Below are 71771 nucleotides of genomic sequence, written 5' to 3'. Positions count from 1 at the left end.
AATTAGCTTGTCCTTTAAAGCCAAAGCCAGGCATTGACCTCTCCTCTCTGCTGTAAAAGTCCTAGATGATATCTTCTAATACAAAGCTGTTTAGTCTACATCGAAAATCTATTGTTTAGTGTAGCCACCTTCATTCATTTTCTTTTTTTTAATCTTATTGTTGTTCAAGTACAGTTTTCTGCCTTTTCCCCCCATCCCACCCCACCACCCAGCCGTCCCCACCTCCCTCCCGTTTCCACCTTCCCCCCCTTATTGTTCATGTGTCCTTTATAATTGTTCCTACAGACCTTCACCCTTTTCCCCTGAAATTCCCTCCCCTCTCCCCTCTGGTCACTGTCAGACTGTTCTCAATTTCAGTGTCTTTGGTTATATTTTGCTTGTTTGTTTGTTTTGTTGATTAAGTTCTTGTTAAAGGTGAGATCATATGGTATTTGTCTTTCACAGCCTGGCTTACTTCGCTTAGCATAATGCTTTCCAGTTTCATCCATGCTGTCGCAAAGGGTATAAGCCCCTTCTTTCTCTCTGCTACATAGAATTCCATTGTGTAAATGTACCATAGTTTTTTTATCCATTCATTTACTGATGGGCATTTAGGTTGCTTCCAGCACTTGGCTGTTGTAAATTGTGCTGCTATGAACATTGGAGTGCATAGGTTCTTTTGGATTGGTGTTTCAGGGCTCTTAGAATATAATACTAGCAGTGGAATTGACAGGTCAAAAGGCAGATCCATTTTTAGTTTTCTGAGGAAATTCCATACTGTTTTCCACAGTGGCTGCCCCAGTCTGCAATACTACCAACAGTGCACTAGGGTTCCCTTTTCCCCACAACCTCTCAAACACTTGTTGTTTGTTGCTCTGTTTATGATGGCCATTCTCACCGGTATGAGGTGGTATCTCATTGTGGTTTTAATTTACATCTCTCTGATAGCTTACAATACTGAGCATCTTTTCATATGTCTCTGGACCCTCTGTATGTCCTCCTTGGAAAACTGTCTGTTCAAATCCTTTGCCCATTTTTTAATTGTGTTGTTTGTCTTCTTTGAGTGGAGTCATGTGAGTTCTTTATATATTTTGGAGATTAAACCCTTGTCTGAGGTATCATTGGGAAATATGTTTTCCCATACGTTTGGTTCTCTTTTCATTTTAATGCTGTTTTCTTTAGCCGTGCAGAAGCTTTTTATTTTGATGAGATCCCATTTGTTTATTCTTTCCTTTATGTCCCTTGCTCTAGGGGACATATCAGTGAAATACTGCTGCATGAAATATCTGAGATTTTCCTGCCTGTGTTCTCCTCTAGGTCTTTAATGGTGTCATGACTTATATTTAAGTCTTTTATCCATCTGGAGTTTATTTTTGTGTATGGTGTAAGTTGATGATCGAGTTTCATTTTTTTGCATGTAGCTGTCCAGCTCTCCCTACACCATTTGTTGAAGAGGCTATTTTTACTCCATTTTCTACTGCTGCTCCCTTTGTCAAATATTAATTGACCATAAAGACTTGAGTTTATTTCTGGGCTGTCTGTTCTGTTCCATTGGTCTATGTGCGTGTTTTTATGCCAGTACCAGTCTGTTTTGATTACAGTGGCCTTGTAATACAGTTTGATATCAGGTATTGCGATCCCTCCTGCTTTGTTCTTCTTTCTCAAAATTGCTGCAGCTATTTGGGGTCATTTATGGTTTTGTATAAATTTTTGCAGTGTTTGTTCTATATCTGTGAAATATGCCATTGGTATTTTAATAGGTATTGCATTGAATCTATAAGTTGCTTTGGGTAGTATGGACATTTTGATGATGTTAATTCTTCTGACCCATGAACAGGGTATATGTTTCCATTTGTTTGTGTCTTCCTTGATTTCTTTCTTCAGTGTTGTAGTTTTCTGAGTACAGGTCTTTACCTCCTTGGTTATGTTTATTCCTACGTACTTTTTTTTCTTGTTGCTATATCAAATGGGATTTTTTTCCTGATTTCTGCTTCTGATGTTCCATTGTTGGTATACAAAAATGCATTTGCTTTCTGGATATTTACTTAGTATCCTGCTGTTTGGCCGAATTCATTTATTAGGTCAAGCATTTTTTTGGCAGAGTCTGTAGGAGTTTCTATGTAAACTATCAACTCATCTGCAAACAATGACAGTTTTGTTTCCTCCTTTCCAATTAACATGCTTGTTATTTCCTTTTCTTGTCTGATTGTTGTGGCTAAAACTTCCAATACTATGTTGAATAGAAGTGGTGAGAGTGGACAACCTTATCTTGTTCCTGATCTTAGTGGGAAAGATTTTAGTTTTTGCCCATTGAGTATGATGTTGTCTGTAGGTCTGTCATATATGGCCTTTATTATGTTGAGGAATGCTCCCTCTATTCGCACTTTGCTGAGTGTTTTTATCATAAATGGGTGCTGTACCTATTCAAATGCTTTTTCGCATCTATTGATATGATCATGTGATTTTTGTCTTTGCTGTTGTTTATGTGATATATATGTTTATTGATTTGCTAATATTGTACCATCCTTGCATCCCTGGGATGAATCCCACTTGGTCATGGTGTATGATCTTTTTAATGTATTGTTGGATGTGGTTTGCCAATATTTTGTTGAGTATTTTAGCATCTATGTTCATTAGCAATATTGGCCTAAAGTTTTCTTTCTTTGTTGTGTCTTTATCTGGTTTGGGGATTGGGATGATGCTGGCTTCATAAAAAGAGTTTGGAAATCTTCCATCATTTTGGATTTTTTGGAATATTCTGTGAAGGATAGGGGTTAGCTCTTCCTTAAATGCTTTGTAGAATTCTCCTGTGAAACTGTCTAGTCCAGGGCTTTTGTGTATCAGGAGTTGTTTTTTTTTATTACAGCTTCAATTTCATCAGCTGTTATTGGTCTATTCAGGCTTTCTGCTTCTTCTTCATTCAGTTTTGGAAGATTATATTTTTCTAGAAATGTGTCCATTTCACCTAGGTTTTCAAATTTCTTGGCATACAGTTCTTCCTAGTAATTTCTTACAATCCTTTGCATTTCTATGGTATCAGTTTTAATCTCTCCTCTTTCATTTCTAATTGTGTTTATTTGGATCCTCTCTCTTTTTTTCTTGATGAGCCTGCTTAAAAGCTTGTCAATTTTGTTTATCTTTTCCAAGAACCAGATCCTGGATTAATTGATCCTTAGAATTGTGCTTTTAGTCTCTATGTCATTTAGTTCTGCTCTGATCATGGTTATTTCCTTCCTTCTCCTTGATCTGGGCTGCCTTTGTTGTTGTTCCTTGAGTTCTTGTAGGCATAGGGTTAGGTTGTTTGTTTGAAACATTTCTCTCTTTTTAAAGTAGGCCTGTATCACTATGAACTTCCCTCTCAGGACTGCCTTCACTGTGTCCCATAAGTTTGGGGTTGTTGTGAGTTCATTTTCATTTGTTTCCAGAAAGTTTTTGATTTCTTCCCTAATCTCATTCTTGACCCACTCATCGTTTAATAGGATGCTATTCAATCTCCCTGATTTTGAGTGTTTTGGGGTTTTTTCCTTGGGGTTGGTTTCTAGTTTCAGTCCCTTGTGGGGAGTGCTCCCTTCAGAGGAGATGCTTGATATGATTTCAATTTTCTCGAATTTGTTGGGGCTTGTTTTTTGTCCTATCATGTGGTCTATCTTTGAAAAAGTTCCATGGACACTTGAAAAGAATGTGTATTTTCCTTCTTTGGGATGAAAGGCTCTGTATACATCAGTTAATTCCATTTCATCTAGGGCATTGTTCAATGCCACAATATCTTTGTTGATATTTTGTTTGGAAGATCTGTCCATCTTTGACAGTGGGATGTTATAATCCCCTACTATAATTGTGTTGCTGTTAATCTCTCTTGAAGTCCCACTTCAAGAAAGTGGGACTTGAAGTCTTGAAAATCTTAAAGATTTTCTTTAAGTATTCGGGTGCTCCCATATTGGGTGCATATATATTTGCAATGTTTATGTCTTTTTGGTGGATTCTTCCTTTGAGTATTATGAAGTGATCTCCTAGGTCTCTCTTTATGGCCCTTTTTTCTGAAGTCTATTTTGTCTGATATGAGTATTGCTACCCCTGTTTTTTTTTTCCTGTCTATTTACTTGGAAAATTTGTTTCCAGCCCTTCACTTTCAGTCTGTGTAGATCTTGAGGTGGGTTTCTTGTAGGCAGCATATGTGTGGGTCATTTTTTCTTATCTGTTCAGCTATTCTATGTCTTTTCATTGGAGCATTTAATCCATTCACATTTAAGGTTATTATTGATAGCTACATATTCATTGCCATTTTTTCATACCTGTGTTCTTCTCTCTCTCTCTCTTTTCCTTCTGTTCCTTAAAACAGTCCCTTTAGCATCTCTTGTAGAGATAGTTTGGTGGAGGTATATTCTTTTAGACTTCTTTTGTCTGGGAAACTCCTTATTTGGCCTTCTATCTTGATGGAAAGCCTTGCTGAGTAAAGTAGTCTTGGTTGCAGGCCTCTGGTTCTCATTACTTGGAATATTTCTTGCCATTCTCTTCTGGCTTGGAGTGTTTCCATTGAGAATTCAGCTGCTAACCTCATTGGGGCTCCCTTGTATGTTACTTCCTGTTTCTCTCTTGCTACCTTTAAGATTCTCTCTTTGTCTTGGAATTTTGCCATTTTAACTATGATGTGTATTGAAGTGGGCCTCTTTGGGTTCCTCCTGATTGGGACTCTCTGTGATTCCTGGATTTGGGTGACTTTTTCTGTCATCAAATTAGAGAAGTTTTCCATCATTACTTTTTCAAACAGGTTTTCTATCCCTTGCTCTTCCTCTTCTCCTTCTGGTATCCCTATTATATGGATATTATTATGTTTCATGTTGTCCTGCATTTCCCTTAACCCCTCTTCAATCCTTCTGAGCCTCTTTTCCTTTTCTTGCTCTTTTGGGGTGTTTTTTTCTACCTTGTCCTCCAGCTTGCTGATCCAATCCTCTGCTTCATCAAGCCTGCTTTTGATTCCTTCTACCCTGTTCTTCAGTTCAGAAAGTTCAGTTCAATTGTATTCTTCATTTCTTCTTGGCCCTTGTTGATAGTTTCCATTTCCTTTTTCATGTTAATATAGTTTGCAGTGAGTTCATTGTAATTTCCCTGTAGTTTCTGGTAATTTTGTGTGAGCTCATTGAGCTTCCTGATGACCATTGCTTTGAACTCAGTATGTGATAGTTGACTTGCCTCTATTTCAGTTACCATTCTTTCTGAGGCTTCCTCCTTTCCTTTCATTTGGGGATTGTTTCTTTGTCTTCCCATTGTTTGTGAGACTCTTCTTGTTAGCCTCTGCTTCTTAAATTGATCTCTTCTGACTTTTTGGGTTTATGGTGTGAACTTCTATGGTGGAAGACCTATGAGATTCACTGGTGCCATCTCCTTAATCTCCTGAGCTTGCTGGTCTTGGGCTGTCATTTATGTTGGCTCTCTGCATGTCTTTTGGTTTTGATTGTTGTTGGGTCTTTCTTTGGTGGATCCTTCCCTCCAGCTGGTTAACTGAGGGTTACTCCATCCACCACATCTTGTATTCTGTTGGCAGGTGTGGACAGGTTCTGTTGAAGGTGGTTCTTCTCTGTGTACAAGGTTTTGAGGCTTCTCTCTCGCTCTTGTTCAGTTGTTTGTTCTGGGTAATTTCTCCACCATTTAGTTATTTTCCAGATCGGTCCTGCATTGAAGTTAGTGTGGCTTCCACTCCTCCTTCACTTTCTTCTGTGGTTATCTGTTGGTGGTTGCTTTGTTGGTGTGTTTCCTCTTCCAGCAGGTGTACTGCTGTTCACTGCTCCAACCTTGCAAGTTCTCTGGAGTAGTAAAGTGAAATTTGTCTCACTGTCTTGGTTGTTAGGATGGCCTCTGTTTGAGTCTAACTCTGGTCTTTTCACAGCTCTGGGTGTTTTCATCTCACCTGTGGGAAAAGAAGAGAAAAAAGGGAGAAGGAAGGAAGGAAAAAGGAATAAAAAAGGAAAGGAAGGAAGGAAGGAGGAAGGAAGGAAGAAGGAATTTAAAAATAAATTTAAAATAAATAAATAAATAAAAGAGGAAGGAAGAAGGAATAAAAAAGGAAAGGAAGAAAGGAAGGAAGAAGGAATAATTTTTAAAAAGAAAAGAAAGAAGGACAGAAAGGAAGAAGGAATTAAAAAAAAAAAAAAAGCCTTATGCTAGCTTAAAACTGGTCAAGCCAGTTCTGATGTTCTTCCTGGCTGGGTCAGGCTGGGGAGGGATTGGTTTCCCTTTTCTCCTTTCCTGAGCCACATTCTTCTTCGCTGTTTTCCTGTCTCCAGTCCAGTTCCTCAGTGCCTTTCTGCTCCCCGCCTAGGCCTTTAGTCCACCAGTTTCACTGTCCTTGAGGTGCACCAATTAGGGGCAACTCACACACCACCTTCTTGCTCTTTGCTGTCCTAGATGCTAGGGGCCTCAGTGCCCCTTCAGGGTAGTTCAGCCCCCTACTGAGTCAAGTCTTTCCGGGGACTGCAGTCTCCCCTAGCCCTGCAGCTCCCCTCTGTGGAGAGTCCGCCTTCCTCCTAGAGAGCCAATTGGCCTTGCAGGGCTCTGGGTGCAGGGGCTAGATGAGAGGAGTTCCAACCCCAGTGCTTTAGGTGTGGTCACCTGCAGCAGCCAGCCAAAGATCAGGGTGTGCCCCAGCCAGGGGCTGTGGGCGCAAGGGCGCAGGAGGCTGGCGGCTGCTGCGGAGAATTCTCCAAACAGCCACTGAGTGCCTCTTTTTTCTCTTTTTCTTTTTGAAAAATTCCTCCTATTCAAGTCCCAGTCCAAACAAGCACCTGGCTTCTCACACAGCCCAGCCTGGCTCTCTCCCAAGAATCTTGCAGCAGGCCCAGTGGTGCTGGGCCTGGGGCTTCAGCCACGTAGGTCTCCACACTGGTCCCAGATACCTTATTGTCCTGAAGCACTCTCCTTACCGTCTGATTTTTCAATGTTGTCTACAATTTTTGGTCTCCAGTCTTCTTATGTGCTGGAATACTGTTGGCTGTTCGCTCTGTTCCTCAGAAGATCAGCTAGGTGTTCCACCCGAGCGCAGGAGGAAGTGGACTCAGCTCCTACCTATCTCGCCTCCATCTTCTTCCCTCCCTAATTCTACTTCTATATGCATCTAAGTACATTAGGCTCCACCGAGGGTCTATGGCCTCCTCCACAGTGGGCCATCCATAGTTGCTTGTCTCCTGCTTCAGCCCTCTGAGAATCCTTCATTCATTATCTTAACTGATCTGTGTAGCTTGCTGCAACTTCTGTGTCAACATTTGCAGCTTCACTTTGTACTTTTATTTTACAAAGACAGCTTCTTTCCTTAAACTTAATAAACCACTCTCTGCTTGCTTCAACCTTCTCTTTTGCAGCTTCTTCAGCTCTCTCAACCTTCACATAATTTACAAGAGTTCAAACCTTGCTCTGGATTAGGCTTTGGCTTAAAGAAATGTTGTGGCTGGTTTGATCTTTTATCTACATCGCTAAGACTGTTTTGCTGTATCATTCATGTGTTTACTACAGTAGCACTTTTAATTTCCTTTAAGAATTTTTCCTTTGCATTCACAACTTGCCTAACTGTTTCATGCAAGAGGTCAATATTGGCTTTTGACATGCTTTTCTCACTAAGCCTAGTCATTTCTTGCTTGTGGTTTAAAGTGAGAGATGTGCAACTCTTCTTTTAACTTGAACACTTAGAGGCTGTTGTAAGGTTATTAATTGGCCTAATTTCAATATAATTATATCTCATGGAATAGGGAGACCTGAGGAAGGGGAAGATGAGGGAACGGCAGTTCTGTGGAGCAGTCAGAACACACACAGAATTTATTAAGTTTGCCACTTACATGGACACAGCTCATGGTGCCCCAAAACAATTGCAATAATGACATAAAAGATCACTGATCACCATCTATTGTTGTTGTTATTGTTGTTATAACAATTGTAAAAGTTCTGGCCAAGATGGAGGAATAGGTAGAAACCCTTCACTTCCTCACACAACCAAAAGGAGTATAACAACCAATCTAAAATCAATAAACATCCAAAAGCGCCAGAAAATCAAAGCGCATGGAACTCCGACGACCAAGGAACTGAAGAAAACATCAACCAGAACAACTAGACCGGTAAGGCAGCTGACTGCGCAGGCCGACTCAGAAAAACTGAGGGGGCAGACCATGGGTGTGGGGCTAGCTGCCAAGTTCGGTGGGCTGCACAGGAGGGGCTGACTTTAGGGGAAAGCTGGGACTCAGAGCTGACTGTGGACTACGGCTGGGGTTGCCACAGTGGGAGAAATCCCCAGTTTCATATGAGAGCTCATTGAAAAGTGGGGCTAGAGACTGGCAGGCAAGCTGCACTGTTCCCTCGCTGGCCCCTTCCCCACAGACAGCACCACAGCACAGCAAAGATGACTGCCCTGCCTGGGTGAATACCTAAGGCCCTGCCTTCTTACAACTTATCAGGTGCTCCAAGACAAAGAAATATGGCCCAAATGAAAGAATAGCACAAAGCCTCAGAAAGAGAACTAAGTGAGGACGAGATTGCCAACCTATCTGATGCAGAATTTAAAACGCTGGTAATCAAAATGTTCACAAATCTGATTAAGCTTGGTCGAAAAATGAGAAAACAAATGAAGTATACCTAAAATGAAATAAAGCAAAATATTCAGGGAGCCAACAGTAACAGGAAGGAAACCAGGACTCAAATCAACAATTTGGAACAAAAGAGAAAACTCAGCATCCATCCAAAACAAAATAAAGAAGCAAGAATTCAAAAACATGAGGAGACTCTTACAACTTCTGGGACAATCTGAAACATTCCACTATCTGAATTATAGGGACGCCAGAAGGAAAACAACAGCAAGAAATTGAAAACTTATTTGAACAAATAATGAAGGAAAACTTCCCCAATCTGGTGAAGAAAATAGACTTCCAGGAAGTCCAGGAAGCCCAGAGAGTCCCAAAGAAGTTAGACCTAAAGAGGAACACACCAACGCACATCATCATTAAGTTACCCAAGGTTAAAGATAAAGAGAAAATCCTAAAAGAAGCAAGGGGAAAGGAGAGAGTTACCTACAAAGGAGTGCCCATAAGACTGTCAGCTGATTTCTCAAAAGAAACCTTGCAGGCAAGAAGGGGCTGGAAAGAGTATTCAAAGTCATGAAAGGCAAGGACCTACATCCAAGATTACTCTATCCTGCAAAACTTTCATTTAGAAGGGAAGGGCAGATAAAGTGCTTCCCAGATAGGGTCAAGTTAAAGGAGTTCATCATCACCAAGCCCATATTATATGAAATGTTAAAGGGACTTATCTAAGAAAAAGAAGATCAAAAATATGAGCAGTAAAATGACAACAAACTCACAACTATCAACAAATGAACCTAAAAGAAAAGAGAGACAACAAAAACAGAAACTAAGCAAACAACTAGAACAGAAACAGAATCAGAAAAATGGACATCATATGGAGGGATTTCAGTGGGGAGTGGGAAGGGAGGAATAGAGGGGAAAAGGTACAGGGAAGAAGAAACATAATTAGTGCGCATAAAATAGACAGGAAGAGATAAGAAATGGTATAGGAAACAGAGGACTCAAAGAACATATATGTACATCCCATGGACATGAACTAAGGGTGGGGAATGCTGGAGGGTTAGGGAGGTAGGGTGGAGGGGAGATCGAGGGAGAAAAAATTGGGAAAATTGTAATAGCATAATCAATAAAAAATACTTTAAAAAATAAAATAAAAATAAATAAAAATTCTGGTGGAACACCAGTTTAAAAAAAAAAGACTTGGCCAAATCTTATTTCTTTAAGAATTACTTATTATTATTATTTCTTTCTATGCTGATTAGTATCTTATTGTATGGATGTACCACAACATATTAATCTTTATTTACCTAGTTGCCTGTTAATGGTCATTTGTGTGTTGGGTTTTTTAATTTTTAAAATGAATCAGCAGTTAAGCTTCATTTGGTGCCAGGCACTGAGTGAGACCCAAGGACAGTGACCACCACTGTCATGCACAACTGACAGCAAAAATAGATAGAATTTTATACATTTGTCTCCTATACATTGTCTTTAGCACGGGTTCCTCTTCCATCATGTCCACTGGCAAGCTTGGGCAAATGGCAGGCAAGAGACCAGACAGCTAGTGAGGTGTGACAGGGGCTTGGGGATTGCCATGGAGGCTGGGCTAGCCTGCTTGCTGTGGGTTTGTTTGTTTGTTTGTTTTGTTTTGAACATTAGGGTTTGTGTCAGTCTTTTTATATAATGCAGTAACCAGGTTGCCTCAATTTTAAGCTGGAATGGGGTCACGCAGGAGTTCTTAATGATCTTCCAGGTGGCCCAACAACTAATCTAGTTTTGGACCCACGACTTCAGAGTCATGTTCTGCAGAGGCCACCAGGAGCGGGGCCACATTTGCCTGGGACTCCATCCCCATCTCCCCATCTGTTAAAGCACTGTGAACCATGTGGCTGTCACTCTGGAAAACTTCAGAGCTTCATATAACCACATCAGAGCCACTCTGAACACACATTTAAATTCTCCAATCCAATTATATGCACTCTGCTAGAAGAATAAAGCCCAACCCTACATTTCTTGAACATGGGCCCCAAATGCAAGTTGACCACTTCGTCTGATGCTCGAGGGAAATAACAGCCAGATCCTTGTTCTCAAAGATAAAAGTGTCTGAGTGGGACTTAGGAACAGACTGCACACTTATCCCAAATTGTGTGTTTGGCACTTTATAGAAGATCTAAGGGATTTTTAAGGGTAACGTGGACAATGCAGGCATTTTACATTGTGAATGCAACTTGATAGTAGATGCTATTCTACCACAAGCCCTTTCATTTACAAATGTGCTTACAGTTCTATTATTTTGTTTCATCCTCACATCCACCCTGTGGATGGACACAGTTGTGGGGAACCGTTCCAAGCATGGGAAATGTGGCTCAGCCCCCACTCGGAAAAGCCAGTGGGGAGCGAAGTTGGCAGGCAAGACCCATGTCCATGGATAATTTCTCCAGTGGGAAATCAGGCCTGCATTGTATCTTGACTGCTATGAGACTTGCTCTTGCTAAAACTCTCCCACCCTGAGGCAAACAAATGTTTACTGAGTATCTTTATCTTCCCAAAATCTGGGCTAGACCTTCCAGGTACGGAACCTAGCCTTTTCGACCACTTCTCCCTTTACATTGCAAATATCCTCCTTTGATGTATTCAGCGACACCCTCTCCTTTGTCCGCAAAAGATAACCACCCAAAATAAACCTTTGCATAGTAAAGGAGGACCTTCTTTGATGTAAGGGGCCTAGAAAAACAATAAAAACCTGCCAAGGCAAGGATCGGGGTGCTCCCCTCTTAAGGAAGTGGCCAAGGCACTCAAAGGCCCTCTTCTCTTGAGAGAGTGGCCGCACCATCCCCTTTGCCCCACAGGATCTCTGTAGTTCATGCGTATGTGTATATGGCAACCACAACAACAGATCTTGCTGGCCGGGATCTGTGTCACACAGTGCCTATTGGCATCCCATTTTGCAATGGGGATGCTGAAGCCCAGGGTAATGAGCAGGGCTGGGACCAGGCTGAGCGAGTGACCAGTAATTTCCAAGTGCAACATGGGATCCTGTCTTTATTTAAAATGTTGACGTTTTGTTCACAGTGGGCTTTTTGCATTAATTTTCAGTTTTAAAAGATTGTGTTCACATATTATCTACCTTGATTACTGAATGTTTTGTACCCCATGCTAATGCCTCTTTTGCCTCACTCTAGTCCTGGCCCTACAGCTGGGTGTATTCGCTTGCATCCTATGAAGTGGTTGTTTTATTGCATGTCAAAACGGACCCAACCTAATGGATCCTTTCAGGATGGAGTCCTGAGGGCCCACATGGGTCTTTGTGCTGCATGTGACCACTTCACTGTTCTGCACAGGAGTCCTCAGCCTGGCTGTGCATTAGAACCCACCATGGGGCTGCTATTAAAACCAGAGCCTCTGGCTGCTGGTGCAGACTGGCATGTGAGTTTTCAAAAAGCTCCTCTGGTTCAAACCACTGGATGCCAGCTCCTGGATTATACTGGGTGCAGAGGCAATAGCTTCTGGATTTGAATTCTGGTGTCATCACATTCTAACAACAAGATCTGAGGCAAGTTACAAGTTGTTGTGTGTATTGGGTAGTGTATGTAAAGTCTAGCATAGTGCCTGGCACCTAACAAATCCTGGATAACAGTTAATGTTTCTATAAGCTAGTACTGTGCCTATAAGCAAGTTTGCGTTCCAGGTCTGTCTGGCTGCATAGGCAGAGCCAGAACATCTACACCTGACATACACTAAATGCTCCCCTCCAAGGATGGTGGCACTAGGTCACGAGCCCAGAGTTTTCTAATGAGCCTCTTCCCTACCCCACAAATGAGGATGGCCTCGGTCAGAGCTGAGCTGACCAGGCAGAGGGATGAGGCATTGTTGTCTAAGCAAGGCTGGGTTCCTTGCCTGGGGGATTTCTCTCCTGCAGGGAAAACCCTCTGAAGCCTCTATTACTTTGTTCTGTCCACCCAAACTTCTGGTCGAGCTCCCAGCTGCCTTCATTGCTTCACTTTTCGTTATCTCCTTTTAATCTTTTCTGTTCTGGCTTCTGTTCCTACCTAGCTCTGGGCCAAAACAAAGACTTCCTGGGTATTGATATTGCGGGCACCACGAGGGACCTCTGCCATGTGAAGCATTGCCAGTAGCCTACTTTCCTGAGTTTCTTTCCCTCCCTTTGCTCTCTGCCATTCCACAGGACAAGGAAAGTGAACCAGCCAGCCCAGACTCAACTCCTGCTGCCTCTCCTCCTCACCCATAAGTCTGTGGTGCCCCTACCTATGTGAGGCAGTACTTGCCATTTTTCTTATCCCCAGGCCCTTGCCTTATCTTACTCTCCAGATAAACATGTAGTCATCCCTTTAAACCCAGATCTGATGAAGCTTGTTGTGGTATTGACATCCTGCCTGCCCCATCTCAAGGCCACTTCTGTCCTCTCAGGTGCTTCAATTACCACCCCACTTAGCAGCGATTTTCTGGAGTTCAGCTGTGTCGACATCCATCCTGCATACTAGACTATGAACTCCTTTAAGGCAAAGGCCGTCTCCTTCATCTCCTTGGCACCCTGCAGCTTCACAACGTCTCCAGTGATAACTGGCAATGTTACCTTAGTGCTCATTGCCACCAGAAGCCGTCTTAGCCACCTTGCACAATTTAATTCATTTAATACACATAACAATTATTATGATCTTTCCATTTTACAAATGAGGGAAGTATGTCACTTAAAGCTGAAGTGACTTGCTCATAGTCACATAGCTGTTATGTGGAGGAAATGAAATTCAAACCCAGACATTTGAGCTGTTAGGGTCTGTGTCTTAACCAATGCACCATACAACCTCCCCAGTAGGGCCTGCCCAGCACAGAAGATAGAGGAAGAGGTTTCTCCTGCCAAGTTTCTCAGATCTTAGTGGGGCCAGAGCAAGTACATATGTGCACACATAGAATGTGGGAAAACTGTAAAGGGAAATATAATTGAATGCTAAAATGTGTGGCATAAAGCAGTGCCTCTCCAATAGAAATGTGAACATACGTCACCCAGAGATCTTGTTAAACCATACAACTAGATTCAGTCTATATGGGGTGGAACCTGAGACTTCATTTCTAATAAGTTTCCAGGTGATGGAAATTAGCCGGTCCATGGTCTGCACTTGAGTAGCAAGGATGAACTCCAAGAGCAGGAGGACAGAGGAAGGAGATTTCAGTGTGGGCTGGAGAGGTCCTGGGGCAGTGAGCTGGGTCTGAGATTAGGTAGGGGGAAGGAAGGTAGAGAAACAGCCTTCTGGAGTCAACCACCTCTCTGCTCTTAGGAGCCTGGGAGCAAGGGGTGGTTTCAAGGACTTGTGCAAAAAGCAATCTGGACCCACCCTCACCAAGCAGCTGCACTAAGCAGGAGCTCTCTACATGTGAATAGCCCATTTTTGAGAAATGACAGGAAACATTTTGCAAATTCAGAAATCGGAGCCAAAAGGAAGTGCTGCGAGGTCTACAACTAGCTCTAATAGTTAAATGGGAACAATCTTTTCCCAACTGGTTCCTCATGTGGGAAGAATTTCTGCTGGCTCCAGGACTTTGACCATCTATAAAGCTTAGCAATGAAACATACAGCAATTCTCAAGGAGGAAGAGTAGCATGGGAGAAAGAACTGCTCTGGACCAAACCATGTTTTCTACAATGGAGTCCTTTGAACTCAGTGGTAAAGTACTACTCCCCAATAATGACAGTGCCCAGTAATGTAGTCTTTCTGTTGGTGATGGAAGACTAGAGATGTCAATAGAAAGTCTAGGTTTGCACCATAGATTGAATGCTTCAATCTAGAATTTGTGTAATGCTAATAATAGATGCTGTATCTTTAGGATAGCGAGGGTTTTAAGCTTCATGATTTCATTCATTTGTATTTAAATATTTTCCTTTAGATTAAGGCTAATCCTTATTGTACGTCCCTCCTTTTTTTTTATTAGGGTCATGTTCTGACAAATAGATTGTGTGATGAAATGGCAGTGCAAAACAAGAGGAATGAAAAAGTTCCACAAAACTGGAGCCACATGCTTTGTATTTATTTAATGCAATTCCTCTGAAATTCTGTAAGGTGCCTTCTATTATAATTGATGTGTTGATGAGAAGGAACTTTCTCTATTTCCTGTTGGCTATGTCCATCACTTCATAATTAGTTTGTTTAGGTTAAACTCAGATTCTAAAAATTCAGTCAACTCTGTTGTCTGTATTTTTGCTCAGTGTTACACAGGTGATGCATTGTTTAAATCTTCTAGAATTTGTAGCATTTAAAATCACCAGTGAGTGCTTTCCAGAGGGGAGCTCTGACCTCCCATTCTAGAATATTCTCCGTGAATCGTTTTCCAAGTTGATCAGCCTTTCCCACTCCCAATCTTTTCTGGAGGATGTTTGTTCAGGAACTACTGCATTTCTTTCTGGTGGCCTCAGTGCCCCTCTCATCCAGCGCCTGTTTGTGCAGATTGCCACTTGGAATTTATGGGAGTACAAAGATAAAGAGTCTGTTGTGTGGCCTTTAGGAATTTATACCATGGTAACAGAAAAGGCATGCATGTGAATGACTTTCCTAATTGTTGGTTCTTCAGCACCTTGGGGAACACAACATTCTGGATACATGATTTTTAAGATACTTCAATGTTCAAACAAAGTCAGTTGATCAAACATATTCAGCACCCACTACCTACTGGGCACTGCACTCAGCACTGAGAAAACAGACAAGAATAAACACAGCTTCTGGCCTCAGGGAGCCCACAATCCTGTTGGTGGTGGCAGGAGGATGGCAGGGCAAGCCCACCCATAACCTATTTCTATACAATCCATGACCAGTTATAAGTGATATTTGTGTAGGACATTATATGTGAGTCTGGTGTAGGGTCCTGAAGGCCAGAACTGAGACCTTTTCTACATTTGAATGGGCACAGGGGGTTCATCAGAGAGTGGGTATATGGTGGCTGAGGTGGGCTAGGAAACAATATGTTTAAGATATATTCATGAGGACTATTCAGAGAAATATAAATAGCTTGATGTTTTTGGACAAAAATTGGGTGGGGAAAGCTCAGTAGGGATTGAGACTAGGGCCAATTAATAGGGACTTTATCCCAAGGGCAATAGGGAGCTTTGAAGGGATTGAAGCTGGTCTGAGAGGCATTGGTTTGCATTTAAGATTACTCACTATCAGATGGGGACAAACTGGAAAGAGTTATGCTGAGGACAAAGAGGAGGGAGGCTGCAAGAGATGATGAGAAGCAGTGGTTGTAAAGAAGAAAAGGGAAGATGGTCTGGGGAAATATTAGAAGTCAGACCAGTGGGACTGTAATGGTGGGACCCAGCAATCGAGGGAGATGCGAGGGTCAAGGGTGAATTCCAGATTTCTGACATGGGTTGCAGATGCCACTGACTAAATATCTAACCAAGAAACAAAATTACTCCAATTTAGATGGAAGGAATATTTTCCTAAATGCATTTACAATTTCTTGTCTTCTTGTATAAAGATCATGGAGCAAATGGAACTTTCTAGATGACTGCCATTATGGACAGTAATCCCTATGGGGCTTTGTCACATAGTGACCCCCTCAGGTCTTACTGAGATGAATGAAAGTTCTTGTCTCCGCACTTAATGGCCCCAGGCATCTTTTATTGATTTAGTTCTGCAAAGTTTAGTTTAGTTTTCTGAAGAGGCTTGAGTCCTGAAGGTCCAACAAAACCCCAAGAGTTCTGCCCCCACACCAGCAAGCTCTGCCGGGCCTGCCGGCTGTCATCTGTATGACCTCTCACCCTAAGCCCCCACTCTTTCAGCCTTCACATCTTTCTTCTTGATGTTTCTTTCCACTAATTTTAGTCTGAAGAACTTCATTTATTGATTTATTTTTAATTTTTCAGTGGGTTATATTTGACATGCAACATTTATAAGTTTAAGGAGTACAATATATTCATGTGATACATTTATACTGCAACAGGAATGTCATTGTAGCATTAGCTAACACATTTAGAACATCACACAGTTACACGTTCCTCTAGTGTTGAGAGCAATTAAGTTCCAGTCTCTTAGCAAGTTTGATGTGTATCATACAGTTTTGTTGCCTGCAATCATTGTATTGTGTATTAGGTCTCTAGGACTTATTTATCTACAAGTTGCAAGTGTGTACCATGCCTTCCACTCCCCTCCACCCTAGTCCCTGGTTTATATTTATCTTCGTCTATCTTTTCCTAATCTTTGAAGAACATTCTTCTTGACAGAGAAGACCCCCAAAAATATAGGTAGAGAAGTTATGGGTTTTGTTGTTGTTGTTTGTTTTAATTAACATTAAGCATTGGCTCCCAGCCTTGGGCTTAATATCTCTTTTTTCTGCTCTAAAGATAATTTTAAAAATTTGCCCAATACTTTAACTTTGGAGTCCATTCATGGTCGGAATTGCTGATGTGACTACTATTGGTTCATGTCATTGTTCTGACTTTTTTCTTTGTTATGTCAGTATTTCTCAGCATCTTTTCAACATCTCGTTTTAACCTAGAGTTTTTTTAAATAATACTGTTTATTTAGAAATAATTACATTGTAGATTCACAGAAAGTTGCAAAAAAATGTACAGGGAAGTCTCATGACCTGCCCCCAGTATCCTCCAGCAATGACATTTTGTACAGCTATGGCACAATGTCATAACCAGGAAACTGATATTGTACAACCCACAGAGCTTATTTAGATTTCACCAGTTTTCCATGCACTCATTTGTGTGTGTGAATATAGTTCTCTACAGTTTAACCATATGTGTATATTTGTGTAACCACCACCTAAATCAAGACACAGAATGTGTGTTCAGGCACCACAAAATCTCTCTTACACTATTCCTTTGTAGCCATACATACTCCCCACTCCCCTGCCAGTAATCACTGTCCCACAACAACCAGTAATCAGTCTTCTCTTTCCGTAATTTTCTTATTTTTAAGAATGTTATATAAATGGAACTACACAGTATGTAACTTTTTACGGATTGGCTCTTTTTCCACATAGCATAATTCTCTCGAGATCCATCCAAGGTGTTGTATGTATCAATAGTTGGTTCTTCTTATTAATGAGTATTTCATCATGTGACTGTACCACAGTTTAAGAGTACACCCATTGAAAGACATTTAGATTGTTTCCAGTTTGAGGTATTACAAATAAAGCTGCTATGATTATTTAGCATAAGTTTTTTATAAGCATAAGTTTTTATTTCTCTGGGATAAGTGCCCAAAAGTGTAGTTGCTGGATTGTAAGTGTATGCTTGGTTTTCCAACAAGCAGCTGATGTATTTTCCCAGTGTGGATGGACCATTTTATATTTCCAATGTACAACTAATCCAGTTTCTTTGCATCTCTGCCAGCAATTGGAATTATTACTACTTTTATTTGAGACATTCTGATAGGTGTATAATAGTGATATCTCATTATAATTTTAATTTGCATTTTCCTAATGGCTAATGATGTTGAATATCTTTTCATTGCTTATTTGCCATTTGTATATTCTCTTTGGTGAAATGTTTCTGTCTTTTGCCAATGTTTAATTGGATTGTTTTTTTATTATTGTTTACTTTTGGAAGTTTTTTATATATTCAAAATACAAGTCCTTTCCTGGATATGTGGTTTGTAAATAGTCTCTCCCAGTATGTAATTTGCCTTCTTCATTCATTTAAACAGAGTCTTTTGCCAAGCAAATTTATTTAATTCTATTGAGGTCCAACTTGTCAATTTTTTTTTTTGGATTGTGCTTTTAGTGTCAAGTCAAAGAACTCTTCATCTAGCCCTAGGTCCTGCATTTAATTCTAAAAGTTTTATAGTTTTACATTTAAAAATTAAGTCTATGGTTTACTTTGAGTTGCTTTTTTTAAATAAGATGTGAATGAAGTCTAGGCCAAGGTTTGTTTGTTTGTTTTGCCTATGGATGTCCAATTGCTCCAACACCTTTTGTTGAAAAGGCTTTCCTTCTTTCATTAAATTATTTTTGCCCCCTGTCAAAAATCACTTGGGTTATTTGCATAGGTCTATTTCTGTGTTCTTCATTCTTTTTAAAAAGACTTTATTTCTTTTTAGAGAGAGGAGGGGGAGGGAGGGAGAAAGATAGGGAGAGAAACATCAATTAAACATGCCAGGGACCGGACCTGCAACCTAGGCATGTGCCCTGACTGGGAATCAAACTGGTGACCTTTCGTTTTGCAAGATGAGATACCCAAGTGACTGAGCCACACAGGTTAAGGGAGTGTTCTTTAATCTGTTCCATTGACCTATATGTCTATCCTCCACCACTACCATGCTGTCTCAATTACTGTAAACTTATTATAAGCTTTAATATCACATTTCACACTTTAGTGTTCATTTTCAAGATTATTTTACCTATTATATGGCTTTGCCTTTCCATTAAATTTTAGTATAAACTTATCTATAACTACAAAACACCTTGCTGGAATTCTATAGGAATTGCACTGTACCTAGAGGTAAACTCGAGGAGAACTGACATCTTTACCATATTCAGTCTTGCAGTCCATGAATATGGCATGTTTCTGCATTTATTTAGATCTTTGATTTTATTTTTTAAATCAAGATTTTATAAAATTCATTATATACACTTTGTTAAATTATATCTAAATATATTATTTTATTTGGAGTGATTGTAAATGCCATTGTGTTTTAATTTTTGTTTCCACGTTTGCCAGTAGTATATAGAAATGTGATTGAATATGAGCATGAGAACAGACATCCTTGCCTTCTTCCCAATTGTAGGAGAAAAGTATTCTGTCTCATCATTAAGTGTCATGTTAGTTTTAGATATTTTGTAGATGCTTTGAAAAATAGATTTATTTATTTACTTTTAGAGAGGGGGGAAGGAAGGGAGAAACAGAGGAACAGAAACATCAAAGTGAGAGAGAAACATCCATCAGTTGCCTCTGGCACATGCCATGTCTGAGGTCCGAACCTGAAACCTAGGCATGTGCCCTGACCAGGCATCAAATGGGTGACCTTTTGCTTTATGGGGCAATGCCCAACCAACTGAGCCATACTGGTCAGTGTGACGCTTCTCCTTTTTAAACTGAGGAAGTTCTGCTCTATTTCTAGTTTTCTGAGAGTTTTAATTATGAATTTGTTATTGTGAGAGTTACAGTCATGAATTAGGAGAGCTTTATTGTAAGTTAGATTTCGTCCCACTGCTTTATGCTTTTTCCCACTGCTCAGAACAGTTCTTGAACTGGTTAGACCACCCATCATGAAATGGGCAAAGTGCTTTTTCTGTATCAATTAGATGATTGTGTAATTTTTCTTCTTTACTCTGTTGATATGTTCGATAATATTGATTTATTTTTGGATATTGAACCATCCTTGCATTTCTAGAAATCACATTTAGTCATGATATATAAATTCTTTTTATACATTGCTTGAAATATTAGTAAACATGTGGTTTACTAATATTTCATTAGTATATATATTATATTACTAGTAAACATATGGTTTACTAATATTTCACTGAGAATTTTTGTGTCAAATTTCATGAGAGATATTGATTTTTTTTTGTACTGTCTTTGTCTTATTTTCCTGTCAGGGTAATCCTGACCTCATAAAATGAGTTAGGAAGAATTCTCTGCTCTTCTCTTATCTACAGAAGATTGTGTAAAACTGATGCTAATTCTTCATCTGGGTTTCTCTTTTTATTTAAATTTTTAATTTTTTTGTATCTAGGGTTTTTTTCAGAATTTTACTCGTGATGTCTCTCAGTATTGATTTCTTTGCATCTTATCATCATTGGGTTTTCCTAACTTCTTAAATTTGTAGGTTTACGTCTTTCATTAACTTTGAGAACTTTTTAGCCACCATTATTTCTTTGAATATTTTTCAAGCTCACACTCTTTCTGGGACTTCAATAATATCAATATAATGTGTTTTGTTATTGATGCACAGGTCTCAGGCTGTTTTTTCTTGGTCAATTATCTTCAGATTAGGCAATTTTTTGATATATTTATTGATTATGCTATTACAGTTGTCCCATTTTTGCCCCATCACTCAACTCCATCCTGCCCACCCCCTCCCTCCCACATTCCCCCTCTATAGTTCATGTCCATGGGTCATACTTATAAGTTCTTTGGCTTCTACATTTCCTACACTATTCTTACCCTCCCCCTGTCTATTTTCCACCTATCATTTATGCTATTTATTCTCTGTACCTTTCCCCCCTCTCTCCCGCTCCCAATCCCCTATTGATAACCCTCTATGTGATCTCCATTTCTGTGGTTCTGTTCCTGTTCTAGTTGTTTGCTTAGTTTGCTTTTGTTTTTGTTATAGGTGTGGTTGTTAATAACTGTGAGTTTGCTGTCATTTTTACTGTTCCTATTTTTTATCCTCTTTTTCTTAGATAACTCCCTTTAATATTTCATATAATAAGGGCTTAGTGATGATGAACTCCTTTAACTTGACCTTATTTGAGAAGCACTTTATCTGCCCTTTCATTCTAAATGATAGCTTTGCTGGATAGAGCAATCTTGGATGTAGGTCCTTGACTTTCATGACTTCAAATACTTCTTTTCCAGCCCCTTCTTGCCTGTAAGGACTCTTTGGAGAAATCAGCGGGCAGTTTTATGGGAAGTCCTTTGTAGGTAACTGTGTTCTTTTCTCTTGCTGCTTCTAAGACTCTCTCCTTCTGTTTCATCTTGGGGAATGTAATGATGATGTGCCTTGGTGTGTTCCTCCTTGGGTCCAGCTTCTTTGGGACTCTCTGAGCTTCCTGGACTTCCTGGAAGTCTATTTCCTTTGCCAGACTGGAGAAGTTCTCCTTCATTATTTGTTCAAATAAGTTTTCCATTTTTTGTTCTTCCTCTTCTCCTTCTGGCACCCCTATAATTCGGATGTTGGAACATTTCAAGATGTCCTGGAGGTTCCTAAGCCTCTCCTCATTTTTCCGAGTTCTTGTTTCTTCATTCTTTTCTGGTTGGATGTTTCTTTCTTCCTTCTGGTCCACACCATTGATTTGAGTCCCAGTTTCCTTTGCCTCACTATAGGTTCCCTGTACATTTTCCTTTGTTTCTCTTAGCATAGGCTTCATTTTTTCATCTAGTTTCGAACAAATTCAACCAATTCTGTGAGTTACCTGATTACCAGTGTTTTGAACTGTGCATCTGATAGTTTGGCTATCTCTTCCTCGCTTAGTTGTATTTTTTCTGGAGCTTTGAAGTGTCTGTCATTTGGGCCTTTTTTTTTTTTTTTTTTTTTTTTGTCTTGGCGTGTCTGTTACTTAAAGGGTCAGAGCCTTAAGTGTTCCCTGGGGCGGCGTAATGCTGGTGGCTGCTCTGAGTTGCTGTACGTGGGGGAGGGGCCGAGAGGGAGCAATGGCGCCTGCTCCACTCTCCACCGAATTTCAATCTTTCACTCCGCTACCCACAATCAAACTGGGCCTCTCTGGTGCTGGTTCCCGAGTGGGTGGGCTTGTGCACACCCTACTCCCCTGTGGGTCTCTCCAACGACCTCTCCTGTGAGTCTGGGAGTCTCTCCTGCTGCCGCCCCAACCCCCACGGGTGTTTTCAATCAGAGGTTTGAGGCTTTATTTCCCCACACTGGAGCCCTGGGTTGCGAGGTCTGCTTCACTCCCCACCGTTTGTCCGGTTTATCTGTGCACGAATGTGGGGCCGCGGGGTGCTACCCGCCACTGTGCCTGCCCCATTCTCCGCCACTCTGAGTCTGGCCCTCTCCGTTTATCTGTGTGCAAATGTGGGGCCCCAGGGTCTGCTAGTGCTCGGACTGCCTGCCTTGTTGGTCCCGCACTCCGCCAGTCTCAGTCCCGCCATGGCCACGCGAGTCCTCTCTGCCCTGGTGCCCGTCTCCGCCCCTCCTACCAGTCTGGATGAATGTTTATTTTTTATTTCCTTGGTGTTGGACTTCCTTGCCGTTCGATTTTCTGTCAGTTCTGGTTGTGTGAGGAGGCGCAGTGTGTCTACCTATGCCGACATCTTGGTTCTTCAGATTAGGCTATTTTTATTATTTTGTGATTTTATAATCACAAAATTGAGTCCATCTAATGAGATTTAATTTTTTTCAGTGTTTTTAAGTTCTATAACTTTTATTTGATTTTATAATATCTAATTTTCTGTGAGATCAAAAATTTTAAATTTGTTTAAACAGTATTTCAATTGTTCATTACAACATTATTGTTATGGCTGCCTCGAGATCCTTAATCGAATAATTTCTATGTCTGTGTCATCATAATACTGACATGTGTTGATTGTCTTTTCTCATGCAAGTTGTAATTCTCTGTTTTCTGTTCTCAGATTTTTCACTGTTTATTTTCATATTTTATTTATTTTTAGCGAGAGGAAGAGGGAAGGAGAAAGAGAGGGAGAGAAACATCAATGTGGCTGCCTCTCATGCACCCCCCCACTGGGGACTCCACTCACAACTCAGGCATGTGCCCTGACTAGGAATTGAACTGACGACCCATTGGTTTGCAGGCTCATGTTCAATCCACTAAGCCACACCAGCCAGGGCAGATTTTCCATTGTATAATAAACATGTATAGTATGTCAGGAGTCTCTGGATCCTATTTAAGTTTCTATTTTAATATTCAGTTACACTGTTTAGGTTTATTACACAGATTCAGGCCCACTTTTGTGGGCTGTGGGTCCAAAAACAATTTAGTTCTCAGAGCACTGACTGTGCTATTTTTGTCTGCTTTGTTTACCTGATGCTCTTGGAATTCTTGCTCCAGCTGGTGCTGCCTGCAGAAGCAGAATGCACTTCTCCAAACTGCCCAGTGCTACTAGGTGAGGAATGGGAGATATCACATCCAAGGGCAGAGACTACTTCCCTGGTCTTGCTTATTAGCAGCCCAGTGCTGGGGTTGCAGAGGCAGGAGTGCTTCTGTTTGATATCTACTAGTGTTGCAGCAGAAAAGGAATGAACCCACCAAACTACCTTCTGCCACTGCGGGAAGGGTTGGGAGGTGGCAGGCCTGGGAACCCTAGAGCCTCTTTCTTCATTGAGAGCTTTTATAAAATTGAAATTTTATTTTCCTCTCGAGTCATATTTCCCTGGTGAGTCAGAGAACAGAGTTGTCAAATTTCTGAAAACTGCTTCCCTAGAATTTTCACCCAAACTCTAACTATAGTTTATTTCAGGAAAGCTTGTTCTTGTTCCTCTGAGCTTCTCTCTCTCTCTCTCTCCCTCTCCCTCTCCCTCTCCCTCCCTCTCTCTCTCTCTCTCTCTCTCTTTCGCTCTCTCTCTCTCGTCAAGCAACAATTTCTCATGGAAAAATTCAATCTAGAATAGATATTCCTTTGCAGTTCCTTCTATCCTGTAAGAGATGAAATGATCAACATAGAGGGTAAAAAATGTATCAGATCCTCTGCTTTATACAGAGTGAGTTAGATAATGCCCACTGATTCAAAATTACCAGTTTCTAAAATATCTTGCCTCTATGCCAAGTGATACATCTGATAGAAAAAAAACATTCTGGGCCTCAGTGAACATCCATAAACTACTCCTATCATTCTACCACATCTGTTTTTTCTCTCATTATCCTTACTCAAATGCCTTTCACTATGTTCCTACCATCTAGTTTGAACGTATCTATTACCTTCCATAATGGCTCTCAACTTACCTTCTGCTTCTATAATGCCTGTGTCTCTGAAGCACAGTTATTTTTTTCATTCCCATCCCATGTTACATTTCCATCAAATTTAGTTCTATCTATAGATTGTATTCACCACCCACTATCTTCTGTGAAATGTAAGGCTTCCCTTGTATGTTACCCATCCCCACCATGATGGTTGTATGGATACCTGAGGCCCTAACTTGCATTCCCACATTCTTCCAACACTTCTAAACTGACAGAGTTCAACTCCACACATGCTTAGCACCCAAACATCTACAGCCACTCATTCATCCCTTCATCTATTCAGTCATTGTCTTTCCAGCACACACTGTGTGCCAGACACCATGCTGGTACTGGAATATAGCCCAAGAAGCCTCAGGCCACTTGGGGAGACTGAGACATAAAAGGACAGTTCAGAGTGATTGGTGCCATAGTGATGTGGGGAAGTATATCAAGGTCCCATGAAGCTCAGGGGAACCAGAGAATGTATCTTGGAGCAGAAGCTCCATGGTGCTCCCACAGGATAAGTAGGAATTAGTCATGCTGTAGAAAGGAGGGAGGGCTGTATATTCAGAAGAGATACATCTCCCAAAGCAAGAAGGATGTAACCATGAGTGGTCTGGCCTGACAGTAGGTTAGGTTCTGTGTGGAGGTGTTATAGGAGGTGTGGCCCTGAGAGAACTGGTTGGCGGGAGGGCTTCATGTATCAGGCAGGGAGCTGTTTGTACTGAGATCAGTGAGCAGCCTTGTAGGGCTGAGGCAGGGGACAGGTTGTGTTCTAGGAATTGACCACCATCAATTGAGCTTGGGCAGTTGTGTGGGCCTCTCTAGGGAGATACAGAGGGGGGACACTCTGTGCTATATTGAGCATAACCAAGTGCCACTAACTAAAAATCTACCCAATGGAAAAAAACCCACTCTTCCTGTCACTGCCAGAACCATCTCTAGACCACCATGCTTTAGTGATACTTGAACAGTGCTCCTGATCTTCAGGTAGCTGGAAAGTATGTAAGCAGCATAATATAGGCCCCACAGGTGATGGAAGAGACCCAGGGTCATACATCACTATTGCAATAGTCAACTGAAAACCCACCCTCACCTAACACTAAAGAAAACAGTGCTCACAATACTCCCTCTGTCCCCTGGGTTGCTCACCGCTAATCTCTTTTCCCCTGAGGTCTGCCCTGGGATTCATACCAACTGCATTTTCCCAGAGGCAGCACTCAGTGTGGGCTAGTGAGGTGAGTGCAGGCCTGGGAGTCAGATTTACCTAGGGTCAGAGGCCCACTGTGTCACCTTTTCAGAACCCCAGGTCCATCCGCTGTAGGATGGGATGATTATACCTGCCTCGAAGGATTGCTGCAGGCATTAGATATGTTGGTCAATTGCTGGAGCAGGGTAGGTGCCCAGGAATGGGAGTGATGGGTCTTCCACCCGCCAGGTCCCTGCCTTTGGATGCCTCTAAACAGGGAGACAACTGGCCTGGGGAAAAGATTGAGGTTGGAACCATTGCACTTTCTTTTGTAACACCCCAGACTGGAGAAGGCTCATCAATAGGGAAATATTTGCATGAATTGTGGCTTTTGTTTTTAAGGACTATTAGGCAGCTGTTAAAAAGAATTGTTAAATCTTTATCTACAAAGAAAACTAGAGGACTGTCCATAGAAAATCATTCATTGCAAAAAGCAACATGCTGTATTATACGTAATATGATATCATTTATGAAAAATTAAAAGATAAAACAAGTGTATGTAAAAGTATGTGGGTATTAAGTTTCTGAGAGCAAGGGGGGCAAAAGCAAGGGCCACACCCCAGAATTCTGACAAAGCTCACCTCCTCAGTTAGAACCTCAGGGTGGTTGAGGGAAAATCCTTATCACTTGTTATACTATATTGTTTAATTATATTAAGAATTTTTTACTGTTATAATTTCAAAATCTAAAGACAAAAAAACAAAGGCCTGGACGTGAATTCCAGATCTTCATCTTATAACCTAACAGGTTTTTCAACTTCTCCAAACCTTGCTCTTTGTGTATAAAATGGCAACGATCATCCTCTTTTCAGAGCTTTGAAACAAACACATCAATGTACTAATTCACCTGGTAAACATCTACCCAGAGCCCCCTGTGGCCAGGCCCTGTGCTGGGACTCTGACAGTGACGCCTGTTTGAAGGACTGCCCTCTTCCAGCTGTGAAATGTGACACGGGGATTTGTTTACCTGGCCACACAAATGAATGGCCCACAGTGGCACTTCTTGTGTTGTGGCAAGCAGGAGGATTGGGGAAAGATTCGGGGGGAGTGGGCGTTTGGTGTCTTTTCCATGCAACTTCACAGGGAGCCCTCTGCACTTACACAGGGGACTCCAGCCCAAGTTGGGGCACCTGCGCTCCACCATTGGCAGCAGCCACCTTCCTCTTGGTTGTGTTTCAGATTCAAAGCCTAAAAAGAGAAATGGGCTGAACTGCTTCATGGTCACGGTGGTCATCTACCTGATTCTGCTCTCCGCTGGCGCTGGGCTGCTGGTGATAAAAGGTGAAGCAGCCTTGGTCCCTCCAGGAGTGACTGACAGAGCTCCAGCTGAGTGGAGAGCCCTAGGGCTGCTGCTGCCACCTGCTGGAAGAGAGCTCTCAGTCCCTTAGTTCGTGGGTGGAGGCAGAAGGAGGGAAGTGAGAAGAGAGAAGTGTGGGCTATGTTGTATGTGTGTGTGTGTGTGTGAGAGAGAGAGAGAACACACATGTGAGCCTGTGTGAGCCCAAAGCAGTGAAAGGTGCAATGATTTCACACAGGTGTGCCATCGGCATCTTACATCAAGGATTTCCAGCCTCTGAGTTGGAAGGGGCTTTGTTTATCAGTGTTCGTTTTAACATGACTTTACTCTTCAAAGTGTTCCCACTCCAAATCTTAAGGTCATAAAGCAATTCCATCAGCAGACACTGAATTTACTCAAGAACATCATGTGCCCAGCTGTCATAAATACATGTCACATGCATATTAAGGTCACATGAATAAGTCAGACCAGCATATTAGTTGTTATGCATTCATGCCCAGAATATGCACAAGGGTCTTAACTGCATGAAGATTAAAGGCTGATTGTGATGCCATGGGTACACCAGGGCATGTTCTGTGAACATTTAATGTCATGCCTCAGTGTGGAGCACACATGTGCAAGACAGAGAAAAAGCTCCGTGCTCATACTAGGTCTTCACAGCATATGAAATGTGTTTATGCATTCAGGGCCTAGAGGAGGTATGCACCTATGACACAAAAATGCCAAGAATGTGTTCAAATGCCTCAGGTTTTAAGGAGGTCCTAAAAGAATGTTGTGGGGCGGGGTGGGGTGTCCAGTTCTGAATCTGCAGGAGCAGCTCAGGGCCCTGGAGATTCACCTTGGCAATGGAACGCTGGCCAATGAGGACAGCCCATCCTTCGCCTTACTCTCATCAAAGCACACCCCTTACCTGGCTGCAGGTGCACTGAGCCTTCGAGTCCTCCAGGCACAGCTCAGCCAGGTCCACACCAAACAGGAGCACCTGCTGCAGCAGGTGGACAACTTCACTCGGAACCCAGGTTTGGCCTTCTCCTTTCCAGATTGGTACTCCTGGGAGGAGGACAAGGAAGTAGAAGCCATTTGTTCATGGCAAGAGGGTCTTTGGGCCTGAAACTCCTTCCCTGGCAAGGGGGTCTTCCAAAACCGTGGCTTGGCATGAAAACTTGGAGTCCAAGACATGGAGCCATATGGGGTGGACATGAAGTTACAGGTCCCATGGGTTGCAGACAGGGCTATCGGAAAGTAGGGCCAGGAACATAAGAACCAAAGACCTTGTCCAAACAGAGCGTAACCTCAAGAGCCAGGGACTGGAGCAGCTAGCTCAAGCCAAGTCTGAGTCACAAAGCATTCAGACCAATCCAGAATACTTAGGAGGTTGGGTAAGACCCAGAACCTATGGTAATTCCCAGGGCCCCACCGGTACAGGCAGCTAATACTGGCCCATTGCCAGTAGGCCAGGCAATGTGGGAACCATGGAAGGGAAAGATCAGCTGGACCTAAAGGGGAAACATGATGGCTTAGATGGTAGGGCTGCAGACAGGAGAAAAGGGAGCCAAAGGGGTCCTCCTTCCCTCTGCCCCTCCAGGACTTATACCCACCACTCTCTCAGGCTGGCCTAGAAAGGAAAGGGCTAACTTAGGCAAAACCAGCTCCTAGGTGTGACCTGGTTATTGCAGGGTTCACACCATTCCATGGAGCCTGGGGCCCTTGCTCTGACCCCCATGTCTAGGGTGAACTAGGGCTTAGGAGGGTGAGCCTATGGCCAGGGGCCTGTGCCCACAGGAGCACTTGCTGTACGCAGATGCCATGAAAGGCTGCTGCCTCCCCAGTGAGCACAGACGAGAACCAAGTTGGGATATGAGGACAGGGGACAGTGTGGCAGATGGGCAGAGTCCAGGCTCAGGTGCTGGATACAGGAAGTGTTACTCTTTCAATTGAGAGATGAAGGAGGAGCTAGTGCTGATCAGCATGAGGGCCCTTCCTCTAACCTGAGGCACTTTCTCAGCTGGTTTGCCCCCACAGTCTCTGACAGTGTGGGTGCTCTTCAGGTCCCCACACTTCCGGGACTCCCAGAGATCTACAGGTGTAGAGCTTTCAGGTGTAGAGCACTAGTTACAATTAAACACCTGGCTCTTTCTAAGGACTCATTCCTGGAAAATGTCCAGGTACTTGGCTCCTGTTGTCCAGTGCCCTTCAGGTTCCTCCCCAAATCCCCCCAACCCCCACAATCTGTCTCTGCTGCCCACCTGGGAGGTACTAACTCAGCACGGAGCTGGGAGATCTGGGTGGTGCCACCACAGCCCAGCCTGCAACCTGCTCTCCTTTCCTTGCAGAGCTCTTCGGGATCAAAGGAGAACGAGGCACTCCAGGTAGGTTCATTTCCACTCTGACCCATGCTGCTCTCCCCACAACCTTCACCCATGGTCCCCTTGGCCTGTGCCTTTCAGGGCCTCCACAGTTGACCCTAACTTACCTTCCATGGGTCCCCCCATAAACTCCCTGGTCTTCATCTGGATTCTCCTCTTGATCCCTGACCATGTTTGCACACCCATTATCTGGGCCTTTAAGGTGCTCCTTGTCTGAGATGGGAAGTGGCTTCTACCTCAACTTGCCCCCCAAATCTAGCCACTTCTAAAATGAGCCCCAGTGCATCCCCTCAGCTGGCCTCTCCTCCCAGGATCCCAGCTGCCAGCACAGGTCACCTCCTTTGTTTCCCATAAGTGCTCTTTCCAGGTGCCTATTACCTGACACTTAACACTTCGCACCCATCTGGCAGTGGTCACCATAATGACATGGGGAGAAGCAGCCTGTAAGGTCAGACTGACCTGAGTCTAGTCTTAGGTCTGCCACTCACTAGCTGTATGACTTCAGGCCAGTTACTTAATTTTTCTGGAACCTTGGCTGCTCACCTGTGTAGAAAATAATGGAGGCAATTATCCTCCCATCACAGAGTTGCTGTAAGATTCAAGTGAGGTGATGTGAAAAAATATCTGTCAATAACTAGTGCCCTCTGAGGACGAACCCTGTGGCTTAGTTTCCTTTTCTTTCTACCTCAACACACATATTTTGTTGCACATACATGCACAGACTTCACTGGCACTCTACTACAGTCCATTAGCTCAGTCTTGAAATTTCGCCTTGAAAATAAATGTACACGACATTCTTGGGGCAGAACTCTTGGCTCTCATAATTTTTTAAGTATGGCCCAGATCACACTACTGACCAGTGGGACATTGAGTAAGCCTTGCAAGTGCCAGGAATCTAGGCTTGGATGACTGGCAGACTGGGGCACAAACCCTAGCTCTGCCTTTCAGGAACCAGGTGGCCTTGAACAAGTTGCTTCCCACGTCTGAGCTTTGTGCCCTTCCCTATAAGATGGGGATAATAATTGGACCTCCAGGACTGATGTCAAGATAAAATGATAAGTGGAAAAGTGCTTAGTCCAGTGCCCAGCTCAGAGCGAGTGCTCGATAACATTGTTGTTACTATGATGATTATTATTTGTTTCATTTTTGTTGTTCTTGGGAATAGTAAATGAGCTGATACTTGGAGAGCCCCCAGCCTGATGAATGTTGGCCCTTGCACTCTAAGGAGACGCTCTTTCAAAACCTCAATCACTTTAGTGGACAGAATCAATGTTTAAACTCTTTCTCAACTCAGTGAGTTTAGTCTGACCTTTAATATCTGCTCTATCACCTACCCCAGGCACAGTGGTCCAGGACCAGGCACAGAGTCTACCTTCCCCCACATCAGGGTGGGAACAGGCTCCCTCTGGTCCCTCTCTGTCTCTGTTTGAGCACATGTATGTGTATACATTTATAACCTTCAGACACTATCTCTCTGGTTCTCAGTCTCTGACAACTTCTATCTGTCTTTCTCACTCTCTTCCGGAGCCAAAAACTAGAGGCAGGAATTAGCAATTCCATCAGCCTGGTCTGTAGCAATTCCAGCAGCCTGGTCTGAAGATCTGCCTCAAGGCCCACCTGCCTTCCCAGGTTCCCCACCACCTCGGCTTCCCTGGAGGCTGTAGTCTCTCTCCCCTCCCCAATCCTGCTTTGCCTGGTCAGGGCTCTGCAAAGGGACATTTTGCTATAAAGCCCCATGGAGCTCAGTAGGTTGGCCAGAGAGGACGGCAGGGTGCAGAACTCAGAAGCTGGTGTTTTCACCCTGAGGAAGGCTGCTTGCAAAGCTGAACACTAGCCCAGGCTTCCTAAAACACAGTCGGGGAAGGTGGGAGAGGGGGCCATTACACATAAGTCAAGCTTTGGGGAAGTGTAGTATGGAACCCATCTGTCTCTCAGTTCCCATCTTTTGTATGTCACAAACTTTTTTCTTTCCTCCCAACAAATATTTGTTGAAAGCCTCTTAAGGATGAGGCACTGACCAGGCAGTGAATTCATACATAAGAAGTCACACAGGACACCTGCCCCCAGGGACCTTCCTGTTTAGGCAGGAAATCAACTTGGAACATAATTTGGTAGCATCCGTGGCTACTGCTCTGCAAGGGGGACGATTTCCTGGGTTAAAAAAACATAGAGGGGACCTGACCTCCACAGGTGCCAGGGAAGGCTCCAGAGCCACTTTTTAGCTGAGACCTATGTGTGAGGGAAAGTTACAATGAAGCATGGGTCCCAGATAGCAAGAATCCCAAGTGTAAGGTTCTTAGGTAAGAAGGGACTTTGGTGAGTCAAGGAATGCTGAGAATGACAATTCATGAGTCCAGAGTGCAAAAGCAGGGGAAATGTAGGTGGGAGGTGGGCTTAGGGAGCAGCAGGGACTAAGCAAACCTAGGGGTGGGGCTGGCCCCCCTAGTTAACTGAAGGTACATTTTACCTGTTCTTTTGATGACTTCTCACACTAATGCTGAGTGGCTGTTGCTATCATCCCTATTTCACAGATGAGGAAAGTGAGGGTCAGAGGTATGTTGACTTGCTCAAGCTGAGCCAGGTAGGATTACAAGAGCTGAGTTGGACTCCAGAGCCTGAGCCCCATCTCTGCCCCAGGGGCCAGGCTACCACAGTGGATCTCGGACAGTCTGTAGAGCCTGTGGTGAAAGGGAGCCACCTGAGGGGCACAAGATTCTAGGGCACTTCTTAAGTGCCAGGGGAAGGAGCCTCCAGACTTGGTCTACTAGGATGAGGAACAGCTCTGCGGAGATATTTTCTGTGTCCTGGGGTCTCTGGGGTTCTTGCCTCCTCCTTTTGGTACTAAGTATAGAAACTCCCTTTTACGGGGTTTCTACCATGTCCCACAACCTCATCAAGTCTCCTGAGGATCCTGTGAGGAGGGTGCTGCTATTCCCATGTGCAGAGGAGAGTGATACTAGGCCAAGGGAAGGCCCTCACCCAGGTCACAGCAGGGGAGCCAGCTCTCAAACCCTGAACTGATCCTCACAGGGCTCTTTCCTGAGACCCTGCACTGAAGTGAGGCATTACAGTCCCCAGTTCTACTTCCTTCCCTCTCTACCCCAGTCTTCTGTATATAAAATGGATCTCATAACATTAAGGATTTCACACACTGGACCACGATTCTACTCTGAAATACACTCAGGCCTCCACATCCGCGGTTCTGTATCCGCAGATTCAACCAACCACAGATTGAAAATATTTGAAAAAAATTCCAAAACGTAAATCCCTAAACAATACAGTACAACTAATTACATAGCATTTACATTATATTAGGTATTGTAAGTACTCTAGAGATGATTTAAAATATACGAAAGGATGAGTGTAGGTTATATGCAAATACTATGCCATTTTATATAAGGGACTTGAGCATCTGTGGATTTTAGTATCTATGGGAGTCCTGGAGCCAATCCCCTGTGGATACCAAGGGATGACTGTAGAAGCTTCCCCACCATGGTGCCCTGGCTTGCATACAGGCTTTGCTGTTGGGAGACCCAGAATCTGCTGACCTCTCTCCAAATGTGTCACCTTAGGCAATGCCCATGGCTCTCAGAAAATCACTCTTCTCTGTGGTGATGTGGGTATGTGCTATGTTCTGAATGTCTGTGTCCCTCTGAAATTCACATATTGAAATTCTAATGCCCAAGGTGGTAACATTAGGAGGTGGGGCCTGTGGAAGGTGACTAGGTCCTGAGAATGGAGCTTTTATGAATGGGATTAGACCCGTTGTAAAAGAGGCCCCACAGAGCACCCTCTTTCCTTCCACCATGTGAGGACACAGCAGAAAGTCAGTAGGCTGCAACCCAGAAGAGGCCTTCGCCAGAACCTGATCATGCCGGCACTTTGGTCTTGCACTTTCAGACTCCAGAACTGTGAGAAATAAATTTCTGTTGTTTGTAAGCCACCCAGTCTGTGGTGTATTGTTACAGCAGCCAGAATGGACTGAGACAAGACAAGGAGCCCTGTCCTGCCCATCTGAGTCATTGTGAGACTTGAGTCTGCAAAACAGAAAGGCCCTTGGAAAGACAGAGAACCGCATACAAATGGCAGCAGTCATAGGCGCCATTTGTCCAGAGCACTGCATGTTTCCGCATGGTTTCCATGTGATCACCTCAGGACAGCCCTGTGTAACTGGTATGTCAACAGTATTGTACTGACAAGAAAAGTGAGGCTCAAAACATGGAAGTGACTTGCACAAGGTCATCCTGCTACTACTGGGACCCAGGTCTGTCTGATTCAGTCCCCATCACAAGATGTCATCTATACAATTGTCTTGCCTGGTAGGCCATGAACTTCTTGCACACGGTCTTTTTTTTTTTTCTTCCTTCCACACAGTTTGCCTGGTCCTGAGTGCTCAGTGACAGTTTGTTGAATGAACAATGACACTGAGTGGCATTGTCAACACACCTGGTTGGTTGGCTCACTAGTGTTTTTGCTCCTCTTCCTCATGCCTTCTGGGTCAAAAGGGTCTTAATATTCTTGGCTAAGAAGAAGGATCAGGAGGTCCAAGGGAACAATGGAGCCACTGATACTCCCCACTTGTCTCCTGGCACTGTAATCCTCTTTCTCCTCCTTGTCCTGGCTGTATTCTGAGTCCCTTTTCCTTTCCAGGCCCCCCGGGACTCCAAGGCCCGCCAGGAATCAAGGGAGAGGCAGGTAAGTGGGGGCCGGTGTGTGTGCTGGCACTCCCAGCAGGCTTTTTCAGAGAGGCTGCAGAGGGTTACAGACACAGACCCACTGCAAACACTCAGCAGGATTTCTGTGTGAGGGAGGCTGGCTCAATGTTATATCCTAGATGGGCTGGTAATGCTGAGAAGTACCCTGCATTGTGGGGAACTGCGACCACAGAGTGACTGAACTTTTCTTCCCCTCTTCCCCACCCCCAACCCCCCGCCACAGGCCTCCAAGGACCCAAGGGTGCTCCAGGGAAGCAAGGAGACACAGGTAACTTGTGCTGCTTCTGCTTGGGATCAATGATGCACTGGCCCAGGCGCTGAGTCAGTTGTCCCCAGCATTTCTTCCCCTCAGCCCCTCCCCAGCCCAAGAGCATTAGCACCTCCTACAGTCCTCTTGAGTCTTACTGTACCACCTCAAGATTACCCAAGAGATGAGCTAACACACCCCTAGACTTCTTCTGGGGACTCCTTACTTTTCTGCCCAGATGCCTCCTGCCCATCACCTAGCAAGCCCACCCCCAGGAGGCTGCTGGGAGCCCACCTCACTGACCATTCCCTTCACAGGCAACCCAGGACCTCAGGGAGAAAAAGGCAGCAAAGGCGATGGGGGTCTTATTGGCCAGAAAGGGGAAACTGGTGCTAAGGGAGACAAAGGAGACCGGGGCTTCCCAGGTAAGGGCCTTGTTGAAGTGTTGGTGTTCACCAGGAGGCCTGGGAGGCTGGGCTCCCACTCTGTGCAACCATGTCTGATCAGTACCCACAGAGGACAGGGTAATGCTTGGCCTACCAGCATCCCTGGGTTGTAGATGTGGTTCCTTCCATCCAGGTGAGCAAAGGACAGGAATGTGAAAGCTAAGAGCAATGTGAGAGAGGCAACAATGTCACACCAATCATAACGGGTGGCAGCTGGTGAGATAGGCAGAGTAGGGGACTGAGGTGGGCCAAGGGAAGGAGGGAAGCCTGCGTGGCAGTGAAGGCAAGGGGCTGATTCCAGAGGGAGGACTTTAGACAGCCCCCCTCCTTGATGGCAGGTGCAGTACTCAAGCTAAGGACCATGGGTGCTTAGAACTACTTTGGGTGCTTGTTCAAAATGCAGGTTGGACCCAAAAGTCTGTTTTAGAGGCCCTGGATGATTCTGACCCTGGAGGTCTAGGAGACAGCTCTGAGAAGCACTGCCCTAGGGGCTCTGGCCATGACTGGGCACATCATGCTCTTTGTCACTTGGCCTCTTTGTGGGCCTCTCAGTGTGGCTCTGGGGTGCAGCAGGGGGGATGAGGGCTGCAGAGCTATCCGTCAGATGTAGAGTTGCCATCTCTGCTCTGAGCCTGTCCACTGGTGTGACAAGGCACATGACTTAACCTGCTGAGATTTTATTTCCTCATTTCAGAAAAGAATGGTAATTAAATTAAAATAATAATTAAATTGTGCACACCATAGAGAGCAGTTATAAGGGTTAGAGGTCATATTTTCAAACTCTGCCACATGGTTGACACTAACTAAATGACCATCATTATTAATAGTAGTATTAGTGATCCTATAAAGTAGGAAGGGAAGGACTTCAGTTCCAAGATCAGGAGGATCTGGGTTCTAATATGGCTCACTAGCCGTGTGACCTTGGACAAATAACTAAACCTCTCTGAGCCTCAATTTACTCACCTAAAAGAGGAGGATAGTAATAGCAACCTTTAATGAGGATTAATTACAACAGGAGTATGAGACACAGAAGAAATGTGATACTATTACTACAAATGGAAATTATTTACACATAAGAAACTATGTACACTTGCCTTCAGGAAGAGAACCCTTAGCAGGGAGCTGTCAGCCATCCTCAAATATTAGAAAGGCACTTGTGGAAGAGAAAATAGACTTGTCATAGTGGTGCCCAGAAGAAGAATGAGCACCAATAGGCGAAGGTTTCAGGAGAACCAATTGTGTCGTGGTGAGGGAGGAAGAACAAGGTAAGACTTGGGACTGCCCCATGATGAAGTGGTCAGATGATGGTCTTAGGGAGCAGCCTGCTACTGGGGAGGGGAAGAGTAGGTGCAGAATTCTCCTGGGTGGGACTGGAAGTGGGTGGTCCTTGTGTTAGGCAGATGACCTCTTGTGGTTGGACAGTTGACCTCTAAGGGTGGTTTCCAAAGTGGCAGTCTGAGTTCTCTTTGCAGTAGGAAAGAGCGGACCGAACTTTTCTCAGGGTGGTTCTGCCAGCCCCAAGGAAAGGGACGACAGCCAGGCCTTTGCCCTCCAGTGCTTTCCTATGGATGTTTTCCATCCACACTCACATATTGCCACATAGGAGGGCATTGAGCTCACACCCAGTCGCAGCCTGGGAGCACTGTGGCTGGTGAGAGGAAATGCAAGACTCAGTTCCTCAGAAATCAGGATGCTGATCTCCCCCTCCTCTTCCTAAGTCTCCTTTCCCAAGGTCACAAGCTCTCTCTTACCCACTGCTTGCTCAACCAAGTGTGACCTGCCCTGGTGCTACTGAAGTCTTTCACACTTTGTCCCAGCAGATGGGTAATGCTAGAGTGGTGAAGTTCCAGGAGACATGCCCCATCTTTAGCTGTGATTTAAAAGTTCTGAAGTCAGACGCAGCTGTGATTGCTCAGTTGGTGCCAGACTGGTCTTTTCACTGATACTGCTCTGCTTCCAAGGTTGTCCCCTTTGATGGAGACATGGAAGTCATAGAAATACAGACTCAGGCCCAGATCATACAGCCAGGAATGATGGGCCTGGCTGGCCCAGAGCAGTGGGACACCAACAAATTCCTCCAGGGAAATAATTTCTAGTCCCTCTAATAAGAGCCATTTGTTCCTTCTGCCACAGTGAATATTCTCAATGACCCCAAACTGCCTTTTTTGCTGTTTGCACCTAGGCTGTTGTAAGAGATCTCACCTCTAAACAAGTTCTTGAGAGTAGTTTTGTCTTCCACCAAGAAATAATCATTCTTTGTATATCCAAAGCATCTTCAAGAATCTGATTTCCAAACCTTGCCCCTAACATCCCTCAAAGCTTATATCCATATAGGTTTGTATAACAGTTTCTCCTCTTCAGTCCATTTTGTCTCCTTTCCTGATTCACTAGAGAAAAAGCTGGTGGCCTTCTGAGTCCTCTCCAGCTCTGATATCACAACATTAATGGAATTTTATGACAACAAGCCATCCCCAGGGCCCGAGGGAGTTGCTCTGGGTGGGTCTTTGCAGCTCCCTGAATATCAGCCAATCCATAGGTCACTGATGAGCAGGCCTGCATGGTACAGCTGGCAGGGGCCAAGCAGCCCGCTCACAAACCAAAAGCACACTTTGGGAAGGGGTTGGTGGATTTTGAGGAGCTGCCCTCAGTTGATATGTGCCAATCAGTGGCAGAAAATTGGAGGGAGAAAAGGAAGATCAAGGAGTGGACAGGCTGGGACAAGCCTTGAATGCTGATGACAAGGGGTAAATGTGACCCCTTGGTCACAAGGAAAGCCTGTGGCTGAACAGCTGGCAGGAAAATGAACTGCCACAACGTCTTTCTCTCTATCAATACTCAAAGTTTCTATTCTCAGCATTTAGTGTCTGCCTTCTGGAATAGCAGATTTCAGTTTGAGAGACTTAAAAAAATAATTCCCCAAATAAGCTGGGCAGCGCAAGTTGAGCCTCGGCTGCAGTCCCTCCCAAGTGGACCAAGTGCTGATCTTGGCCCTGAGAGCCTGGCTTCCAGACCTTCCACTGTCAATTAGCCAGGCCAGGTCACCTTGTCCATTTTTCATGAGTTTATGTCTTATCTCTGGGGCAAGGTGCTATGACTCTTGAGGGCAGCCATCATCTCTTTGAATGGGATGAGATGTGTCAGAGTGGGACCTGGTGCCCAGGTTTGTCCTCGTGTCATGCCTGACTATGACTTCTTGGTTTTTTAGGAAGCAAGGGGGATATGGGCGTGAAAGGAGACATGGGGATCATGGGACCCCCCGGAGCCCAGGGGAGTAAAGGTGGCTCAGGGGAACCAGGCCCTCCAGGTAAGAGGCTGCATGGGCAGGTCCACTGGCTTATAGCTATTCCCCCCGCCTCCCGCCCCCACCACCTTTTTTTTTCCTGAAAGGCTGAGCTAGAGGGAAAATAATTCCTAAAAGTCCTTCTTAATTTTAGGTGTGGCTGGCATTTCTGGAATCAAAGGAGATCAAGGTAAGAACTGTAGGAATCTATACCCAGTTCCCATTCTTTCTGGACAAAGTCAAGCCCAAGACCTGACTCTGCTATCTTTTATTTCATTGCAGTATTAATCTAGAGCATCTGGGGTTTCTAAAACCTGGCCCCTCCTAAGAGAAACAAAGCAGCATGCTTAACTGATATTCCTCTTTAGAGCTTCACCCCAGTCTGCCACCCAGGGTTGGAGCTGGACATTTGCAACCCAGGGCTCCTAGTAAGTTCACAAGGCCCAAACTGCAGCAGCAAATGGAAAAAAGTAATAAATTGCTGAGACTGCATTCTTCCTCCTCCCTCCTCACCTCTGTTAGGGCTACTTCTAAACCTGCCCAGGGAACATATGAGGGGTTAGGACATACTAGTCTCACTGCTGAGAACATGTGTGTTGAGGGGTTGGCAGGCAGGCCCTCTGCCAACCATCCCAGCCTTGCAGTCATTAACTTTCAGGACCGCCTGGAGCACAGGGTCTTCGGGGCCCTGAGGGTGTGGCAGGATCCCCAGGTGCCAAGGGTGAACCTGGCAGTGCTGGCGCCCCTGGGCTAACAGGTGAGGAGGTCCTTCATCCTGTGGTGGTCTTGGGGAGTGGTGTCTGAAGATCCATCTACCCAACTCTATGCCCACTGTGGCATCTCTTATACAGGACCACCAGGGAGACCTGGGAGTCCAGGAGCTGAAGGTGTGAAAGGAAGCAAGGGAGACACAGGTAACTGAGGGTGTAGGTTGAGTGTGTGGGTGGGTTTGTTGGGTATCAGAGATGAACAGGAAGAAGGACCAGCTCCCTGTGGGCCCACTAGAAGGTGGCAGAGGGTATCGTGTGCTCTGCCCCCCTGAAGGTCCTAGGGCTATTCTTCCTCTGCACAGGGTTTCCTAAAGGCCTTGAATGTCATGACCAAACCTCCAAAATCAAAGAGGAGAGCAGGGCACCTCAGCTACACTGTCTGCTTGCTCTGTCTTCCAACTGTGGGCATAGTTTTCACTCTTTTCTGCTGACTTGGGATTCAGGCAGGGAGTATCAGGAAACCCCTTCGTGTACATTCTTTCATGGTACTCAAGCTGGGAGGAGTGACCCACAGCAAATGAACTCACAGAGACTAGCTTCTAAACCATTGCACCAACTTAGCCTAGGTTATAAATTGTCATGTCAATTTTGTCTGTGTTATACACCATTGTGCCAACTTGGCCTAGATACCAAAACCAAAATACCAATGCAGTCTACTTTATAAACCACTATGCCAATTTTATCTAAGTCACTATGCAAGTGTGGGTACCTGCAATGTTCTAGAAAGTCTGGGCCACCATGTTGGGTGCTAGGTCCCCATGATATGTAAGACCTGGTTCCATTCTTCAGCCATACAGATTGGGACATGAGATAAACAGACTTTCGCCACACCATGTCAGGCACACTTATTGTTGGCATTCGCGTGGGGAACTGTTGCCCAGAATTTAGAAAGCCAGGTGCAGGTGTGGTGGCAGTATTAGGCTATGAGAAAGGGCTGAATCTCTGCCTAGGGTGTCTGTGGGCAGTCTGCGGCAGTCCCCTCCTCTGCCAGAGCAAAGGTCATGCTGATTTTAGCAAACCTGGATGCCCTCACCCCAGAGCCCTGCTATGAACTGGCACCAGAGGCAAGACCTCTCAGTTTTAATTGATCAAGTGGTTGACTGATTAATTAATTAAACAAATGGGACTTAACCCTGTTAAATGCTTCAGGTGGGCAGGGACTGGAGTCTGGTGGGGGTGTCGAAAGGTAGACCAATGCAGGGGTGGTGTAAGAGCTTGAGCTGAGTCTTGGAGGATGAGTGGAGCTTGGACATGTGCAGGAGGGGAAGGGAAGTCTAGAGAGAAGGAACAGAGCAGGCAAAGTCATGGAGGAGTGAGAAAGGGCTCTGTAGGGTGCTGTTCCTGGCACCTACAGAGTTGGTAAAGGGGGGACTCAGGAGCTCTGCTCAGAGGGGCAGGTGAGGCCACCTCCTGGCCAGCTTTGGACATCTGAGGTTTTACGGAAGGTTGTCAGGAGCCATGGCAGGAGTCAGGGCAGCTCCTGCACCCACTGTTCTTCCCATCCATCCAGCCTTGGAGCTGATTTCTTTTTCACAGATAGTGTGTCAGGAGAAGCAGGGGCTCTGCTACCTAATGCCACCTGAAGGCTACCAGCAAGGTCTTTCAGAAAGACTCCATCTGGGTATGGTGGTGAGGTGGCCCTGACTTGTCGGCTCCCTCTTCTGATCTTATACTGCCCTCTTTTCTGGACATCTTAGGGTGTCTGACTTTGGGACCTGAGGGTGTCTTACCCCTAAGTTTTCTGCTTGGCTTCATAGATATGATGACTTTCCTCCCTCAGTTATAAACAAAGAGTATACCTTCTCCTCCACCTCCCGCCCCCCACTGCTAGACTAAGCAAGAATATTTGCAGTAAAACATTATTTTACCCAAAGCCTTGCTGTGCCCACTCCCCAAGCCCTAGTCTTTGTTTCCTGCTGTCTGAGAGCAGAGTATCTTGCCCTGCACTCTGAATCCTTGCAGGGTTTTCATGAGAGCAGCTTCTGACAGTGAGCATCTCTATGACAAATAGTGCGCTGAGTAGTCTTGGGAGTTCTATTTCACAGTAAGAGGTATAGGCCAGGGTTTAAATCTGGGTCAGGGTTCAAATCCAGGCTTGGCCCATACAAAGCTTGGGCTTTATCCACTACACTTTGTCATGCCGTTTTCCTCCCCAAGCAACCTGAAGTGTCCCCTTCCCCAATCAGGACATGCTGATGAGTGACACTTCTCCCTCTATTCCAGTCCAAAAGGATTTATGGAAGCTGCAGCAGCTTCTTCCACTCTTAGGAGAAAACCAGAAACTCTCAGGCTCTGTTATGGTTCTTCCTGATTTACCCCACCCCTGTTTTAGCATGCAGTCTGGGGATTATTTTCACTCCATCATTGGGTCCTTGTCTGTTTGCTGAACACCTTTACATGGATCTCCGTCAGTAAGACCCAGTGGTAAATACCAACAGGCAAATTCTAAGGGTAATTCCCTAATTCCCAATACCCAAGTAAACATGGTGAATTACATTTTCATTTTGAAACATGCGATGATTATAACTTATGTAAACTTGCATAAGTTTCCCACACAAATCCAAATGCTTGTCTTGAACAAGTAGCTGATGGTCCACATGGACATCTCAGAAAGGAATTCCCATAGAGAGGACCGCAGTCTGGCCCGTGATAGCCAGGTCTATAAAGCATCCTGAAGGAAAAGATTAATGAACTTTGGGAGAGGCTAGATTTTTGGAGCGGGAGAAGAAAAGCTGGGGGGTGAGTGGTGGAGAAATCTCATGGTGGAGATAATGCATCTCTTTCAGTGTCAGGACCCTGGTATTCCCCAAACCAGAGGTCCTTTGCTGTTTGCCCAGTTTTGATTATATGAGGTCAGTTTTTCAAATGGATGTGTTTTTTTTCCATTTTGTAAATAAAATCATTAATCTTTCAAGTGGCTAACTGCATTGGATAAAAACAGAGAAATTACAGTGCCTTGGCTTGACCTGGGTAACAGCTAGCTTTCAATATTGTGCATTAATAATAAAAACAAAGAGGTCTGTTTATTATCAACAATGTCTCTGGGCCAGACACTGTGCTTGGGATGCTATTCCCATGATCTTAGTTCATCTACCCACACACCTGAGTTTCATCATCCCTCCTACCTTATAATCAAGGAAGCAAAAGCTCCCAGAGGGTAAATGCTTTCCTTGGGATCTTACAGTCAATACACACGGAATCCAGGAGTTAATTTCAAAGTCTGATTCCATGTTTGTACTTTTTCAGACTTAGTTGTATAGAATAATATAGAGTATAGAACTCAAGATAAATCAGAATCACCTGTACCTCTCATCCCACAGTAGAAGGGTAAATCCTAGCTTAGTCACCAACTATCTCTGCTTTCACAGTCATTAACCACACTCCAACCCATTCCAGTGAAATGTTTCCTGTTGTTCACACCTCTTGAGAAGAAGGTGGCATCTCAGATGAGAAGTGGTTAAGAGGAAAGTTCTTCCATTCTGTTGGAAAGATAAACTGCTTAGCTTATTAACTATTATCACCCAGCAGAACTTTCTCTAATGGTAATTTCCTTTACCATTCATAAAACAGGGTTTTATCAAACCCCCCAAACTTAGTTTTTCTCACCTTTGATCTTTTAAACAATTGTAAAATCACTAAAAAAAAATTTGCAAAAAAATATCCCACAGCAAAATGAATTTTAGCTCAAAATTTTGTAACGTTCATTTGGAAATGAGGAAGGACTCAGTTCAACTTGTAATAATGGCATTTCTCTTCCTATCTCTACCTCATGGAATGATGTTAGCAGCAACCAAAATGTTTAAGCTCCACAACACTGATATAATCAGAAATTCTGCATCTCAGCAGCCTTCAAGTCTAAAATATAGCAAGAACTTAAATTTTCTGTGTCTTTTTATTTTCCTCTTGAGGCAAACCCAAAGTGCAAAATAACTTGAAATCTATTTTTTCATCTGTAATGCTTTACTTTAAAGATAAGTAACAAAAAATAATTCATAGTAGCAATCAAGCCCTACATTGTGAATTTAATTTCTCAGTTAATTCCATTCCCCATATCTAACTACTGAGTCCAAGAATGTGTTAAATTCTATCAAGTCATATTACTAAATTTTCACTTATGAATTTTTTCCTTGTTTTTCTCTGAGTCTCTTAGAGGTATTTTCAGAAGTCTACATGCCTCCCATTTTGGGGCCTACTAAACACCCTCTTACTTTTTGACAAACAGCTCAATTTGTCAGTTATTAAATTAATCCTAAATTTGCCAGGCTGCACTCAGCCTGTATATCAAAATGATATTTAAGGAAGTTTCCTAATTTCCATACTGGAAATTTCTGCATTCAGGAGACCTGTGCCTCAGTGTGGGCTTGCCACTGACTAGTTCAGTAACAGTGGGTCAGTACTCGACCTCCCTGGGCCTCAGTTTCCTCCTCTATGAGGTGTAAGGAATAGTCTAGAATAGCATGTGGATCCTGCCAGCTCAGCAGCACTCTGGGTTTGAAATAGGCAATTTTCTTATGGAGCAGGAACATTCTAAGATTTTAGGCAGAAAACTAAGCAATAGGAAGGCATTTGCTTTCTAATGAAACTATTTTGGAGAAAGAAATATCTTCCCTGAGTAAAAACCTTGCAAATAAATATGTTGGGCTCTCTCAGCTTATAAATTTGTGATACCCAAGTAAACCCAGTTTGCTTGTGGTTAAGAGGAAAACCCAATGTTCATTGGCTTTCCAGTGTAGTTTTATATACACTTCTAGATCTTATTTTTCAACCATTTTCTCTCTCCCTGGTCCAATCAGGATGCTGCTTTGATTTATAGTGAAGTAATTACTAGTCCTTTGATCAAATGCAATGCACAGGCACTCAGAGAACATCCTCTGGAGTCCAGTGAGGCTTAGAGAGAAATCAAACAAAACTCAATTTCAATTTCCTCCACTTGAAGTGGGGAATTTCGAAGACAAAACCACCATCCATTATGCACACACACATACCAGAGAGCATTTTACCAAGGACCAGAGGTTCTGGGAGCACTCAGACACGGGAGGGTCTGAGACTTCCTCAGAGACTGGGAAGACTGCCCACAGGAGCTGGACCACTAGTATCAGCATCACCTGGAAAACTATTAGACATGCAGAGTCTCAGGTCTGTCCCAGATCCATTCACTGAATTGGCTACTCTGGTTGGGGCTTAGTGTTGTTGTTGTTTTTTTAACAAACCCTGTACAGGTGATTCTGAGGCACACTCCAGTTTGACTACTTGTTTAGGAGAAAGAAATGTCCCACAGCCAGCTGGGAACATCTTCAGAACCAGGTGAACAGCCGTACTGAAACTCCAGGGAAGCAGTGAGCTGGCAGCTACAGGGCATAAAGGGAGGCCTAACCTGGGATCCAGCCACAACTTCCCCTTAGATAATCCCATCACATCTTTTTCCTCTTCTGTAAAGAGGGAAATGGCCCTGCCTTGCATGGCAGCTGAAAGATGAAGCAAGGAAGTGTAGGTAAAGTCCTTAGCACAGTACCTGGCACAGTGCAAGCAGCAGCAGAAGCTGAGTCCCCGGGAGGTGAAAGGCTGAGGGGAAAGGTATCAGAAACAAAGTAGGGAGGATTAGGCCAAAGGGATCATCGGCCTAATGAATAAGGGTTTTCCTATGGTTCCTCTCTGTACAGGATGTTTGTTGATCGGTGCTTTGGAGACAGCTGGAGAAGGCACTTCTTTGGGGGGTGAGGGGAACAATAAAGGGGGGTCACAATTCCTGAAGTCCCTGAATCTGGCTTCTATGGACAGGATCTTCAGGTAGAGATTTCTGCAAAATCGTGCTCTCTAGGATGCAGACAGAGAGGGCCAAGAGTCTAGACATGGAGCATTTTAAAATTTAATAATAACCAAGGACATGTTTCTGAATGTCTTCACCTTCTTTATCTTGACATACACAATTCAGATGCAAGTAAGCAAAGAGAAAACATCTGCCACCTCTCCTGGGTGACCTCAGGTCAACAGCAAACAGGGGCTCTCTGGGAAGCAAATGAGGAGCTCATGTGGGGCTTCAGCCCCAGAGGAGGAAAGGGAGTCTCAGGGAGGGAGACACCATGCTCAAGGTCACAGAGGTGGACACAAGCCCAGGGCATCTGACTTTAGCCACTTTGCTGCCTTGGGAGGAAGTGTGCCATGAGTGGGCGAGCCCAGAGAAGACTTCATAGTCGATGACATTGGACATTTTAGCAGGTTTTACAGGCTTGATTGGAGTTCTCCAGGGGACCAAAGAGGTGAAACATTTTAGACAAAGACACCAGAGCACAAAGAAATGGACTGGGTGAACTGGGCCTGCCTGCCAGTGTCAGGTCTCTAAGGTACCTCCAGCTCCTACAAGAATCTCTGAGCCTGAGTCTGGTCTCCATCCCTCAAATGAGGTGCTAGAGCTGTTGCCCTCTCAGATCCTTCCAGTGCATCCTGCGTCTCTTGGCACTGAGGCATACAGTGGCAGCTCATGGCTCCTTGGCCCTCTGACCCTCCTCCCCAGCAGTGTCCCGCCTTAGGCAAGACGTTGGAACGCTGCTGGGAGCCACAACTTCCTTGGCTCATTATTCCAAGAATTTGTCGCAAATAATCCTACCAGGCCTCTAGCTTGCTCTCCACTGACCAGCACACAGTAGGTGCTCAGGAAGGTCAGGAACCAGGAGGCAGGTACGTCCTCGGGTAGGAACTTCCCCCAAACAATTGGCAATGAGGGTAACTGTGGTTTCTGTTGAACATCAAAGGGCAGGCCTTTGGTTAAGGCTAGACTTGCACTATGGAAGGGACACCAGTCAAGGGCATGGTGATAAACACTGCTATTGTCTGCATTCCTACTATTAACCTCTAGTAACTGTTACTTTATATCAATATCAAACTTTCATTTTCCCAAACTTGTGTAACTGTCATGAAGAGTCCTGTTTCTCTGAAGTAAATCTAATTTTGGCCCTTAAAATCGAGAAACTGTGATGTGGCTACACCAATAAATTATTATCCCACAGTGACCCAATCTGGTGCTGGGAACAGTGGACATTCCATGGAAGTTAGTAAATGAAGGATGAATGGAAGGGAAGAAGGAAGAAAGAAAGGAAAAGAGGAAGGGATGAAGGAAGGGAGAAAAGATACTACAAATAGTATCATCACCAATAATTGCAGTGATTAATTTTCCATTTCCTGGACATGAGACCCTTTAGCTGCATGAAACTTTAGCCACACTGGGGAATCACAATGAAATAAACCAACCAAACTATTGAACATCTACTATGGGTGAGGGCCCCCAAAGCCCCTGGTGGCCACTAAGTATACTTCACAGTCTTTTGGAAATGAAGATAACTTTATTCTCAAAATATCAATTCTTTTCCAATAAAATACAATAGGAAGGGATGGAATTGGATTTCGACACCAAGTCAGAATATCACTGGCAAGGAAGGCCAGCCAGGAAGTTTGGGGTCTGTCTGTCTAACTCAGACTTCCATCCAATACAGTTCCATTTTCACCCAACACACACGTCCCCAAAAGGAGACAGAAGCAGTCTGTCTGTTTTTACACTCTGCTGAAGAGGCTTTAAACAATCATGAAGAACCAATGTCTCTTTCCATCTGCATTAATCAGACAAAAGGTAGAGGTTTTCTGAGATTAAAAGTATCTAATATCCAAGTTTTATTATCTTCTCCCCTTTTTTGTATTTTGATCTTAGGACTTCAAGGACAAAAAGGAACAAAAGGAGAATCAGGAGTTCCAGGTAAAGGGCCAACTTTGTTTTAATTTCCTCAGAATGATGACTGCAAAGGCTCAGGCTTGGAGGGCGGGTCGCTTGACTTTGAACACACCACTGTGACCTTCCCCCAAAGTGGCCAGGGCCCAAGACGATTTGAGGCTAAGATTCCAGGATTCTGTCACTCAAGCCTAAGATTTTCTTCCTGGAAAACCTGAGGAATTATAGGAACTCATTGAACGGAGGGGTGTAGGGAAAGGGCTGGTGTGGAGCATAGTGAAGTGTCAGGAGAGCCGGTGGTCAAGTAGTGGCTTCAGGTTGTGCAGCCACCATGGTGTCTCAAGCACCTACCCTCCTCCTTCTTCTGAGTAGACTATTATCATCATCCTTGTTCACTAAGCCCCTGTTTGTAGTTGGTTACTGTGCTTCTGGCACTTTCCATACAGCTTCTCCAGTTTTCTCAGTAGTTTGAGCCTAAAGAGTGCCAAGGCAACAACACTTCTCAGACAAGCTGTTGAGCAGTCTTTCTTCCTCATAAACTGTGTACTCCATTCCTATTTTAACTTACTAAAGGAGAAATTGAGGCCTAGAAACATTCTAGCAAATTCTTCCAGAATGGCTAGAACTTCCACCCAATTTTGTATTCCAATGAAGACCAACAACCTCTGGAATCCTGTCAGCAAGTTTTCAACCAGTGTTTACACTGGAGTCAGGAGATCTGAGCAGCACCAAGCCCCCCTCAGTTGTACCAAAGTTACCAGCCAAACATCCAAACAATCCAATTCACAAGGGACACCTGCTAGTTAAGGACAACTCATTCATTAAACACCGAGGCTCTTGGTCTCCCTTGCAGAGCAGAGCTCCTAACAGAGTGGTCTCTCTCCTCCCCAGGCCCTGCAGGCATGAAGGGAGACAAGGGAAGCTCAGGACTGGTAGGCCCCAAGGGTGCATCTGGACCAAGTGGCCAGAAGGGGGACCCAGGAATGAAAGGTAAGGCCTCTTTTTCTCCTTTGTGGTTTTGAAGAAGCCCTGATGTAACGGGCTTGGGTGTTTTCAGGACCAGAAGGGTTAAGGTCTCTTGGGTTAGTGGACAAGTCCTGAGCTGGGATTGTCCTCAGCACTGAGCCTACAAAAGTGGATAAGGCACAATCCAGCATTCAGAGAGGCAGACATGTGAACTTGCACTCACACTACGCCCAGCCACGCCCCCAGCCACTCTGGGCAGTTTCCACAACTGACCAGATCTTTCCATGAAGGAGATGCTTCCCACTCCATGTCTCTTACCTTTTCAATGTCCCTTGCTAATCTAGTTTAGATCCTTCCTGCTGTGGATGAGGTCCATTTCTTTGTGCTTAACTCATGGTGCCCATGGAATGCCCTGTCTCCAGGATGCCGGGTCACTGGCAAAGCTGGAAAGAGAATCTGACCTCCTCGGCACCCTCCAACCTCCTGCCCATGGATGGCAGAGGAAGGCAAGGGGGTCTGGCCTGGTTCCCTTCAATTCATGTGGTCTTTCTCCTTGTGACAGGATCTCCTGGGTCTCAAGGAGCAAAGGGAGAAAAAGGTCAAAAAGGTAATTGCTGTTTTTATTCTCTTTAATTTGTGCTTTATAGTCAATTCTATACTTGAAAATTGTATGTGTGGTAGGGGTAGAGGTCCTGGTTCTCAGAAAAATTTCTCATTTTTTAGAAAGGTTAAGGGGTTCTTTTTTTGAATAAGCCTGCTTATAACAATAACCACAGTGCAACAGTCTCCCTCCTTCCCTCCCTCTCTCCCTCCCTCCCTCCCTTCCTTCCTTCCTTCCTTCTTCCACCTCCCTTTCTTCTCCCTTCCATTTCTCTCTTCTTTCATCCCTTCCTCCTTTCCTTTTTCTCTCCCTCTCCTTTTTCCTTCCTTCCTTTTTTTCTCCCCACAACACAAGGCAAAACATGGTCAGTTGGACTTACAAGACCAACCACAGAGGCCCGTGGTTCTATGGCATCATGCCTGCAGGCCCAGGGGTACAAAGGCTGCTTGCCAGGTCATGTTGGTGCCATATGTGGGATATTCCTGGCCAAGCAGAGGGTTTCTTTCCCCTAACTATAGAACTCTCCCAAATGAAAAGGCAGAGTCTACATTCACACAAAGCTCTAGGCTGCCTTCCTCACCTCTCTTATGTGTGTTTTTTCACCCAGGTGAATCCCTGATACCTGTCAGGATTGTCGGCTCTGCGAACCGAGGACGGGCTGAAGTTTACTATGGCAATTCCTGGGGGACAATTTGTGATGATGGCTGGGACAATTCAGATGCCACTGTCTTTTGCCACATGCTGGGTTACTCAGGGGGAAAGGCCATTTACAACGTGGGAGCTGGTAAGTGAGTCCTTAACCAGCAGCCTCTTTCCTTAAGGAGCTGACATGGGCTTTCTCTCCCTTTGGTGGCAAGTTACTCAGTGTGGTTTAAGTTAGAATAAAAAGATTGGTTCAAGCAACTGAGAAGTTCTACAGCTCAGGGCCCTAGGCTTACATCCTTCCAGCTTGGCAGCCCTTGAAGAAATATGACCTTTCTTCTCCAAGACTGACAGCAAGGCTTGGTTGGAGCTCTGACTGGCTTGGCTTGGGTCCATATGTGTCCATCCCTTGAGCCAGAATGCAGTATGGCTGATGGTGTTTGAGAGGCATGACTCTCCAAAGAGTAGCTGAGGTGCTGGTGCTTGAAGAATGGAGAAAAGGTGCAATGCCAGCAAACACAGGCATTCATTCCAACTGTCTGGAAACTAGAGGAAACTAGTGGGTCAGGATTGCCCACTCTGTGATCACCTTTAAGGAGAAGGTGTGAAGTAAGAGAAAGCAAATCAGAGCAGGGGCTTCCTAAAATCAGTTTGGGTTGCTAGTGATTCAGCCTGTGTCTTTCAGCAAAAGGTTCAAGCTTTCAATAAAGGAGTTAAATCCTCAGGCTGAGACCATTTCTTCAGCTGTAAGGGCTGATCTGGCAGGGACACTAGGCCCATTCCTCTTGCTCTCACCCCCAAATGCTCTCTGCCCTTACTCCACCCCAAAGTGCATAATTATTCTTTAATCTGAGTCCAGGTCGATTGTAAAACAACTTTAAAATACACATTCCTCTCAAACAGATTGTCACACTGTGGTTATCAATTACTGTGATAAAACAATCCAATTGTTTTCCTCTGAGTTCTTGATCTGAAATCAATTATATCAGAAGAAAGGAGGGTTGAAGAAGGTGAATGCTTGGGAGGAACATGGATATGCTCTAGTGACCTAGTGGGAAGAGATGAATGCTGGGAGACTCCCAGAAGGAGATTTCAAATAGTGCATGTATTAGTATTAAATACTTGGGTGAGACTTTTGTCAAAGGGCAGAAAGCAGAACAGAGGCAGAACCATTAAAAGTGATTAGTCCAGCCATCAGCACCTTGGGCCTGAAATGATGTCAGAGAAATTGGCAGTCTACCACGAATGGGTGCCCTCAACCATCAATGAGTGACTCAGCTTTGAGCCTAATCCCAAACTCCTTTCCCTCCTTGATCTCTCTGTGTCTAGGCACTGGTTCGATTTGGCTGGATGATGTTGCATGTCAAGGGACAGAGACGAGCCTGTGGACCTGCAACAAGAACAAATGGGGCTCTCACAATTGTAACCACAATGAGGATGCCGGTGTGGAATGCAGCTGACCTGCTGTAGCCCTTATGTTGTTCTGCCCCCAAGATTCCTGCAGGACCCACTTGAAGAAGGCCAGCACTCTCTGAGGGGTTCCCCGGAACTGGAGTCATTAATAAAACTCAAAGTGCTACTTGGCAATGTAAATGGCCATGGCTGAAATCATTAGTCTGTACCTTCCATACCTTCTTGATGTACCCAATCAATGCACACAATCTTTCACTGAGTTCTCACATGCCTCTGCACACAGGGACAGTGGAGTCTCCACTTACAGCCAGGGGGAGGATGGGATACTGGGGATTGAAATGAGATATAGAAAGTGAAGACCACCTATAGTCACAGTTAGTCATGACCATTCCTTCAATCATTCAAATGGAGCATCTCTCATAGCGTGTTCTCCTTCCAGCACTGGAGCTGTTCAGCATGATATATAGGAATTATACCTTTAAGCATGAACATTAGCTCTTATTATGATGTGAGCTCCAGCAATGCAAGGACCTTTGTCTGTTGAATCCATTCCTATAGGGCTCAGCAAATAATTGCTCAATGAATGACTGAAGCTCACTCACTCTGAGAAATTTGGCTTTTGACTTCCTTTTCATTCTTCCCCTGGGATATATACTCTCTTTGAGTGCAATCACATTCTCTCTCTCTCTCTCTATCTCTCTCTTTCTCTCTCTCTCCTCTCCCCTAGTCTCCAGAGGTTATAAACGATTCAGATGAATGTTGAATTTTGGAGAGTGAGTGCATGTATGATGTGACTCTGATGTATCATCATTCACACTTGACCCATGAGTTGCTCAGCTTCAGGGAATTGGGAAAATTTCTGAGGGTCACTTGTGAGTGGTAAAGCCAAGGTTAGAACTTAGGGAGGAACAATGGAAGGGTTGGGAGATGGAATGGCCACAGCTCTGGCTGCTGCCCAGCACAGGCTCAGCACAAGTAAGTGGCCCCCACCAGGACACTTCAGGGCTGCACTTGGGAACTCACCAACCACCCAGAAGCCACAACAATTTCAGGGGCTGCAGGCTCACAATTCTAGAACAAGTGTCAGAGCTAAGGGGGACAGAGGGGAAGGGACCTTGGCAGGGAGGGGAGCTTGAAAGCTGGCTGTTTTAACTTGGCAGAAACCTCTGTAATGATGTACCTTTTTCTGTCATGTTGGGATGGGGGAATGGTAGGCCAGGGAGAACATAAAATGTCAAGAAGACATTTTAAGCCATATCAGGGGTTCTGGAATATAATATTTTGAAAATATATTTAAAAAGTGTTTTACCAGCATCTCTTATTTCTCAAATCTTTTTGCCTGTTCTTTATCTCCCAAGAAGTTTTTTTGCTCAAGGGAAGGAAAGAACTGGTACTGTTACCGGACAGGAGGCCTGGTCCTGAGTGGGTCTGCCTAGGGCCAGCTGGTAGTATGTGGGTTCTTGACTTTGTGCAGGAAAAATTTCACAACACAAGTCCATGTAACTAGGAGGGTATGTTTATTAAAACTGAGGAGAATAAAACAAGGAAGGACTTAGCAGAGAAGAAGCAACAGGAGAGTCTAGGCTGGACTGGTTTTGCTCACTGGGAAGTCACAGAAAAGGGGACCTTGGGGACAAGATAAGGGAGTTAGCAGGGGATGAGCTGCCACTATACATTGCTCCTCTGGTGTCAAGTCTTGTAGGGCCCCATAGAGTTTAGAGATAATGTGCCTGTGGGGGAGAAGTGAGAGAAATAGAGGGGGAAGGGAATCATGTGGGCTGCTCCCTAGAGGGAGAGTGCTGCTGGGTCCTCTGTCTTGAGGCTTTTGTCTCTTTCTTGTAGTTGGGAATTCACGGGAAGTTTTCAGCAGAATATTTGCCAGTTTTCCAGGTGTGCTCTTTCAGGGTCATGGTCTCCACTGATTGGTTAGTGCCAGAGCAGTGCCAGAGTCATTGGTCATTGCAGCTGGTCCTGGCATGCCCACCTGGTTTTGCTGCTTTTCCAGCTTAGGAGCTGAAATACAACTGAGGCCTAGATGTTATCTCTGTAAATTGCTCAGCCTGTTTGCTCAGCTCTCTGTCTCAGTGTCCCTATTCCTCTTATCCTGGTTTACTGGCCTATCTCAGTACTGCCTGAAACAGAGATGTCATCTCTCCCATCTGAATCTCAAAGCTTACTTTCTGAACTTCTTTAATACATGAGCACCATGAAAATAGAGTTGAAAGCAGAAAATATTTTCTTCTTTTTAACTTATCAAAAGCCAAGCCTGGCTGACTTGATCATAGCATTTTAAGGAAAGGAGATCTGACCTCAGCCAACAGTACAGGTATGAGGTGAAAGCCTCCCTACCCCTCCCTTGCCCAGTGGATTGTGGGAAAAGGGGATCAGGAGATAGAAGTAGAGGGGAGGGTCTTCCTGGTACTCTCAGATCCAGCTCTTGCTTTTTTGTTTTGTGTCCCAGAATCTGCCTCCTGCAAGAATGATGAACTGTGGGACTGCTTGCTGCCTATGGGACCCCTGCTGCCGTGCTCAGAGACCTATTGGCACTTGTGCATTCTCTTTGTCTCTCTCTCTCTCTCTCTCTCTCTCTCTCTCTCTCACACACACACACACACACACACACACATCTTTTCATAGGAACAAAAACAGTTTATAAGCACAGAATAGTCAAAATCCTTGCAGAGAATAGACCAGCTGTGCTGCCAACCCACACCCAACACTTCCCTTCCATGGCACTGGTTTTCATCTCCAAGCTGTGGATAAGGTGCAGGTCTGCCTCCTGACCTCTTGTCCTATGCATCTTCCTGTCAATTTCCTTCCACATGGGTACCTCAAAGGTCAGGCAGCTAGAGCCTGACCCATCATCTGCCCCTCCTGAGTTCCCCATCTCAGCCAGTGTGTACTCCCTCCATCCAGTGCCCAAGACAAAAACTGAGTGTCAAATGCCATGTCTCCCCTCTGTTACCCCTCATCAACCAGGCACCATATCCAACTAATTCAACTTCTCAGATATCTTTTCAGTGCATCTAGCTTGCCCCATCTTTGCCACCACAATGGTCCAGGACATAGCATCAATGCTATGGGCCATCTCCTAATTAGTCTCTTCCCTCCACCACACTCCACCAGCCACTCATTTATTCCCCATGAGCAGCCTGAGAGATCTTTAGAAATGACAAAGCTAACCATACCACTCCCTGCCTAAATCCTTCAATGGTTCCCCACCCTCTCATGCAGTGGGGCAGATTCATCACAGAGGCTTACCAGGAAGTGACCTTGACAATTGATCTCACACAGCCATCCAGCAACCTTAATGTTTCTTTTTTTTTCAATTTAATCTTTATTGCATTTTTCCCATTACCATTTAGTCTCCTTATACCTGCCTCCCTGCCACAGCCTTAGTGTTTCAATTCCTATTACATCTAGTTTTTTGTTCGTGCAGTTTTTCTTATGCAATGTCTCCTACACAACAGACTCTTGATGAGTGTTTTCCGATTGACTCCCTGAATAAACAAGTGAAGGAATGCCAAGCAGAGCACTTAGCTTCTCTGTGCTGGGATTGCTTTACAGTCTTTCCTCAGCCAGGAGGTGCACCCTTGTTGTGCCTTGTACTCTAACTATTTTTACTAAAGACCCTGACTCAGGTTCCCAGATACAAAGAAATGATTTTCATCAAGGCAAATTTAACTTCTGGCCTTTTACATCTTATAATGTTAGCTTTCAAAACGAAATAATGGGGCCCATGTTTTACTAGGTGTGTTGTTTTAAAGATTTTTTAAAGTTTGTCTTTTCCTGCTGCCTCAACATCCCCACAAACAGCAAACAGACTATGAGTACAGGCCCAGGTGACCAGGTACATCAGGGTGAGAAGGCAGGCCCCTGCCACAAATTCCCCTTTCTGCCTTCTTGTGACTATGACCTCGTGACACTCAAAGGCACCAATGAAATCCTTTGTGCCCTTTGCTTGTGAACCCCACCTGACCCCCAGTCAAGACCTTTAACCATGAATCCTTACTCTCTCTGCTCCCTGCCTGACAGGCTGAGCCCACTCTCTGGCACTTCCTTTGCATGATCCCCTCTCTCTGTAGGACCTGTGAGTATAATCAATTTTGTTTTCCCACACCTGTCCTGTGCCCACTCTTGTGGCTACAACTGACTGACCATCCCCCAAGAGAACACAGAGCACTAGAACATCACATGATATGAGTGAAATTATTCCCATTTTATAAAAAAGCAAACTGAGTCACAAAGAGGTTAAGTAACATGGTATGTTGGCTTCAATTCACACTCTTCTGTTCATGGCCTTTACAACATGACTTTGCAGCTCTTCTCATCAGAATCTAGGTCTGTTGCTCTTTCATTCTCATTCTCTCTCTCTCTTTCTCTCTCAGAATTCATGCCAGTAGGCTGTGGGATGGTTTGTCATACAGCAATAACCACCTGATAAGTTTAACCTGATGGAGGACACACAGCTGGTAAGAGGCAGAGGGGGATTCAAAACCAGGTCCATTTGGCACAAGTAAGATTAAGAGATAAAGGACAATTGCTACCACCTGTACCTCTGTCAGGCAGTTCCTCTGATAAGCTCTCAGGCAGAGCTCAGCTGAGGAAGCTCCCCTTTCAGACACACAGGGGCCACAGCACATGGCAGCAGTGTGGGCATGCTGGTTCTGTTGCTGACTGGAGGCTGATGTGGGGCTGAAGAGGAACTGGGTAAAATTAGCATGCCATCATCCTTAACTGCCAGGGAGCAGGCTGGTGTGGGGCTGTTCCTTCTAAACATTGGGCGTGGCCTCCTGGCCTCTGTATAACACTGTTGCCAGCGCCTTAGCTGTGCTGTCCACTGGAAATAATTCTTCCCCCTTCTTTCCCCTCCTGGAGACACCAGACCTGGCTGAGGCCTGTGGGACAGATACCAGCACCAAACAGACTGGCTGGGCAAGACAGAGATGGCAGGGCTCCTAAAGACCCTCCACAAGCCCACATTATTCCCCTGCCCAATTGTTTCCCAGAACCCAGCTGTAGAGGCACAGCTAAGCATGAAATTTCAGGAGTCAGACTGCCTGGGTTAGGATCCTGGTGCACCCATGTAACAGGTCTTTACCTGGACAACCAAGTTATTGAACCTCTCTGAACCTGGTTTCCCAGTCTTAAAATAAAGATAACAGTTCTTCCCTCTCAGAGTTCTTGTGAGGATTAGCTGAAATGAGAAGTACAAAGGAAGCATTTGAAATGGTGCCTGGCACATGGTAAACAGTGTTAGTTATTGTGATCCTTCAAGATCCTTCACAGTTTACCCCTTCCCCCACAACACTACCCCACTAAGCCCTTTGTACCAAGTAGATAAGTATTCTAGAGCCCTCTCATCCATACAAGGATTGGGTGTTGGATGATGAGGATGGTGTGACTGTGGGTCCTCCAGAAGCCAACACAGAGGGAGTTGTGAGTGGGAGAGGTTTACTGGGAGTAATGCCTGTAAAAACGTGGAGAGAGCAGGAGTGAGCAGAAGAGCCTCAGGCCAACATGCAAACATGACAAAGTCTCAGCCAGCTCTACAAGGAGTTCTGGAGCAGAGAGGACTAGCCAGGCCCCAGTACAACCCTCCTCAGTCCCTGGCCAGGGGCCGCCCTGGAAGTGCACGAACTTGACCTGAAAGTGCATGGCCTTGACCCACAAGTGGAGGTGGATCCTGAAGGTGCTGCATGGAGGCTGGAGGCTCCTGTGCTCCCACAGCTGAATGGCAGGTTCTCTCTTGAATCCAGAGACTTAGAAGCACCTCCATGGCTGCTAGAGATGGTTTGCTGAGTCAAATCCCAGTACCAATGGTCAATTCTGTGGCTTTGTGGAAGTCACATAACCTCCCTGAGTTTCTGCTTCCTCATTTATAAAGTGGAAATAATGATAACGATAAAAATAAAATACTTCCTTATGTATATTAACTGCTATGCTTTTGGCACACAGTGGAGACTGACAGTCACATTTATTGGAACAGCTTCTGACTCCAAGCCTTGTTCTGAGACTTCTCTCCACACCCAGAATAGCTCCCCTTTTCCAATCACCACTCCAAAATTGTCCCCACCCTGTAAGGCACAGTTCAACTGCTACTTCCTTTAGGAAACCTTTCCCAAGTGCTCTCACTCCAAAGAGATCTTTCCTTTCTCTCAATCCCTTCCTTGTAAGGAAGGAAAAATCACTGCAAATCTAATTTTTTAGAGAGCCTTCTGTGTGGTAGGCACCATGCTACATGCATTATATTTTTGTGTGATTACCCATAATCTTATTTATTTTACACAGCAACATTGAGTGAAAGTTTCCATCATTATGTCCATTTTGCATGGGAAAACTGAGGCTGGGAGAAAATGAGTTTCCTTTCGTCATTAGAACTCTAGGTCTTCTAGTTCTAAATACTTTTTTACTTGTACCATGATGGACTCAGGAAGCATTCAGAAAATATGTATCATTGCAACATAGGAACCTGCACTATTAAAATATTATACAAACAGTACTTACCTGATAGGGTTGTTTTAAATCTGTGAGGCTGAGGAAGGGATCAGAACTCAAGGAATGCATTTGTTCAAACCCTCTCATGTTCCCCTCTGTGGTAAGTAATCAGAGGTGAATAAAATCAAGTCCCAGGGACATAAACTATCAATCCACAGAAGAGAAACCAAAAATGAGCCCTGGCCAGGTAACTCAGTTGGTTAGAGCATCATCCCAATACACCAAGGTTGTGGGTTCGATCTCTGCTCAGGGCACATACAAGAATCAACCAATGAATGCATAAATAAGTGAAATAAAAAATCGGTATTTCCCTCTCTCTTTCTTTTCCTTCCTTTCTCTATCTCTAAAATCAATATATAAATTTTGAAAAATAGAAAAACCATAGTCCACTAAATATGTTTTAAAGTGTTCATTCTCACTGGTAACAAAAATTGCAAACAAACTAACAAACAAACCCTAGATCATTTATTTGCATGTAAATTGGCAATTAAAGAAAAGTTCTTGGTGTTGGTCAGGCAGGAGGGAAACAAGCTGTCACCCACCGTGAATACAAATATAGATGGATTTCCTGGGGGCAGAAGGGATTTTGCAAGATGTGGACTGAGCTTTATGAAACAGAAAAAGAAGCTACATTTCACCTTTGAAAAACATGAAGTTGAAGTGTATGGGTCCACTTATATGCAGATTCTTTCAAAAATATTTTCTCCCTTATGATTTTCTTAATAATAGTTTATTTTCTCTAGTTTACTTTATTGTAAGAATACAGTATATAATAAACAACATGCAAAATAGGGTTATTCAACTGTTTATGTTATCGGTAAGACTTCCAGTCAACAATAGACTATTAGTAAAGTATTTTTTTATTAGTAAAGTTTTGGGGGAGTCAAAAGTTACATTTGGATTGTTGTTCAAGGATCAACTATAATCAGAAATGCCTATTGTATTGGTTAGTTACTGCTGCATAACGAATCACACCAAGACTTGGTAGGCTGCAATTATTTGTGCTCACTGATGTATCTGCAGGTCAGCTGGAGATGGGCGGCTGTGGGCTGGGCTCAACTAGGCAGCTCTGCTTCAAGCTGCAGGGCCAGCTGGGTTTGGCTCCTCGCTGTGGGTCAGGCTTAGGCTGATCCATTGTGTTCCCTCCAGAACTTGCCTTCTGGTGAAGCTAGCAACACAAAAGGGTAAGCAGGAACATATGGTGCCTCTTAAGGCCTATGCTCAGAAGTGGCACACTGTCGCCTCTGCCCACATCTCATTAGCCAAAGTAAGTCGCATGACTGGGCCCAAAGTCATAGGGCAGGAAAGTTCCCTCCCACTCTACTGGGAGGACAGAGAAGGGCCAAAAGGCCCATGTGGGAGGGATGCAGAACTGGAAGTAATGAGGTATCTACTGACCCAGGGAAGTGAACTGAAGTTCTTTGGAACTTTGTGTGTAACAGTGTGGAGTCACACAAATGTGCCTTTAACTTATATAAATTCAACTACCTATGTTCAGGAAATTTAAAGGAAAAATGGCAATTTAAATAGTGGCCTGAAGTTGTATTTTGTACATAGTTTCTTTATCAGATGCTGTACATTATGTATTTACATATACATATTACTATACATGGCCAAACAACAAAGACTGTACTTGATGGATGATTCAAAAGATTTTCAAAGGTATTTTGACCATACATAATTTACCCCTTTGCTTCTCTTAAAAAAAAAAACAACGTTGTAGCCCTGGCTGGTGTCACTCAGTGGACTGAGTACTAGCCTGCAAACCAAAGGGTTACAGGTTCGATTCCCAGTCAGAACACATGCCAGGGTTGTGGTGTGGGTCTCCAGTAGGGGGCGCATGAGAGGCAACCACACGTTGATGTTTCTCTCCTCTTTCTCCCTCCCTTTCCCTTTGTCTAAAAATAAATAAATAAAATCTTTAAAAATTTGTAAATAATAACTGATAGGAGAGCTTTGGTTAACTAAATGACAGTACATAAAGTACAATTACAGACTATTTGACCATTATAAACCATATTAGAGAGGATATTTAGGAATATGAGGAAGTATTCATGCTGTATTTATTTTAAGAGAAAAGAATTATTAAACAGTATTACAGAAGGACCACAATTTAACCAAACAGTTTCCTCCTTCTCCTCACCACTGCTACCCCAGATTCAATCCAGCACTTAAAAACATGTGAGTTCTCCCTCAGGTGCTTCCTGGGTGTGTCTTCTATCTCTTCACCTGCCACCCCTACCTCCACCATGACCTGTGCCACACTGTCAGTGGCCTAGATAATTGTAACAGCCCCAAGTGTGAGGGAGGGGTCTCTCTCCCCTCACACTTATCTCTTCCTAGCCATTCACCTGAATAGCCAGAGTGGCCTTACGTCTTGTCCTTCTCCCCGTTTCAAATTATTCAAAGACCACTCACTGCCATTACAAGGAAGTTTCCACCCCAGCCATGTTATGAGGGGCCTTTGGTCATCCAGCCCATGACATCTCAGCCTTTGAATCACCACTGACAACCTAGCCCAAATTTACTATCCAGCCTGAGGAACTCCATTCAGTCCCTCAGAACAGCTGTGCTCATTTATCTCCCCTTCCCTCCATGTTTTCTCCCACCTGTTTCCTCTGAGCCTCACACACCTGGGTTCAGCCAGCATGACTGCATTCAGCATATTTTAAGAGAACTGCTTATTGCCTCACTCTGCTCAGAGGACAGGCACTATGTTTTGCTGTGCTCCTATTATTAAGAATATATATATATACATACACATACACACACACACAAACATATATATAAACATATATGAGGTCTGTCAAGAAGGTGTCCAGCCAAGTAATGTGAAAAATAGAGACATTTATTGAAGAAGATAGAAGATACAAGAAACATTGTACATAGGACAATAACGTGTCAGTCCCCTTCAAAGTAGGCACCTTGGGACCTCATACAATTCTCCCAATCAGCATCAGCTGCCCCATCATATTTTCCTGAATCTCATTGACAGCCTGAAATTTCTTCATTTTCAAAGGTGATTTTAGTTTTGGAAAAAGCCAGAAGTTGCAGAGAACCAAATCTGGGCTATAGAGGGGCTGAGTCACCTGGGGGATTTGATGTTTTGCAAAAAAACTGCATGAGATGTGATGTATGAGCAGGTGTGTAGTCCTGATGAAACTTCCCATCACCTGTTGCCCATAGCTGTGACCTTCTGAATCATCTGAATAGTTTTTACAGGGAATGTTCAAGCTTAAAGCAAAGTTTGATGCAGATTTGTTGCTCTACTTGCTTAGTCATTTTGAATGTGATGGCCACACAGTACACATGCTCACTCAACAGCATCTGCCCCCATGGATTAGAACAGTGAAGCTGTTATTGTTCACACATACACATTCTAGTCCACTCTCCTTGGCCACCAGGTTACAGTGATGTTGACAAACCATTCTCAATATATTAATAATGGTTGGACATTTTCTGGACAGATCTTGTATATTACATATGCAATATGTATTATATATTATAAATATCTTTAATGAATGAATTTTTAAAATAATAATTTCCTAATGCTTAGGATAAAGATTAGAAACACACCAAAATATCTCTCTTCGGCAGTAGGATTATGATTAATTTTTAGTTTCTTTTTTTATAATTGTCCATGATTTGGGGTTGCCTACCATGAGTATACACTGGTATTTATAAGCAGAAAAGAAATTGTTATTTAACGTAAACAATAAAAGTAAATCATGCATCATCAAAGAGCCCAGGATCTTCCTGCTCCTGAGCTCAGGCTTCTAGTCCTCTGTGTCACTGTGTGTTACTGGTGTGCTGACCCCTCGGAGGACAGGAGGCACTGAGTCCAAAGACACCTCCGCTGCATTGACTGTGAAGAGAAATGGGCTGCAGCTGGAGGAAGGCATTTGGGGTGCAGGGAAGTACTTTATATTTTATAACAAGATATAACAAGTCTTTTTTGTATGCTGATGGGAACGGCCCAGTAGAGAGGGAGAAGTTAATAATTCAGGAATAAGGGCATAATTTCAGAAGCCAAGTCCTCACAAGGACCAGAGGACAAGGGATTCTGAGCAATTGGTGGGAACAGGAATAGTTCTTCCATGATAGCAGGAAGGAAGGAGAAAATATGAATAAAGATGCAGAAGCCAGTGGATTGGGCAGTGGGAAGATGAGGGAATTCTCATCTCACTGCTTCTGTTTCCTCAGAGGGCATGAGCCAATGTCAGCAGCTGAGCAATGGAGGGAGGAATGGGCACAGGGGGCGTTGAGGGAGAAGGATCCAGCTTTGGGGCATGGAGGGCTGCCCTGCTGCTTTTATTGGAAATGTAAGGACTAGTCAGGCAGCCATCCACTGAGGGCTAACCCTGTGCCAGGCACACTGTCTCTCATTTAATCTTCAGAACAACCTGCAAGGTAGGGATTCCTGGACCACTGTACAGAAGAGGAGCTGTGTGTTCAAGGTCACACACACAGCTAGTAAGAGGCAGAGAATGGATTTGAAGCCAGATGTGCCTGAGAACAGAGAGGAATGGCCGTTCACATACTGTGCTCAAGACAACTCTGTGGAGCCTTCATACCCTGCCTCCCATTCTGCCCAGCTGGGCATCACCTCATGCCATGACTCGCCCACCCCATGGGAAATTCCTGCTTCCTGAGGCCCAAGCAAATCTGGGGGCTCTACTACATAAATAGGTGCCAAAGGCTTAATGTCTTACCAGGGGAGTTCAGTGGTATTTTAAAGACGGCCCCTCACTCTTTACTTACTTATTTACTTTACTTAATTATTTAATCTTACTGTGTGCCTCTGTTTTCCTTTTCACCTGTCACAACCTTGAGTTTTCATCTGCAATTTGTCAGCCACTTTCCTGTGCCTTCTGCAAGTGAGGCAACCTGTTGGGCATTGCAGACACAGAGATTAAAGACTCAGTGTCTGCCCCCTTAGCTCAGGGTCCCCAGGGGAAACCACAAGTGAACACAGCCTTAGTACAGAGTGATGGGCTGGGCTGGGCTGGCCCAGGAATGTGGAGCGTGGTGGGGTCTCTGCTCTGAACCCCCACCAGGCTCAAGGCCCGATTGTGATTCCTTTCCTCAGTGCTGCTCCCCAAATCTATATAGTAAAATGAACACATACAAAATAGCTTTGTGGCGTTTCCTCATTAAATGCAGTCAAAATCATACAAAGGAGAAACAGGAAATTTGCATGTTTGTTAAAATACATATTAAAATGGCATTTTTCTGAATTTTCTGATTGCAGTCCTCCAATAAGCTGAGGGCAGCTCTTCCTTCTCTGGTCCTCTGCACCATGGTCAGGGCTGGGAAGAACATAGTAAGTGCATCATAGAGCACAGTGGGTGCTTGGTACATATGGGCTCTTGGCTTCCAGGGAGAACTTTAGGTAAACACTGGGCAATGAATGGCCATTGCAGGTGATGGCAGGGCTGCGACTGAGGAACAGTCCAGGGAAGGGTCAGTTTCAGGCCTAACAAACCGAACATGGCTGCCTCCTCTTCCATGTCTGTGGGCTGGGCCATATTTCCCTGCAGGGCACAAGGCCTGGGGGCTTCATTACCAGCAGGTGCTGGCGCAGTTTGGAAGGTCGCCTTCTGTTTCTGGGCACGCGAGGGCGCTGCAGGCCTGCTTAGCCTGCCAAGTGTCTGGCTCAGTCTCTGCCCGGCTCCGTGTGTCAGGACCTCGAGAGGCTTCAGGCCTGGTCCCAGTCTGGAGAAAGGCTCCAGGGTGTGTGCCACCGGGACCCAGCTCACCAGCCTCATAAGAAATACACCCTCTTCATTCACAAAACTGCCTCCTTATCCCCCCTTTTGAGTCCCCAGTAATAAACCATCTACTCCTGTCCCAGGACAGAATGCATTCTAAAGGGTATGCTCAAAAGTTGGCACCCTTGGGGAGTAGGGAAATTTCTATTTATTAAGCACTGACTGTGAACTGGTACTGTGTGAGGTTCTTCCTATGCATTAATTTCTCAGAACAATCCCATAAAATTTTATAGCTCCCATTTTACTGAGAAGACAACTAAGCTCAGAGAGGTTAGGTTATTTGCCCAGGGCTACACAGCAAGCTGGAATGCAGCAGAGCTAGTGGTCCAAACCCAAGGCTGGCCCAGAAGCCCATGTTCTTCCCCTATACCTGCCATCTGCTTCCCATACCCACATCCCAGGGTAAAGACTTTGGGCAGGAGGATTTGGCTACTCCAGCAGGTTTGATGGAGGGACTTATGAAGAGGTTCGAGGAGACTGAGGATTCGATAGTGGAAAAGCACCAGCGTAGTCAGGAGACCTGAGTTCTAGTCCCTCCTCAGTCAAATATTGGCCTGGGACTTTGGCCTCCAGTGCCTGATTTCTTGTTTGAACAAGGAAGGGTGGGACTAAGTCATTCCAAATGCCCCCCAGCATCTCCAAGAGTGTGCACATGGTACATGGAGGACTCCCTGATGAGGGTGTGCCTTGTGGGATCCCTGGAGGAGCTGTCTGTTTGGCATGGACAGGAGGGACCTGTTGCAGCTGCCTGGGCCTGCCGAGGAGGCCCTCCCAAGGCACCCAAAGTGTGGAAAGTTCTCAAAGACAATTAAAGCGATTCTGTGATGCGGCTTGTGGCCCCTGCTGTCATTGATAAAAGAGGCCACAATTAATTAAAAATGAGCTTCTCCTCTGGTAAGCAACGTTTAAGATGCTCCCCTGCAGCACCTGATGGCCCTTTATCTCCTGGATGAATCAACTTGCCTCTCCCAGAGTCTCCCAGCTGACGCCTGAATCCCCACTGGACAAGCAGGCCAAGGGTTCACTGCTTACATCATTTTGCCCAGAGAGCCCTCTCTGCCCCCAACCATACGGGAACCCTCCTGGGTTTGCTCAGTCAGAGTGAGACATGTGGGCTGGATGACAGCTTGAGACAGAGGCAAAACTACCCTCCAAAGCCTGCAGATCTCTCAGGCCTAGCTGTGGCAGGAAACCACGTGGGTACAAGTGTGAGACAAAGGTGTATTGAGCAGCTTCTCTGTGCCAGGCACCATGCTGGGTACTGGGGATCAGGAGATGAAAGTCATAATCCAGAACTCTAAGGAATTCACAGTCTAGGAGGGGAGACAGAGACATTGATGGAAAATTTTACTAGTGTGTGATGATATAAATAAATGCCCACCAGTCAGAGTGGTGATATAAATGCCCTTGAGAAAACCTCAGAAGGTGAAGAGGTTGGCATTCTGTGTTATTCTCTCATTACTTTCTGGTACAGATATAAGAACTTCCCCAAGGGGATGTGCCTCTAAGACTCAGGTTCTCCACCCCAGGGTGCTACTCAAGCTCTCCCTAGGTTCTACACTTTCAGAAGCTCTACAGGTAAAGAAATGGATGTAACAAAGATTTGAACACGCAAGCTTCTGATCTGGAGTCAGACGTGCCAGGTGACCATTGCATCACAAGGCCACCTGGATACACCAGAGATTTGAGTTGGGGTCTAGAAAAAATGTAGAAAAACCAGAATGTCTGGCCTGTGAGGATTGTTAGAGGTCACGACTTGAGTTGAAGTCCTTCAGTTTCAGGACAGTAATGGCAATGCAATTGGCCCCAGGACACAGCTGTTGAGTGCTGAGCTGTATTATACTCTAGGTCCCCTGGACCCTAATTTAGGGTTCCTTCCACTAACCAAGCTATGCCACTCACCTTGGGACACACACAGTCGCCCAAATTAGTGATTCATTCTATCTTTGACCAAAACAATACTTTGATGTTTGGTGATCACAATGAAATGCAAATTTCTCATAACATACCCTTGTCATGGCTGTATCTTGAGGCAAGATGGAGGGGACTTTGAGGGGGGTTACATCTCAGCCACCTTGCAGGGAGTTTTCCTAAAGTCCTCCAGGGACAATGTGCAGTGACAAAATAACTTGACGAGACAGAAAAACAACATGGTGCAGATGGGTGATCTGAAAGACCTCCCATCCCAGCCCTTGTTGGCTGAATAGGTCATTGGTGTTTCTCACAGGTGGCCTTGGGCCAGCTACTTAGTTATTGCCTTAATATGTAATTTTATTTAAAATATATTATAAAAGTAATACATGCCCATAATTAAAAATTTCAAATAGTGTTTGAAAACATGAAATAAATAATAGCAGCCTTCCTTTCTATATGGAGCCCCTTGCAGTATTCCTCCCAAATGTACATTAAACTCAATAGTCAAAAGCCAGACTCATAATTTCCATCCAAAGACCTGCTCCTGAATTTCCCATCTCACCTGGTAAAACAACCATTCATATAATGTCTCAGGATACACATAATTAGTAGTTTTACGTGTATCCTTCCAAAAAAATTAGTATATTCCATATATAATATATATGCTTTTTTTAAAATCAACATATGACAAAATGCTAGACACACTGTTCTCTCCTGAGGTGGTTCCAGTGATACCTCATCCTTCCTAATGATATTTTACAGTGCAGATGCAATATAACTCTCTACCCAACCCCCAAGTGATGGATAGTAGGTACTTTACAATCTTTGCTCTTTCAAACAGTGCTGCGGTGAGCACCCCTCCCAGTACCCCTTCATTAGTTCTGCAAGGCACCTATGGAGATCATTCCTAGTGGTGGAATTGCTGGGTCAAATGGGATGTGTATTTTAAATGCCAACATAATCCTAAATTAGGTTCCAAAAATGTTGTACCAGTTGCCTGCCACCAGGAGTAAGAAGATGCTTCTTGCCCCACACCCCGGGCAGCACTGAATAGTAATGAGTATTTTTATATCTGCCAATCTGAGCTGTGATTATTGAAGTCTTATTGCATTTTGATTTACATTTCCCTAATTATAAGTTAGTTTGAGAATACTCTCATATTGGCTTTCATTTTTAAGAACTTCCTGTTCACATCTGTTCATTTGGGGTCTTTCAATGACTTTTTCAATGTGAATTAAGGAAATCAGTCTTTTGTCTGTCATATGCATTGCAAATACATTTATAGTTTGTTCTGAAGATACTTTTCCTCTGTACTAAAGCTTTTAATTTTTTGTGTATTCAGATTTATCAATCTTTTCTTTTTGGCTTCAGGGTTAAGCTGTTATTTAAATATTTTATAGCTAGTTTCAGTTTTTACCCAACTAATAAAGTATAAGGTGCTTTAACAGCATTGCCCGCATACTCTAACATGATTTTAAGCCTTGTGCTTGGCAGGCATGACTTAAGTATTTACTGATTAGATAGAAGGATAGATGGATGGGGGTGGGTGAGTGTATGAATGATGGGGGGGGGGTAAGAGAAGGTATTTGACAATGCTAACCATTACCTGTTTTCAAAAAAAAAATGTCTTTAAAATTAAGAATGCAGCCCTGGCAGGCGTGGCTCAGTTGGTTGGAATGACATCCTGCAACCGAACGGTGGCTAGTTCAAATCCCAATCAGGGCACATGCCAGGGTTGCAGGCTGGGTTCCGGGTTGGGTCCCAAGCAAGAGGCAGCCGATTGATGTTTCTCTCTTGCATTAATGTTTCCCCCCTCCTCTCTCTCTTCCTTCCCCTTTCCTGAATGAGAATGAAATAAACCTTTAAAAATTTCAAAATGCCCTATATTCTTTGTGAAACATTCGCTCCCCTTCATTTTCTCAACCTTTTTTTGGAGTCTTACCTACTTTTCTCCCCCTTAGCCTTCCTTCCCAGCTCCTTTCTCTTTGCCCACCCCTTATAAATTGACATTCACCCTCTTCTTTCTTCAATATCCACATGTTCCCTAGCAGAGATGACACCAAGCAGTGGCTGGAGGGTGGTTACCGCCCCCGCCCCAACTCCATCTGCTTCCTCCCAAAGCCACCTCCCAAGCAGGTAAAGAAGAAAGAGGAAAAAAGAAAAAAGTAAGTGAAGTATGTGTTTTCTTATTCTTCAGTAAAGCTTGAATAAAAATGTCTTAGGAAACTCTTATTTCTATTGATGTGACCTAAGCAAGAACGCCATGCTGGACATGCACACACACCCCGCCCAGCATGGTTCAGCCCTAGCAAATTGTAGCTGCTGGCCTCCCCTTCCTGGGGTCAACCCTATTGCCTGGGCCACCTCATCCACCCTGGGCCACTTTCACCATCCTCTGGAAGCACCACAAGTGCCTTCAACTGCACAGTCGCAAAATAGGACCAGTGTTTCCCTATCATATACCTTCTCTCACTTGAAGATGTTGTCATTCATGCAATCGCTCAGAAAGGAAACAAAGGGCTCGCTCCAGATCCCCTAGGCCTTTCAATTCATTCCGCAACCAAGTCATCCTCAGATCCTTCCCCCCTCCCAGCACTACTCTAAACCCAGATCTTCGTCCTCTCTCACCCAAACCAGCCTCCAGTTTATCACCTGCTTCAGTTCTTACCTGTTTAATCTCTGTGCCCCCTGCTGTCCAAAGGGTTTTCTAAGATTTAAATCTGACTTCTTCATTACCTGCAGCAAAACCCCAGCCCAAAACCAGTCACAGAGTGGGCATCTGACAAACGTTTGCGGGTCTGAAGTGAGACAGGAGGACTCTAAAAGATGGGGTTCCAGTGTGTGCTCTTCCTATCCCAATTGGTTCCTACATATATTTGTTGAATAAAGGAATGATTGCCTGGCTGGTCTTGACCTGTTCCTACCACCTACCTCCACCTACTCGACCTGTATTCTGCTAGCTGCCCTTGTCCAGGTCTCTCAGCACCAGGGCCCTTCAGCCAGCCTCCCAGGGTGAGGCACCTGCTGCTGCAAGTTTGGGCAGACTAACTCCTCCCTGCCCTGGGGCACCTGTGGGGGATGCCACTGGGGCTACAGTATGGACAGAGCTTTTGGGAAGTGATGGGTGTTTATAGTTAAGACACTGAAGTTTTCATTTCTATCTTTTCCTTAGCTAGATTTTTAAATTGAGAAGTTATTTTCAAAGATAGTAAAAAATAAATAAAATCAATACAACAAGATGTATTATGAAGAGTAAGTCTCACCTGGATTCAAATCCTGGTCCTCATTCAAAGCCTCTGTGAACAGTTACTTATGTACAGTCCCAAATACATTCTACACATACTGAGGCAAACGGAGTGTCTGGGAGATGGATCCTGCTGACTACATACTGCTCTCTGTTCAGAGCCTCGGCAGCCTGAGATGCCACTAATAGATGTACTTTAAGCAATTTAACTAGTAAGCTATTAATGAACAGTTAGGCTTTTTAATATCTCTGCTGTTACAAATAATGCTGCCATGATTATCTTTGCCTGTAAACAGCACTAGAACGTTAACTCCATGATGCTGTGTGGCAGGCAGAACAACAACCCCCAAAGATGTCCGCATCCTAATCCCCAGGACCTGCGAATGTGTCACCTTTGGTGGCAAAAGGGACTTCACAGATGTGATTAAATTAAAGACCTGGAGATGGGAATAGCATCCTGGCTTATCTAGGTGGGCCCTAAATGTAATCACAGGGTCTTTATAAGAAAAAGGTAGGAAGGTGAGTGTCAGAGAGAGGATGAGGTAGCCATGAGCCAAGGAATGCAGGAGGTTCTAGAAGCTGGAAAAGGTAAGAAAATTCCTTCTCCCCTAGAGCTTCTAGAAGGAATTCAGCCCTGTTGACACCTTGATTGTAAGACTTCTGACCTCCATAACTGTAAGGTACTAACTAAATCCATGTTGTTTTAAGTCACTCAGTTTGTTGCACCAGCCACAGGAAACTAAGCCAGGTGTAGATGTGTTGCCCTCCCCTCCTTGCATCCCAGTACCAAGAGCAGTGCTGGGCAGACAGTATGAGTTTACTCCACATTTGCTGAATGAACAGAGGTGCACATGAGAGTACAGCTGTAAAACAGCTCCTATCAGTGCATTGCCCTCTCCCAGAGGAGAGGCAGCTAAACTATCGGTAAAGTGACACTGTCATCCAAGGAGGCCACACCAGCCTAGACTCCCATTAACATACACGGCTGTGTCTTCCTCCCCATTCCCTTGCCTGACTGTATACTGTCATCATTATTTTGCAAATATAATTGTGAAAAATGACATCTCATTGTTTTGATGGGTATATTTTAATAATGAGTGAGGCTGAGCTGCTTTTCATGTATTCATTGACCATTCGCACTTCCCTTTTTGTAAACTGCTTATGTGTTCATTCCCTAAATTTTTAAATTGAGTAATTATTCTTTCTCACTAATTTATAAGAGCTCTTCATATTGCATGGATATGAATATGTAAATATATTCCCTTGGTCTGTCCTTTTACTTTGTTCATGGTATTTTTTGCCATGGAGAAATTTTTAATTTGACAAAGGAGTGAATGAGGTGCTCATCCCAGTGTGGCAGAGAGGACAGGAGAGATCATTCAGTTGCCCCTGACAAGAGCAAAGCCTCAGAGATAAGAAAGAACAAGGAAGATTAATATGACTGGAGCAGTTAGGGGAGAGAAGGATTGATGAGGAGTGTGTTGTCAGGGTAGGGACAGGGAGGAGGCAGACAGGAAGGCAACAGTGGAGACAGCCAAAAGCTGTTGGGGCATTTGGATCATCCACTCCTTACAGGCCTGTCTGTAGGCATGAGAATAATCTTTTCTTAAAAAAATTATTTGTCATGTGCCAGCTATTATGTTAGGTATTTAAAATACTTTATCCTATTGTATCTCCACAGCCCTGAGAGGTAATACTATTATGTCTATTTAAAAGCTGGAGAAATGAAGGTTCAAAAGAGGTTAGATAATTGCACAAGTTAACACAGCCACCTGCCTGACCTCAGAGTCCATTGTCTTAATAACTGAACTCATGAGAATCTTATGAGGCATAAGTATCCTGTTTACAGAAGAGGAAATTGAATCTCAGAGAGGTTAATAAACTTGTTCTAAGTCACACAGCTTATTGGTGGAGGAATTAGGATTTGGATTCAGGCCCACTGTCTTCAAAGCCCTCGCTGTCTTCATTTACTCTCTTCATCCATTTCCTGAGCACAGAAGTTCCTAGAGATTCTGATTTAACTAGCCTGGCCTGGATCTGGAAACATTACTAGATGACCCCAACATGCAAAGAGGTTGTGCACTCCTGACCTGATCCAAGAATGCAGGGCCCATGGAAAAGCACTGGGCTGCTGAGTGGCCTCCCTGGGAGCTCTGGGCCATTGCCACCCAAATCAGACCATGCCTATATGCCCCACTGCAGCCCAGCCAGGCCCACAGCAATTAGAGTGAATGCCAGAAAAGGCAGAGGAATGCTTAAACAATTCAGTTTTTCATAAACCTTAGATTTATAATCTCATTCAGCATTTCGCTGGGCCTAGCAGAGCTGACTCTGGCCCTGGCCCAGTGCCTCTGGAGGCCCACTTCAAGATCCCTACCTTGAAATTCCCTGAGTCCCTCTCAGGTACCAACAACCAGGTGGGACTGGGGGTGCTGTCCAGGTAGATTACCCCAGGCCACCCCAGGCCCAGAACCAGGTCCAAGGCTCCAGAGGCATCTCCTTTAAATTTATTTTCTTAGGTCCCCTGAGACCCTGCAGGGCTGGCAAAGTCTCAGTGAGAAGAAACCCTAGTCCAGACCAAGACCAACCAGCATGGGCCTCTGGCCCTGTGTCTTTCCTTCCAGGTGCTCTCAGACTCTCTACCCTGTACATGGGATTTACAAGACAGCTGAAGGAGCTCCAGTACCAATGAGTAGGACATCATCTCAGGGGCCCACTGCCAGGCCATAGGTCCAGGAGGGTGTTCTGAGGAGTGGATTTCAACTGCTGGCTGGTGTGTTATTTCTTTCACTGGATGGCATGACCCTGGGCCCCTATAATGCTGCTGTCATGCTGATTTGGGGTAGCTCTCATTCATGCCAATCAGAGGATGAATTTGGGGCTCTGAGCTATCCATAGTTCGCCACAGACCCTTGGGCTGGAGCCACCACGTGGCCCGTGTGCTGGTGCTCAGTAACTGTATTTCAATCACAGTGCTGCCAAGTCCACAGCACCAAGGGTGGTGCAAGAGGTGGCAGGTCACCTTTACTCTGTGTGCTTCCCACTACTAGCACCCAAGATGATGCCCACATCCCCTCCCTAGATTCCAATTCAGGTAACATCTAGGGTGGCCATGTCTCTCTCTCCTCTGAGGCTTTGGAGAAATGCCAATATACTTTTCCAAATGATGCAGCCTCTTATGGCTGATGGGTACAGTGATACCATGTTCCTCTGGCCCATCTTAAGATGTGACAGAGAGGAGAAAGTCACTCCTTGTGTGAGTGCACCAGGCGTCTCACAACCCCTCGCCTCTCCTCCACACTGGTGGTGGTGTGTGGAAGGCAGGGCTGGGCCACAGAGTGAGCACATTCTGGGAAAGCATAATTACAGCCTAACAAGTTCAAGAGAAGATGTGGTTAGAAGATGTGTTGTTTTATGTTTATGCTACAAAATTCCAAGTGGATGGCAAATTTAACTTGACCAGAAAAGGAATTATTGTTCCCATTTCCCTGTGGTCTCTGGCCAGGTCCTGCACATGCAATCATCAGTAACAAAGCACAATCACGATTCGAAGTCAGTGAAGTCAGTCCTCATGGGCAGTATGTGGCTGGCTGATGCAGCATCATGAGTAATTATATAAATCAGCATTAAATAAACAGCATTAGAAAACTGCTGAGGCAAAAACACTTGTATGGCTTTAATACATACAGTTTCTGAAGAGCTGTGGCATCGTGTGTTACCACCTTTTCTTTGCTGTAAGAAATATGAAGTTATCTAAAAATGTGCATTTGACAATAAAGAATATAAAAGATGGCTGCTGAGTCAAGATGGTAGATGGGTAAATGTGGTACTCTGGAACTCCCATCACCACATCACTATTACAACTAAACTATAGAACAATCATAATTCAGAACACCTGAAATCTACCTGAACAGAAGTCCTACAACAAAGGATATAAAGCAGCAGCCAGATCAAGAATGGTAGGAGGGGCAGAGACATGAAATGAGATGGCCCCAAACCTACATGTGATAGATAAAAATTGGGAGGGATATCTCAGCTTCAGAGGTCCCCCCTGACAAGCCAGGGGTCCTAGCCCCACACCAGAACCTCCAGTCCAGTGTTCCAGTGCCAAGAAGAGAAGTCCTTATAATTTTCTGGCTGTAAAAACCAGCAGGGACTGTGGCTGAGCAAGGCAGAAACTTCTAGAATCCTAGGTGTTGCTCTTAAAGGGCCTGTGCACAGGCTTATTCAGACCCACTCACTCACTTGAGCTCCAGTGCTGGGGCAGCAACACGAAAGGCACCAGGGACATATAAGGAGGAACTGAATTGTCTGACTTCAGGGCAAGAACTGGAGGGGCAGCTTTTTTCTAGACAGAAGTGCTGGCAGAGGGCATTTTTCTTTTGCTGAGCCCTCCCCCCCAACAGACCTGGCATATAAGTGTCATATCTATGTTTTCATCAGCCTGGCTATCACTGTTCACCCCCAACTGGTGGTTCCCTGAGACCCTATCCACCCAACTTT

At 44.4% G+C, this 71771-nt stretch overlaps 1 protein-coding gene across 1 annotated transcript; it reads left to right on the top strand.

Annotated features, from left to right (window-relative positions):
• Positions 1–14056: 14056 nt before the first annotated feature.
• MARCO (macrophage receptor with collagenous structure) lies at positions 14057–50021 on the top strand. The gene is made up of 16 exons (XM_045203113.2): positions 14057–14214; positions 26561–26662; positions 27476–27697; positions 29012–29047; positions 33695–33739; positions 33983–34027; positions 34324–34431; positions 37658–37756; positions 37887–37922; positions 38391–38489; positions 38584–38646; positions 46202–46246; positions 47111–47209; positions 47748–47792; positions 48394–48570; positions 49758–50021. The coding sequence occupies exons 1-16, from the start codon at positions 14151–14153 to the stop codon at positions 49886–49888; spliced, it is 1416 nt and encodes a 471-aa protein (XP_045059048.2). The 5' UTR covers positions 14057–14150; the 3' UTR covers positions 49889–50021.
• The last annotated feature ends 21750 nt before the right edge of the window (positions 50022–71771 follow it).

The sequence above is a fragment of the Desmodus rotundus genome, chromosome 2 (genome assembly GCF_022682495.2).
Source record: "Desmodus rotundus isolate HL8 chromosome 2, HLdesRot8A.1, whole genome shotgun sequence".
NCBI classification, from domain to species: domain Eukaryota; kingdom Metazoa; phylum Chordata; class Mammalia; order Chiroptera; family Phyllostomidae; genus Desmodus; species Desmodus rotundus.
This window is presented reverse-complemented; position numbering and strand designations above follow the sequence as displayed.

Coding starts and splice junctions, on each gene's coding strand:
- MARCO (XM_045203113.2), top strand. CDS start 14,151: ATGGGAGAAAGAACTGCTCTGGACCAAACCATGTTTTCTACAATGGAG. Junction 37,923..38,390: donor TGGAATCAAAGGAGATCAAG/GTAAGAACTGTA, acceptor ATTAACTTTCAG/GACCGCCTGGAGCACAGGGT. Junction 48,571..49,757: donor CATTTACAACGTGGGAGCTG/GTAAGTGAGTCC, acceptor CTCTGTGTCTAG/GCACTGGTTCGATTTGGCTG.